Here is a 72,089-nt window from a genome sequence, read left to right as displayed (position 1 = left end):
ATAGTACAGTATAGTATGTTATATTATATTATGTTATATTATATTTTACTATACTATACTATATTATATTATTATACCCAGTCTTATAGTAAAATAAGACCGGGTCTTATATTAATTTTTGCTCCAAAAGATGCATTAGAGCTGATTGTCCAGCTAGGTCTTATTTTGGGGGAAACACGGTAGAATAAGGAGTTGATTGTGTTTGTAAATTTAATAATTTGAAGCACATTTAATATTTTCAACTTATTTTATTGTAATTTATCTTAAAACATTTAGTGGCAGAGAAATATTAAAATCTATTCTTAAGATTAATATACAGCTAATCAAAATTATTTTCTTGTTATTTAAAGTGGGCCGTCTCCTTTTTTTGGATAAATGATAAAAGTTTTGTGTCTTATATTCTGATCCATGTGTATTCTTAATATTTCAATCATTATCACCACAAAATTAAATTGACTCTTTGGATCTGATTTGTAAAACAAATTAGTAAATGTCACCTAAGGATTCTGTAAGTTACTTTTTAAGTCCTTGTGACCATCCCTAAATTGGGTTAGGAATTCACTGGGCTTCAGAATTGTACAAGAAATAATTTCAAGTAGACTCCTGAGAAGTAGTACATCTGGGAATATGTGTACAGTGTTCTGAATGTTTCACAGACTTACTACAGTGTGTTCCCAGCTTTTCTTCATTTTTTCCCCCTTCTTTATATCCCATAAGAAAACCTCAGATACTGCAATAAATTGTTATGAGTATTATGTTAGAAAAGAAAAGGTGCTCTGAGGCACAGAACAAGGGCATATTATCTACTCTGTGAGGTCAAGAATGTCTTCCCTGAGGAAGTTTCAAAGGGATAGAATGAATACTAATTATATGGGGCAGGTTTTCCAGGCCGAGACAATAGCATATTTAAGGGCCTAAGGGAAAAAAACAAAGGGAAAAAAATGAATTTACCTATCTACTAGCTATTTGTCTGTCTCTGTGTGTGTTCTTCTCAGCTTTAGCTTAGGTTAAAATGGCAATTATACCCACAGATCAATGCAACATCTAGATGACCTACACAGAATCTGCAAGGAAATGCTGTAAATCCAATTTTGTGGCCCTTAGCCCATGCTATTGTAAAAGGTTTTTGTCGAAAGAAACCGAAACATTTATCTGGAAGATATTTTTGGAATACTATAGGATATGCTCCCCTCACTCAATGGAAAGCAAGATGATTGCTACCCCCTCACCTCAAGTTACATAAACCCTATTTGAAAGGATCTGTCAGGAAACCAGGGCATGCATATCTGGAATTTATAAGACATGTAACACTGGTTTCTGAATAAAAAAGAGAATGGTTTGCGCCATTGACTTGAAGTAGCAGAATAGTAAGCAACTCCAAGTGAATTGCACTGATATTTATGGCAATGATAGAAAAGTACAGAAAGTGTAGGGAGAACTGATATGATTAAAATGTAGTTCATATTGTAGGGAGCTGGCTAACATCCAATTCTGAGTCATAACTAAGAGGCTCCTTTGTGGAAGGAAATGACCTCAACAGAGTGGATAAATTTTAGGAATACAGGAGCTGAGTGAGAAATTATAAAGGACTGGTACCATTATGTTTTTGTATATGTCTGTCGTGCAGGGTGTCAGGCGGGGTCTCAGCTCCCGCTCTCCACATAAGAACGCAGGACATGGTGAGGCCAAAAAGGAACACCCACGGAGCCATAGGTAGGGGAGTCATACTACTATACTCTCGCTGGCGGCTGGGTTGGAGACACAGGAACCAGGAGCAACACAATTCTCAACCCTCACTGTGCCGCTTGCAGACTCAGCCACCGTCTTCTTGCTAGCTCCCCCTTTTTCTTCTTCGCTACTAGCCTAGCCACGGCAGTTATATTCATGGCTAATGGCTCACTGGTTACAGCTGACGGCCAACTAGCCACAGCTGCTGGCCATTTGATCACAGTCGATGGCCATTTACTACCTGAGCCAGCACCTTTCTATGTGAGGCTGAGAGAGCCTGGAAACTGCTTTTTGGGGCTCTGTCCCCACAATGTCCAATGGGGGAATATTCAAGAAAAATAAAGATATCAAGAGAGAAAAAGATCAGTATTAAATATACATCAAAATTATAGAACCTCCAAATCAAAGTAGTGCCATCTTCTCAGCACACCTTCATCATTTCTTCTCCCCTGCTCCAAAGTCAAAAAGGTCAGAAGCTGTAGCTAGTCAGCAAGTAGGAAATGAAGCAGAATAAAGAGAAGAGATGCGTTAATTTTAAAACTAAATGTGAAATTGCTACTGTTAACAGTGAGGGAATAAAAAAAAACCAAACTACACGATCATGGAATGATTCAGCAACCCTAAAAGCTGAGAAATAAGTATTTAAATAAGGAGATGTCTAAGTCAAAAAAGTTGGTGTCTTGGCTAGATAGCATAAAAACACCTCCAGAAATATGTCAAGACTTAGACCCCAAGACATGTTGAAGGGAAAGACCTTGTTCCATTGGTGAACTCAGTCTAACGGAACCTGCAGCAAAGCCCAAGCACAACTCAAGCATAGATTAGACTCAGGTCTCCTTCAAGCTGGCAGATCAAAGGGTATTTCTGAAGCTGCATATTATTTGCTTCAGTCTCTAAAGTCTCACACAAAATGTCCAGCATACCATAATATATTACAAGCCTCAATTATAAAAAAGGAAAAGCTAACAAATTACCAAGAGTCAAGAGAAGAAGGCCCTGAAGTAGTTAATATCTTGGAATTATCGAGCAAAATTTTAAAATACCAATGATTTGTATATTAGAGCATCTAACGGAGTATGTGAGCTACATGCATCAATAGAGATGGGATTTCTGCAGAGAAATTAAAACTATAAAATGAATCAAATGAAAATGGTAGGAATCCAAAATGAATATGATATCAGAAATTAAGAATTTGTTTAATGTTATTACCAGTCGTCTACATAAAGCAGAACAAATGACCAGTAAATCAGAAGGCAGACATGTACAAAAAAAATAATGGAAAAAAACATATATCAAGTATATGGTGATGGAAGGAGAACTGACTCTGGGTGGTGAACACAGATGTGATATATAGATGATGTATTATAGAATTGTACACCTGAAACCTATGTAACTTTACTAACCATTGTCACCCCAATAAACTTTAATAAAAAGAGAGCAATGTAACATAAAACATTAGAATTGTGGATAAATACAATTATAAATTGTGGATAAATAGTCTAATAAGTATAAAATTTTAGTCCCAGAAGAAGAGAGAAAAAATAAATAATTAAAAATGACAGAATATCTCAAAACTGATAAAAGACAGACATTCAGTTCCTAGAAGCATAATGAATTCTCAAAAGAAAAAGTATAGAGAAAAGATGATAACCTACGCGCATTATCATCAAGCTGATGAATACCATGGTAAAGAATAATCTTAAAATCAGACAGAAACATAAAGGTCCATTCCATACAAAAAAATGATATAAATGTAGAATGACATTTTTATAATAAATAAGGGAGGTCAGGACACAATTAATAGCAAGTTTAATATGCTGAGAAAAACAAATAACTCAATTTACAATACTGAAAGAAAAAAAGATAGTGGCTCTCAATTTAGAATTGTATAAGCAGACAAAATTATTTTCAAAATTGTAGATGGCTTTTTTCTTCTATGCACGATAAAATAAGAGCCAGTCATATAAATCATCTATTGTATGCTGAAAAGAAATATTAAACTTGGATATAATTCATAAAGGAACTACCTGAAACAGATGCAAATAATTCAAGAGTAGACAGACTCTGGTGATGTGTTTAGTCTCACCTGGAGGAATGGATACAGGAAGATATATAAATAAGTTGCCAACTCTAGACTTTTATCCTGAAACTAAGCACAGTCTTTGACATACTCAAAGGCAACAGGGTACATGTGGAAAACCTGAAATATATCTGAGGATGTATGAAAGCTAAAGCAAGAAATCATAAATCCTAAAGAGAGTGCTGTAATTCCAGAAGGAAAAGAACCAGAGATTGGATTCCAGACTCTGCAGACATTTCTATCTCCTCAACCAAAATTTATTGAAAGATCCAGATTAGCTCAGTAAAAGACAAAGGATATCTTAATATCAGAAACAAAGTTTCCAGATTACACACAAATACATAACTTGTTTTTAAAAAATTAGACATTAGAAAAAAATAAAAGAAAAAGATTCTAGAAAAGGAATGTCTAACTTTGCATTGATAACTTAGATGACACTATCCAAAATTAACAAGTATATGAAAAAAACAAGACAAAACAAAAAAGTCTAAAATTAAGAGCTAACATTATACAATTCTAAAAAAAAAAAAAATAGTCATTTTTTTGTTTGTTTATTTCATTGAATAAGGTGAATGTTTTTTAAACAGGACAAAGAAACATATACAATAAAAGAAAATAAGATAACATGGACCTTATTAAAAACTTTTGCTCATTAAAAACATAGTCAAGGGGCAGCTGGTTAGCTCAGTTGGTTAGAGTGCGATGCTCCTAACACCAGGGTTGCTAGATCGATTCCCAAATGGGCCAATGTGAGCTGCACCCTCCACAACTAGATTGAAACAACTACTTGACTTGGAGCTGATGGGTCCTGGAAAAAAACACTTAGAAATAATAATAATAATAATAATAATAATAATAATAATAATAATAATAATAAAAACATAAGATAACAAAAATTGGAGCAACCAACTATAGAAGAATTTTACATAAAAAGTCTCAAAAAGTTTATAGAGAATCTATAAATAACTAACAAGTCAATATTTGTAAAAGACAAGTAAAATAGCCCAATAAACAATGGGCAAAATATTTAGACACCACAAAATAAAATTTGTGAATGGCCAATGAGAATATAAAATATATTTACCAATAGTCAACATATAAATTGAATTAAACTACAATGAGATACAATGATACACTCACTAGAATGGCTAAAGTTAAAATGACTGACAATACCAAGTGGTACCAAGGATGTGGAGCGAACATAATTCACATATATTACTGATGGGAATGATGGAATGCAAAATGGTACAACTTTGGAAAAGAGGATGGTATTTCCTCATAAAGTTAAACATATATTTACCATATGGCCCAGCAATATCTTCCTTTGAATTTAGAGATGAGAGAAAAACACGTGTCCACACAAAGATTTATGTGTGACGACTCCTAGCAACATTAATCATAATAGCAAAATTGGAAGCAACTTAGATGACCATCAATGGCAAATGATAAATAAACTGTGATATATCTACCGTATACAATACTACTTAGCAATAAAAAATAATAAAATATATATGTTATGAACATGGATCTCTCCAGGAAAGAAAGTATGCTAATTAAAAAAACCAAAACATAAAATCTATGTGCAGTGATTCCATTTATATAAAATTATAGACAAAAAATATTATAGTAAAATAAAGCATATTAGTAGTTGCCCCAAACTGGAGAAGGTTGAGTATAAATGGGCATGGGAAAATTTTTCTGAGTGCAGGAAATTTCTGTATTTCAATTGCGTTTACATAATTCCAGAAAATTACTCAAGTTCATTAATCTGTACTCTTAAAAGTACGGAATTCATTTTATGTAAATAATATCTTAATGAAATTAGAGGGAAAATGAAGACAAAATGGACATAATATGTAAATTAATTTCTTTCCAGAACACCTGCACTGAAAGAGATAAGTAAAAAAAGAAGTCTTCAGGCTAGTGACAATAATTACCAAATGAAAGACCAAATCTGGAAGAAAATGAGAATTAGAGTTCATAAATATCTACATATACTTAAAATTTCTTTAATATAATTTAATACAAAAGTATTAAAGTATTCTGCAGAATATGTGAAAATATGACCAAAACAAAGCACAAAGTGAGAGTTCATAAAAATATATATTGTTACTGACATTGACAGAGTATTTTTAAATATCCAAAGGTAATTGAACAGATTTAAGGCCAGTCTCAGATTTTTCATAGGAGCAGCAATAATATCAGACTTTTATATGAGAAAAAAATTGAGGTTAGTTTCTACTTGTACTCTAAAAGAGTCGCTGTCTTAACTCAGTTCCTCTATAAAGCAAAGCATTGAAGCCCTGATTTTTTTTTTCCTTGATTTGCAAACCTAGGTAGTTGAAGGTCAGAAGGGAAACAAATGTGCGATAAGAAGAGATAGAAACAGTGTGTGCTACTAGGTAATAATCGATGGCTACATGAGCTGTGAAAAACACCTTTACTGTGTTTAAGGTTTACAGGGAAAAATCATACTGTGGAGTGACGTATATAAGGATGAAAGAAGAGCACTTTATTGGTTCTTCTTTCCTGCCCTTCATTTCCCATTTTCAAAGTTAACCCTAAAAAGGAATGAACTTTTAGGCACTTCTCTCAATGCCTCATCCTGACCTCAGTGGCTGATCAGGAATATAAGATTCCCTAGAGAACAGATGCAGAGATGGAAATTTGAATGAAGAGAATTTGGTAGGTAATTCTCCTTGGAACAGTAACTATGAAGGAGGAAATAAGACAGTGATGCAGTTATAACAGAATGCCCAGCCCAGCAAGGGAGCTTTTTACAGTGTTCCTCAAGCCAGCCAAAGGGCCAGACTTCTGTATTTCCCTTTCAGCCAGTCATTAGAGCAGGCTGTATCCAAGGTCAATGTGTAACCTCACAGGAGCCATTGTCTTTCTGCTAAGGGCAATCATTAGCGAAGCTTCAGCTGGCAATAATTCTAGCCACTAAAGAAGACACAGTGTGTGTGTATCACACACACACACACATATATGTATACATACATATATATGTATGTATACATATATATGTGTATATATATATGAATATTAGCTATAAAAAGAATAAAATCTTGCCATTTGTGACAAATGAGTGGACTAAGATCCTAAGTGAAATCATATTATGCTAAGAGAAAGACAAATGCCATATGATTTCACTTCTATGTGGAATCTAAAAAACAAAATAAATGAACAACCAAAACAGAAACAAACTCATAAATACAGAGAAGAAATTGATGTTTGCCAGATACTAAGGGGTTTGAGTGATGGGTGAAAAAGGTAAGGAGATTAAGGAGTACAAATCACCAGTTATAAAAAGGAGTACAAATCGCCAGTTATAAAAACTGTCATGTGACATAAAATACATCATAGGAAGTATAGTCAATAGTATTGTAATGACTATCTATATATGGTGTAAAATGGGTAATACACTTACAGGGGCGATTACTTCATAAGTTATATAAATGTCTAATTACTGTTGTACACCTGAAACTAATATAACAAGGCATGTCAACTGTAACTGAAAAATTTTAAAAAATATTTAAAAAGTTATATAACACCATTTATTTATGCATTTGCATATTTAATTAATATGAATAATTATTTATTTTACTTAACCAATTTTATTGGGTACCTGTGATCTTCCAGATAAAAGACCAATCACCTGAGAGGCAAAACACTGTTTTGGACCTTAACAAATTAAGTGGCGAGTATAGACAAGTAAACTAATTGCTATAGTATATTACGCTATACTTTGCTATTGTATGACAGGAGGGAGGAGCAGAGTGTTTTATGAGGTAACACAAATATATCAAACTAAAAGGGTATATTAGTAATGCATTACCCTGAAAATAAGAGAAATCTAACAGATACTGATTTAAACTCCTAAATGCTGACTAATGGTGGTTCTGGCAATGATTTTGGAGCTCAACAATGTTACATCCTGTAAATGCATGATTTTGTTTTTTTCTTGCTTCTTGATTCATAGTCTCAAGTTTGTTTTGGTGAATGCTCTAGGCACCATGTACTATTCCATGTTTCAAAAAGAAGAAAACACTGTCTCCACCTGAGTCTTTACCTTGATATTTCTGAAGGAAAATCCTCCCTATAGATTTCTGATTATAGTTCATTAGCCAGGATTACCGCATGCTCATTCTAACAGTAAGGGATGCTTGAGTAGTTAGCACTTAGGTTTCCATTCTTTATAGCAGAGCAAGATAAAGCAAAAGAATTTGGTAACTGATGTTGTATGAACCATCCTCATTCTTTACTGCATAGGAAAAGAAAAAAAAAATCTATATAAGGAATTGTTTAAGTTCTATTTTCAGTAATAACTATCATGTAGCTGACAAGTGTTTGGGGGAAGTGGAAAGGGAACGGCATTTCAAGAAGAGAGAGTCAATTTTATGAAAAACGAGGAGTTCTTGGTAAAAACACAATTAATTTTTGCAGGTTAACAAAGAGAGGCGTTCAAAGTGGTGTAACTTGAAGTTAGATGTTATGCAAGAATTATGCCATGTGAGGCATTCTGAAATAGGTTAAGTAATTTGAAATTGAGACTAAAAATAGAGCAAAACATTAAAAGATCCCTAACAACACTGATACATGGTCTAATTTGCCTTGTAGAAAGATCATTCTCATAGAATATGGAAGATAAATTAAATGGATTCCAGACAGATGCTCGGTAAGAAATCAAGAAAGACAGAAATAAGAATAGTGAAAACATAATTGGAATGAGTGCAATATAGTTAAGATATACTAAAGATTTGTACCCATAGAATATAGTAAATAACTAGGAAATAAGTAATAGGTAAGGAGATAAGTAAATGAGAAATCTAGGATGTTTGTCATGATTCCAGATTGATAAATGAATGAGAGTCAATCCATTTACAGCATAAGAAAAACATAAAGAAGAGTAAAGCCTATGAGAAAGAAATTGAATTTAGTTTTATATTTGTTGAATTTTAAATGTCTGTGGATACCTAAATGTAGTTGTCGGGGTGTTAAATGGACAGGGGTAATAGTTTTAGAAAATGGGTAGTAGTTAGAATGCTAGTTGTATGAGGTTTACTACAAATTTTATAGATAGTAATAATAGTAATATCTTAGGAGAAGTACCAGTATTCAAATGCTGTATAAAGGATGATGGACCCATGAGTGAAAATGAGAATAGATGACCCTCTAAAGATGTTTTAAGAATGATTCAGTGTCACAAAAACTGACAGTAGTTGTGGTCAAGTGAGAGAAATAATAAAGAAAAGTCAATAAGTACAGAAAATTGCATATTAAGAATGAAGTTTTGAATGTATTAGTGAGTGCTGTTTTACTAGTTTGTTGAGGAAAACATTAGGCTGATGGGGAAGAAAGAGAAGTGGATGTGAGAATATGGAACAATGAGTGTAGAGTATGCTCTCCAAAACACTCTCTGAATCACATAAACAAATTGAAAGAGCCTATCCATCTCATTATACTGACATTCGAATGTATGCATTTTCAGTAGAAACAACTATATTTAAGCTAAACTCCTTGAAGGCAAATATAATAAGCCATACACACTCAGTAACTGTCATTTTATCTATTTAAAGCCATTGCCAGAGGTCTTATTCTAGAAGGGTATGTCAACCAAAATATATTAAGAACATGCTCTGTATCATTTTCTTTATTATCTAATGGATTCTTAACTTTCTGCTATATTTATATATTTTCACTTCACATCAGCTATCAGGTTAACATTTAAACAAATTACTAGCATCTGTGCAGGTGAATTATTTCTGACCAAAAAATAAAATATTAATAAAGGCTAAGTAGAAGGATGTGCCTAAGACTGGACTTTACAAATAAGAGTGCTTCTAACCTTTAAGTAATACTCGGATACTTTTTTTAAGAAAACTGTTTTTTAAAACCATTGTTGATTATTGTATCATATTAGTAAAAGTGGGTATAATGCCGCTTTTTTCAGCTTTCGTTCAATGATTATGTACGTATATAATATTATTATATATAATATCTTATATAATTATATTTTGTATATAAATTAAATTGAAACAACGATATTCAGATCATCAGTATTAGTATAATGCAAAAGATGTTTCTACACATCTCAAACTGAGTATGATATTGACGGCCACAAACATATTCTTCTTAGTTTGGCATGTTATAGTGCCATTTTTAATTCTGCCTCAGCAGTTTTTCAAATTCATTATTATACAGTGTGCAACTGTGTTCACATATTTAGATATACGCACTTGTGGATTAAATTAATTTATTTTTCTCACCTCTACAATAGTCCCTGACAATGAAATTAGTACTTGGCACTAATAGGATTGTAAATATAAGTGGAAATTCATATTGACTTGGAGTGGTAGATTTCTCTTTTTAAGTGGTTTCCCAGATAATCCAAAACTTACATATACATTTTATAATTATTGAAAAGACCCCCAGAATTAAAAAAAAAATCATAAGAAACTTACAAAATCCCTAATAATATGTCTGCTGATGCTCCTGTCACGTTCATGAAACCCGGCTGGAGAATCACTGGAGAAATGGGGTATGGAATTGGGCAGACCTTCAAATCTTGGATCTAGCACTCTCTGGTGATATGATCTTGAACAAGTTGCTTAACCTTTCCAAGATTTCTTTTCTTCATGTGTATGGTGGGCAAAAATAGTAACACTATCAAATAAGATCAAAGTGCTCATCACCCTCTTGTATTTATTAGGCTCTTAAAAATGTAAGCTATTCCATTATTAGCTTTTAAAATCTTCATCTTTGAAGGGAAGGGTAAGGGCAGCAAAACTATACAGTACTAAAGATGCTGGAATGAGCTGCCTAGATTATTGATTTATTAGAACTTTGGAAGTGTAAGGTTTGCAGCATTCTGTAATGATTTAATTTAAGAGTTGACAGACGTGTTATGGGTTTTAATAGTTTTCTAACTTTTACCAAGATTACAAATAACATGTTTTAAATGGCAAAGGCTTTTGATACCTTCAATCCTTTTTATTTCCCCTTTTTATCCTATATTTTTCCAGTTTTTTACTCCCCAACAAATTGCCCCTCCAGCTTCAAAGTGGGCATGTGTCTTACTTGAACTTACCAATTAGTTATTAATTGATTTCAGTCAATCATTAAATAAATATTTATTAATCCATCCTAGTGTACTCTATGAATGTAGTGTTATCTTAAAATGGAATAAAATAATTATATCTAAACAATTTATATTAATTTACAAATGTCAATACTGTTACCCAGGTATTGTTGATTGTTCAGTGTTTTAATCTAATAAGCTTATTGGTGAATATAAATGGGCCTACTTGGATTTTGACATCAACACATTTTCATTCCTATCCAATTATCCTCCAGGACCATGACATTTCATTATCTTTCTAAATGCCAAATTCATTATCTTTCCTATTCCTTCAAAGCACAGTAAAACACAGCTATCACCTAAAGAGAGACCATGAGTCAGTACAAGGACTAAACCTAGAGAGCAGAAATTCCATAACTTTATTTTATTTTTATTTCAATGTCCTTTATTCAATTTAGCATAGCACCTTGAATATATCAGGAAAATTAATATAAGAATATAAATTATTAAATTAATTGTCAAGTGACACAATCACAAATATTTATTTTAGGCTATAGTAAAGGAGTTTTACAAATGACCATGAATAGTGTACAAATGAAGAACTATTCTTGAGTATATTATTACCTCCAGTGAGTGCTATGAGAATTAATGGGTTAATGTTTAAAAATAAATTTGAAATATTTTGATGATAAATGCCATTAAATACTTTATACCCTAAACTTGTTCATTAAATTTCCTGAGGAATGTAATTTTATTACTGTCAAATGCAGCCACAGGATGTCCCTTTCAATGTGACCTACAGTATAAAATTACAGTTTTTACCATTGGAAATTGCAAAGATAGTATCATAGAGTGTTTGGTCTAGTTATACACACAGGGTTAAAATCTAAAAGGAAAAGACCTCTCTTTATTCAGAGGAAAAAAATAAATATTTAGTCCATTTTAGAACATGAACCTTACTTGCAATGAGACTGTTCAAATATCAAAATGCAAATAGATTCTTGAATAAGTATTTAATCATTTAAAACAAAACATCAATGAGGAAAATAATTTTTAGATGGAAGCTAAAAAATTACTGATAGGATATTCAGCAAAATTAGTTGATGTGCAAAAATATTAAATTTGTGCAATTAAGAATGGGAAAGATGGCACAGGAGTAGTTGTTAAAACCTCTGCAAAAAAGACATTTCCATATATTAAAATATATGCAAAACCAGTTTCTGTGTGTTTTTTGGCTCAAGACACATTTATATTAATGGCACATCCAAGGCTCATTCCAGCCTGTAATTCTATAAAATGTATAAAGATACCTTAAAAATGTATTGTTACTATTAGTTTTAATCACCATAATTTATGGAACTCAGAACTCTAGGTAATGATAAAAGCAGCATTAAACAGCTTAGTTGATGTCATTTAGTGAGTTTCTTCTTTTCATGACCATGGTTAATTCTTTCACTAAAAGATACTTCAAATTCTCTATTAAAAAAAAAAAAAATATATATATATATATATATATATATATATATATATATATATATATATTACTAAAATGACATCACCAAGTCAGGAATCTATCCAAAATTAACAATATTTTTATCATTTACAATACTACAAAATTTTCAACTGATAAGAAGAATAACTAGGATATACTTCTTTATAAATCTTGTTTCTACTAAGAAAACTTATTTTTTCAAATGAATACATTTCCTTTTTTATTTATTTATTTTTTTTAATATTCACACTTGGAAAAGTGAGATAATACAACAGTGGCATAATTAGGAGTAAAAATGCCTTCAAAATACTGAACTGTTTCAAACACTAAAACTTTGGCTTTATAGTGAGGTTTGTGTTAATGGATAATTTCATTGTCTAACTAAAAGAAGAAAAAAAACATCTACCAAATATCAGTTAAAACATTTAGCTGTGAAAAATTAGACTAATATACTTCAGTATTGATAGTATTTAGACAGCTATTGATAAATACTTCTGATAATTTGTGGACTACATGAAATTAATAGTTTATGTAATTTTATGTTAATTCTGGAAAAAGCTAAAGATTTCCATATCACTCTTTTCCTAGTAATTAGGCTCTGAAGTTTTCTATTACTAGATGCATTTGAATCAAAATTCTTTTGCAACTTTTTGTATTTTAAAAGGGTTTTAATGTATTTTTATCAGTAACTTTCACCAGTTAACTATTATGTGCAGTTACAGAGGCTAGGGTATATTCTACTAACTGCAGAGAATTAGAAAAGTTTAGAATCTCAGCAACATGCTAGGGACAAAATAAATCCGTAGTCATAATTTTTCCCCCCAACTGCACAATTTATTTTTCTCATGTGAGGTGGTCAGAAATCTATCCTTTGCTGCTCTGAAAGTGTTGGGTCATATCCTGAGTCTGGGCCAAAGACACCAGAGTGAGATCTTAAGTCAAATACTTTCTAGAAGATTCTGGATAAGTAAGCCTCAGGGTAGATTCTACTGACAATTATTCTTGTTATAACAGATCACAGAAAAATATGTTTGCCTTGAAGGAAAATGTTCTCAAAGGAGATGAACTTTGAACTGGATTCCTAAAGAACTGTAGAATTCAGTTAGATGGAAAAAGATGTGGAAGGTTAATACAATTGGAGACATAATATGAGATATTAAAATAACTATAAACAGTAGTACATAAAGCATTATGGCAGTGGTAACAAGATGGAATATATGAGAAACATTGAAATTAGATTAAGTAAGTAGCTTGCTATATTTGATATATCAACAAATAAGCGACATATTTTAGTATCTGTCTGTAGACTGTGGAGATCGTTCAGCTCTGTGTGAGAGTATGGCATCATACTGTGGGTTAAAGATCATAAAGCTTTTCACCATGTGACTCATTAATTTAAAAAAAAAATAAACACACACTTCTGTATGTTATATATTTTTGTGTAGCAAATTACTCCAAACTGTAATTTCTTAAAATAATAAGCCATTTATCTGTTCATGATTTTCTCTTTAGCAATTTGAGCGAAGCTAAGTGCTTGCATATATGTGTGTATATATTTACTATGAATGAGAACTCTACCAAAGGCTTTACAGTTATTATAATTCTTCCTGAAAACTATGTGTAATATATATATATATTTTTATTCTTATTTAGAACCATGGATGCTGAAGCATACATATAAGGGACCTGCCCAAAGTCACAAATGAAGTAATTGATTTCACTAGACTGTAATTATAGAAAAGTGGACTCCATTTTTCAACCATAATTGATGGCATAGGAATGTGTGACATAGAGAAAGTTAAACAGGAAGAATACCAACATAGACGTGATAGGCAAATGAAGAAATCTTTAAGCAATAGTCATAAACCTGGCAGTGCAACAGAATCCTGAGAAATTGTAATGAACAAATCCCTATACCCTGGGACCCAGCAAATACGTGGGGCTTCAGAACCAACATTTTTCTCATATCCAAACTAGGTAATCCTTGTATTTCCAATTCACAGACATACATTTAAGAACTTTGAGATTATCTAGAAACTACACATGAGTAGCGAGAAAGATGGTTAACACTCTGAGTGTTCAGGAACTCAAAGGAAATAATATTTCAGATAATAAGAAGTGATTAGTACTGTGCTGGGAGAGCATTTTAAATCTTAATGAGAAGAAAGCAGTAAAGAAAGAGAATTTGAAGATACAGGAGGGAGAGTTGATAATTATAGAGTAAAACCCTAAAAATGTGGGAAAAGGTAAAGTAGAAATTGAGAAATAAGCCTTTAACAAAAAAAAAAAAGGGGGGGGGCAAATGTCCCATGTGTAAGTAGATGTGGGATGTTTGAGTATAGAGTGTGTGAAAAAATTAACAACATATGAGAAATAATTGCCCAAGGATACAGAGTAAAATTTGTAGAAAGATTTGAAAGTCTAGTTTTAGTTAGAGAGGAATGTATTTTCTTTGTATGGGTCTGAAAAATGTGTTATGTTTTTTCCCCATCAGCAAAAAAATGTACAGGACAGATGGGTCAATCCAAGTTCAGTGTTTTGCCAGACATGTAAAATGAAAAGGCACTGAAACCAATTGACTCCACTTGGTCAGGGTAGGGACATCAAGTCCAGATTACATGAGGAAGGAAGTTTTCAGTAGGTAGCTGGATATACTAAACAATAAGTCTCAGAGACAGAGAGAAAAAACTGATGGTTGCTAGATGGGAGGTGGGTGGGGATGGGGGAGAAGGTGAAGGGATTAGAAAGTACAAATTGGTAGCCACAATATTGCCGCGGGGAGATGAAAGATGGTTGGGGAATATAATCAATAATGTTGTAAAGATTGTGTAGGGTATCTGATGGACTCTTTAAGGAGACCACAACATGGACAGTGTACATGCCAGACCACTGTGCTGTACACCTGAAACTGAAGTTGAAAAACGTTGAATCCCCAAACTCTTTCATATCCCTGTGGCAATACTGTGACTACTAATTTGTGCTTTCTGATCCCTTTATCTTCTCCCCCATCCCCACCGCCCTCCCATCTAGCAACCCTCAGGTTTTCTTCCCCTGTATCTCTGAGTCTATTTTTGTTTTGTTAGTTCGTTTTTTTCTGTTTTTTAGATTTCACATATAAGTGAGATCATATGGTATTTGTCTTTCTCAGTCTGATTTATTTCACTTAGCATAATATTCTCTAGGTCCATCCATGTTGTTGCAAATGGTAAGATTTCCTTCTTCTTTAAGGCCAAGTAATACTCCATTGTATAAATGTACCACAGTTTCTTAATCCAGTTGTCTACCGATGGGCATTTCGATTGTTTCCATATCTTGGCTATTGTGAATAGCGCTGCAGTAAACAAAGGGGTGCGTATATTTTTTCGAATTAGAGTTTTGGATTTCTCTGGATAGATAACCAGGAGTAGAATTGCTGGGTCATAAGGTAGTTCCATTTTCAATTTTTTGAGATACCTCCATACATTTTCTGTAGTGGCTGCACCAATCTGCAATCCCAACAGTGCACGAGGTTTCCCTTTTCTTCACATTCTCTCCAACACTTGTTTTTTGTTGATTTTTTTGATGATAGCCATTTTAACGGGAGTGAAGTGGTATCTCATTGTGGTTTTAATTTTCATTTCTTTAATGATTAGTGATGTTGAGCATTTTTGTCATATGTTTGTTGGCCATCTGTATGTCCTCTTTAGAGAAATGCGTCTTTATGTCCTCTGCCCATTTTTTTAATCAGGTTGTTTTGCTTTTGTTTTTGTTTTTTGGTTTTTTTTTTTTTTTGTATTGAGTTTTTTAATAAAGTTTGGATATTAACCCCTTATCAGAGGTATCGTTGACAAATATGTTTTCCCTTCAGCAGGATGCCTTTTTGTTTTATTGATGGTTTCCTTTGCTGTGAAAAAGTTTTTAGTTTGATGTAATCCCACATGTTTATATTTTAGTTTGCTTCCCTTGCCCAAGGGGATATATCAGTAAAAATATTACTAAGGGTAATGTCTGCTAATTCACTTCTTATATTTTTTCTAGGAGTTTTATGGTTTTGGGTCTTACATGTAAGTTCTTAATCCATTTTGAATTCATTCTGTATATGGCGTAAAAAGGTGGTCTAGCTTCATTTTTTTTGCATGTGGCTATCCAGTTTTCCCAGCACCATTTATTAAATAGACTGTCTTTATCCTGACGTAAGTTCTTGCTTCCATTATCATAGATTAAATGACCATATAGGCATGGATCTATTTCTGGGCTCTCTGTTCTATTCCATTGATCTGTGTTTCTGTTTTTATGCCAGTACTATGCTGTTTTGATTACTATAGCCTTATAGTATGATCTGATGTCAGGTAGTGTGATACCTCCCACTTTGTTCTTATTTCTCAAGATTGCTGTGGTTATTCAAGGGGTCTTTTTTTGATATAATCTCTTGATGTGAGGATCTGCAAAGTCACATTGCAAAGGATTTAATTCATGGAAACATGGAGAATTAGAGTCAGTTTGAAGTCAGTCTATCACAGCAGGCATGTAATTGTGACACCATAATATGATTTTTAAATATTTGGAAAATAATCTCTGTAGCTGTCAAATACTCTTAAAGAGTTTAGATAAATGGATTATAATGCTGTTATGTATGTGCATGATTAATAAGAAGGTTATAATTTAAACTCATCCAAGCTATTTTAAAGAGAAAAAGGCAGAAGTAAAATACAGACTTATTTTTAATAGAGAACAGATCTTCTGGTACTTAAATAAATACAACTCATTAATTGAGTTTATTATCCTTAATAGGAAAGCTACAAAAAGAAAACACAGGTAAAATATATTAGAGAGAATAAATATAAGTTGGTGGTGGAGAATTTACCTTTAAAAAAAAAAGATTCAAATATCTGACAAGCTGAAAGAATGATTTTAGCAGAAATAATCCAGCAAGAATAATAACCAAATCCTGTTAAAAGGGATTTAAAATAGAATTTAAAGACGTAGGAACACAATCCACTACTTTGCAATTTTGTATCAAATTGTGTCAGGCCTATGGAGATAATTGACAAGCAAATAAGTGAAAATTGTAAGCAAATAAGAGTACACATAGTTTAAATTTTTATTCTTATAAAACTAGATCAAAATCATGACCTGAAATCCCTCAGGTGCCTTCATACAGGTATATAGGTGACTTTGAAAGTGAAAGGTTCTGAGTGAGCCAGTTTTTACCTGATTAGCAGAAAACCATGTCAATCATGGGACAGTTCACCTGCTGTGGGCTTTAATTCCAGGGAATTTCCCTCAAAAAATAAAAATATGATATGTAATAAAGTTAAAACAAATTAATTCCATTATCTACTCAACTAGAGAAGTTCTAAGCAGATTGTGAAAGAAATATAACAGTATAGAATACAGTATTAAGAAGAGGAGCTTACTTGTTTCATGAATCAAATAATTTGTTACTGTCAGAATTGTTTCTATATAATCATTCTCTTAAGAGAAACTTTGCACATCTTAGCTGTGTTCATTCAAGGTGTTTATCTGTGGCTTATTTAAAAGTAAAATGTTATGGTGAGTTGTAAACATATTTTGGAATACAGGATATGCTAATAAGTATCAATTATGTATTACCAGAAGAGAGAAAAACATGTAGTGTACTCAGACAATGAACTATTTTTCTAAAATAAAAAGACAGAAAGTCTTCATATACTTCATAATTGTGGATAAATATTAAAAAAAAACAAACACTAGGATGAGTGAAAGAATCTGGAACCAGAGATTCCACATTGTATGCTTTCAAAGAATAAGTAGGATTGTGGTTAACAGGGAAGGGTACAAGGAAACTTTCTACGTTGTTATAATTATTCTAAATCTTATTTAAGGGTATGAGTTACAGAGGCAAATGAACATTCCAAACTTCATCTAAAAGCACACGTTAGTTTTCTACATTACGTTTAATGTATATAAATGACAAATAATAAAGTGTACTTTACTATATGTAAATAAGTACTATGTAATACACAAATACCTAAATATATGTAATATATTTAATAGTGAAATATTATACTGAGCTCAAAATATGTTTTAGATATGTTAGAGCTCAAAATATGTTAGAGCTCAATATAACTAATATGTTTTAGAACTTAGTATTACAAATACCTAAAAGAATATCAAAAATATTGTTCTCTAATTATTAAGTTTGGTATTCTCTGTGATATGGGTTACCAATCTTGAAACTTCTGTAAATTATATATTTGAGCAAATTAGTAAGTACATTAAAGATAATGAGAAATTATTATCTTTAATGTACTTTTAATGTCATTATCTTTTAATGTATTGTCTTTTAATGTCAAGATGGAAAATTAAGAAGACCCTGATTTCACCTCCTCCCACAGAACATTGAAACTACAACTATGTATAGAACAGCTCAAAATGACCAGAAGGCTAGCAGAACAGATTTTCTACAACTAAGGATATAAATAAAAAGCCACATGAAGACCTGTTTGACAGGCAGAGATAGAGTTCAGTCAGGACCCTTACCTCCAAATCAGAGATTCACAAGCAGGAGAGATAACACAATTGCAGACATTTCTTGCTGAGGAAAAAGGGGTTGGAGCCCCACTTTGCGCTCCTCAGCCTCGGGGACTTGCACCAGAAAGAGTAGACCCCCACCCCCCATAACACGTGGCTTTAAAAATGAAATGGGGCTTGCATTGGGAGTGCCGCAGGACTGTAGGGTATTGAGATGCCATTCTTAAACGGCTGGCGCAAGACTCAGTTGCTCAGATTCCCAGTGCAGGTGTAGCAGTTTGAAAAGTGCCTGGATCATATGTAAAGAAGATCCATTTACTAATTTGGCGCGAGTACTGAAGGGGCTGGAATCTGTTGGAACTTTCTCTGGGACAAAAATGCTAGTGAATGCTATTTTTCTTATTCTTTCCACCTCGCTGGCCTGCCACTGGCATGCACCATTCGTGACACTCTCCATTCCGACACTATTCACCTAGTCCAGGTGTGCCCCTGAGGACCCACACCACCCAACTTGCTTGCTATTCCCTGTAGGTGGCCTTGGCTCACACTGGAGGCCTGCACAAGTCACTCCCTCCCTGATACTCCCAGCTGGTAGCCTCATTCTTCACTGGGGAACCTGCCAAGCAACTGCCAAACCACACTCCCATTGACCTTGGCCTGTACCAGAAATCCTCTTGAGTATCCCCTGCCCCAACAAACCCAGTGGGACTTCTGTAAGTGGAAAAGACAAATTAGATATAAGAGAATACATGAAGAGTAATACTCCATTGTATAAATGTACCACAGTTTCTTTATCCAATCATCTATGGATAGGCATTTCAGTTGTTTCCATACCTTGGCTATTATGAATAGCAGTGCAATAAACATAGAGGTGCATATATTTTTTTCCAAATTCATGTTTTGGATATCTTTGGATAAATACCCAGGAGGGGAATTGCTGGGTCATAAGGTAGTTCTATTTTTAATTTTTTTCATAAAAAATTAAATGTTATCATTTGCAACAACATGGACAGACCTAGAAGAAAGATACTATGCTAACTGAAATAAGTCAGACTGAGAAAGACAAACACCATATGATCTGACTTATATGTGGAATCCAAAGAACGGAATAAACAAGCAAACAAAACAGAAATAGAATCAGAGATACAGAGAAAAAAATGATGGTTGCTAGGTGGGAGGGTTGTTGGGGGATGGGGGAGAAGGAGCCAGATGGGTGTGTAGATTCCTGACCACTGCACTGTACATCTGAAGCTGTAGAATATTCTATATCTGAAGCTGTAGAATAACATTGAATGTCAACTATAATTAAATATATACCATATTTTGCCATGTATAATGCACTCCCATGTATGATGCTCACCATTTTGGGCCCAAACTTTCAGGGGGGGAAATTGTTTTAATTTTTTATTTGTTTAAATTTAGGTACTTGTTTTTTGTAGCGTTTATTTGTTAACACATTATGATACAAGGAATTTTATGTAGCAACTAATTACAAAACACAAGAACAGATACAAGATACAGGAAATTGTATGTACCGGTAACAAATTTACAATATTTATGCATCATAGAAGGCCAAGAACTCTTCGTCGTTGCAAGTTCATCATAAGTTCAACAAAACTGATTATCATATTCCAGGGTATTATTTTGCATTTGGATATTAGCATTTGATTTCTAGAGTTACACTTTTAACTCAGAAGCATACATAAAAGAATTTAAAACACGTATATAGATACGGAATTAGTACTACCCATGTATCCTGCGCATCCTTATTTTTCCCTCACAAATTTGGGCAAAAAAGTGTGTATTATACACCGCAAAATATGGCGCGCGCACTCACACACACACACACACACACACACTCACACATGAGGTTGGACAATTAAGTTCTTGAACTCATCCTTGAAAAAGTGCTACATACCTCACTGCTGAATATCACTATGGTCATCTTCAAAGTACTCCCCTTTGGAAGCTATGCAGCGACGCCAATCCACCTAGTCCAAAAGGAACTCTTTCTGGAATGGCCATCAGAGCTGTCATCATATTACCCTTCATGTCCTAAATGTCATCAAAATGTCTTCCTTTTAATATTTCCTTTATCTTCGGATAAAAGAAAGAAGTTATTGGGGGCCAGATCAGGTGAGTAGAGAGGGTGTTCCAATATGGTTTTTGTTTACTGGCTAAAAACTCCCTCACAGACAGTGCCTTATTGTGATGCAAGAGCCATGAATTTTTGGCAAAAAGTTCAGGTCGTCTAACTGCCACGCAGCCTTTTCAGTACTTCCAAGTAGTAAACTTGTTTAACTGTTTGTCCAGTTGGTACAAATTCATAATGAATAATCCCTCTGATATCAACAATGTTAGCAACATTGTTGCAACAAGTTCATGAACTTAAGTCACATGATGTATGTGTGTGTTTGTGTGTGTGTGTGTGTGTGTGTGTGTGTGTGTGTGTGTGTATTTACCTGATGTAAAGTACAGCATAGGGAATATAATCAATTTTATTGTAATATCTACATATAATGTTAGAGAGGTAGTAGACTTGCGGGAGGGTGATCACTTTGTGATGGGTACAAATGTCTAATCATTATGTTGTTTTATACACCTGAAACTAATATAAAAAATTAAAATTAAAAAAATATATATGAAGGAAAAAAACTAACTGGTAAAGGCAAACATATAGTAAAGATAGTGGATTAACTACTCATAAAACTAGTATGAAAATTAAAAGACAAACGTAATAAAATTATATCTATAATGATTAGTTAAGAGATACACACACGCACACACACACACACACACAAAGAAGTAAAATATGGTAGCAAAAACAAAATGAGGGAGGGTGTGAAAATGTACGGCTTTTTGAATGCTTTCAAACTTAACCGACAATCAACTTAAAATAGACTGCCATGCATATACATTGTTATATATGAATCTCATGGTAACCACAAACCAAACTTTTAATAGATGCATAACAAATAATGAGAAAGGAATTCAAACATAACCTTAAAGAAGGTTATCAGATCACAAGGGAAGAGAACAAAGAAGAACAAAGGAACAGAGAACTACAGGAACAACCAGAAAGTAATTAACAAAATAGCAAAAAGTTCATACCTGTTAGTAATTAATTACTTGAAATGTAAATTGACTAAATGCTTCAATCAAGAGACATAGAGCCGCTGAATGGATTTTAAAAAAAAGAAAAGATCCTTATATATGCTGCCTATAAGAGACTCATTTCAGATCTAAAGACACACAGAGAATTAAAGGGAAGGGTAGGAAAAAGAGGTTTCATGCAAAAGGAAATGAAAGGAGAACTGGGATATTAATACTTATATCATCAAAACAGACTTTAAAACAAAGGCTAAAATGAGATGAAGAAGGGTTTTATATAATGATCAAGGGATCAGTCCATCAAGAAGATATAACCTGTAAACATGTGCACAACATGGGAGCACCTAAATACATAAAGCAAATATTAACAGACATAAAGTGAGAGATTGACAGTGATACAATAATAGTAGGGAACTTTAACACCCCATTTACATCCATAAATACATCCAGGGAGAAAATCAACAAGGAAACATTGGCCTTTAAAGAACACAATAGACCATATGGATTTAATAAATATATGTAGAACATTTCAACCAAAAACAGCAAAATACACATTTCAAGTGCACATGGAACATTCTCTAGGATAGATTACATGTGAGGCCACAAAATAAGTGAAAAAATTAAGATTGAAATCATATCCAGCATGTTTTCCAACCACAATGATATGAAACTAGAAATCAATTAGAAATAGAAAACAGGAAAAAAAAAATTAATTGACGCTAAACAGCATGCTATTAAAAAAAAACTAATGGGTCAACAAATAAATTAAAGAGGAAATAAAATGAAAATGGAAATTGATAGGACAAAGTAAATACAGTTCTAAGAAGGTTTCTATCCATATAAGCCTGACTAAAGAGGAAAACTCGCAAATAAACAATTTAACATCATACCTAAAGGAACTAAATAAAGAAGAGAAAGCAAAACCCAAAGTTAGTAGAAGAAAGTCAGCGCTAAAGATCTGAGTGGAAATAAATGAAATACAGACTAAAATAAAAATAGTAAAGATCAGTTAAATTAAAAGCTGCTTATTTGAAAAGGTAAACAAAATTGATAAACCTTTAACCAGACTCAGTTAGAAAAAAGTGGGCCCAAATAAGTAAAATGAGAAATGAAAGAGAATTTACAACCAATACCACAGAAATACAAAGAATCATAAGAGAATACTATGCACAATTACACACCAACAAACTTGACAACCTAGATAAAGCCCTAGAAACATACAATCTTCCAAGACTGAATCAGGAAAAAACAGAAAATCTTAACAGATCAATTACTAATAGTGAAATTGAAGCACTAATAAAAAAATTCCCAACAAACAAAAGTCCAGCACCAGACACTTTCACAGGTGAATTCTACCAAATATTTAAAGAAGAATCAACACTTATTCACCTCAAACTACTACAAAAAAATTGAAGAGCAAGGAAGGCTAGCATTATCCTAATACTAATAGCAGACTAAGACACTATAAAACATAGAAATTGCAGGTCAATATCCTTGATGAACATAGATGCCAAAATTAGTAAACTGCAACAAAACATCATTAGTAAGCGAAATTTAATAGTACATTAAGGGTCATACATCACAATCAAGTAGGATTTATTCCAGGAATGCAAGTGTGGTTTAATATCCACAAATCAATCAATGTAATACACAACATAAACAAAATGACGAATAAAAATTGCATGATCATCTCAATAAATGCAGAAAAATAGTTTGACAACATTCAACATTTATTTATGACAAAGAAAAGGAAAAAAAAAAAAACTTTCAACAAAGTGAGTATAGAAGGAACATACCTCAACATAATAAAGGCTATATATGACAAACCCACAGTATAAATAAGCTTTCCAAGTGTACCTCTGAATCTTGAAAGACCCTGAGCTCCAGTTTTTGCCTGTCAGTGTCATGCTGCTAAGTGTGTGGTTTGGCTTCTTAACTACTTTATCCAGAATTCAAAAACACCTCAAAGGAAAAATGGCCTACAGTAAGGCAAGTTAACTCTCTGGGTTGTTGTCTTGGCTTTTGGTTCTGTAATTCTTCACTAACTTTTGAATATCTAATACTTCATGCATTTAAAAAAAATACATATTTACCATTTGTGCTTCCAGGGGAGAGGGCATGTAGGATTATCTAGTCTTTCATTTTCATAAGCAAATATCTTTGCATACTATTGAATGATTACATAAGAGGAACTGCAAAGATTGATAAGATTAAATTCTAGAGTTCAGTTTACCAATTGCTTACACTACAAGAAACTTAATTTTTGTTTTTCTTTTAAATGTAGTGAGCCTTAGAAGCCCATTGGAAAATTATATTCTATAGCTCATATCAACTCTGGTGTAATTATCTTTCTTAGAGTATATTCTTTTGATTTATTTTGTTTATTTATTTTTGTATGTGAGGGTGTATTCGTAGAAACTTTTTCAATTTTACGTGAGAAAATCTTTTATTTTGCTTTCATTCCTAAAAGGCATTTTTTTCTAAATATAGAATTCTAGGTTGATGGTTGTTTTCTCTCAGTATTTGAATGTATTTTCATTGTTCTACCTTACATATTGATAGTGCAAATTTAACTGTCATTCTGATTATAACTTATCATTAGGAAAGCTCTTATTTTCTCTGGAAAAATCTATTATTTTTTTTTTCTTACTTTGCTTTTTGGTATTCTGAAGTTTCCATATGTGTCTAGGTATGAATTTCTTTATGTTATTACTTTTGGAGATTCACTGAGATTTCTGAATCTGAGGATTTCCAAAATATTCACATCCATCATAATTGCATTTGCTGCTTCTCTTCTTTCTATTATTTCCTTATGAATATGTGATTAGGTATGTATTAGACCGTTTCATTCTCTCCTCGCATTCCTTAACTTCTCTTTCATATATTTCATCTCTTTTCTTCTCTATATTGAAATATCTCTAAATTCCTTTAATTTATCTTTGGGTTCACTAATTCTCTTTTAGGCTGTTTCTAATTTATGTTTTATGTTGCTTATTTAATTTAGAATTTATTCTATTATATTTTAATCTCTGTAAAATTAGCTACATTGTTTCATATCTGCTTAATCCATTTTGATGGTATTTTGTTGTGTAATAATATTGTGATGTATCACATACACTTTACTCAGCATTCTGTAGCTGATAATTCTAGGGTATAGAATGTATAATTCTAAATTCATTGTTTTTCTAGCTGTTATTTATAGTCTCTTGTTTTCTCATGAGTGTCATATTTTTATCATGATCTCACAATACTTGCAAGTTTAACAATGCGCATTTTTAAAGCCCCTGTAATACTCCAGAGAGAATGTGGTTTCTCTTCTGTCAGGTACTGGAAGGGAACTAAAAATCTATAACCACTTTAAATTAATCATCAGCTTATTTATTTTAGAACCATAGATATTGTTTATTTGTGTTCAAAACCTTTGTGAGATGGACTTTTCTTAGACATTTTAAGGAGAGCTCAGTGTGAGACAAGTATTTCTTTCAGCAAAGTGGGGATTTGTGTGTGTTTGTGTTTTGTTGGATTTATGCCCTGAAGGTGATTTATGGTTTAGGGACCTCTGAACCAAGCTCACTCCTTGTGTTGGCCATAGGCTTTGTCTCCTGATCTCTGTGAAAACATGCTTTAGGATAGTCACCGGAAATTAGCATATACCCCCAGAGCAACTACCAGAATCTTTACAAAAATTTTCCCCTAGATTTATGCTTTTATGCTGCTTTTGCCTTCTGATTTTCCGTATCTTTTTTTTCCAACACAGTAATACATTAAAAAACTTAATTCTTGTTCTTTATTCAGTATGTATGCAGAATTCTTGCAGCACATCATTTAAGATTTATTTTTGCATAGTAATAATCCAGACTGCCTAAGTTTGAATTCTAGCTCTGTCGTTTACTAGCTATAAGACCCTGAACAAATTATGGAATTTCCTAGGTGCTCAGTTTCTTCATCTGTTATTGAGGGAAAATAATAGTATTTCTATCATGGCTTAACTGTGAAAAATACAGTAGTTAACTTAATTAAAATATTTGTTCTCAATATTGCTGGAATACTTGGTATTCAATATTGCTAAAAATTGGAAAGATCCAGTTATTTTTTCAGTATAATAAAAGGATCCAATTTCAGAATCAAAATTAAAAAGGAAGCTACTTGAAACCAACATGAGTTTTTTGAAAAGTAGAAACAATTCTGCTTAGATCCGGATAAGGATGATTTTAAATTGGTCCATTCTCTAGAGTCACTTGATTGTAGAGAAACACACTCATTTTAATCAGCAAGTATGGTGGAAAGTTGCTGTATTATAAAAGGAAGTAATTCTGCCCTCAAACACATTTAAAGACATCATATGAAGAAACACGATTCTTAACTTCAAAGACATGAGATGAAGCTTTCCAGTGTGAAAGAATTATTAAGATGCATATATAGATTTTGAAAGTTTAGAATCAGAGCTCTTGGTTTATTCCTCATAATAATTAAAGTAATTTACATATTTATGCAATATGAAAAAGCCTCACCTTCTATGGTATATTATATTTCCTAAAGACCACTTTTCAAAAAAAATCATTTTTGAGAATTTGGTGACCAGGCTTAAAAAACACGCTCTTATCTGTAAAGTTGTCAAATGAAGTATGTCATTAATATAGCAGTATGGTGATTTGGGACCAGTAGTTGTCTCTAATTATCTATTTTGAGATTTCAAGTCAAAGACACAGTCAAGGTAATTTTAAGAGAAGAATATTGTACACTGCAAATATCTAAAGCATCAGTTCATATAAACAAATGGGGGAAAAAAAGCATCACTTTCCATTTGGTTGTGACTTTGACTTATTTTGTCATTTCAGAATAGCCACCCATCTTTTTGCATTTACAAAAGTCTAAGTTTAAGAAAACTTGTCATCTAGAAGTAAAATAATAATAATAATAATAATAATAATAATAATAATAATAATTCAATTAAGGTTTGTTTCAGGTCAGTCATTATGGCAACTCAATCACTGAGTTTGACCCCTTCTAGGTGTTCACTAAATATGTCTAAAAGAATCTATCGATATATTATGAGAAAGTTGAAGAGGTGACTTTTCTGAGGATTGCCACATTCATAAAATCATTGACATTCCAAATGTTTACTCCATTCACTTAGTGTAATTCTAAATAGCTTGCTATTCTTGCATTTTACAAAAAAGTAGACATCTATCTCCTTTGTATATGTCTTGGGGATAATTTTCCAAATAACTCTTCTTTCTTTTCTCATTTATAAGTTTCCAAATAAAATAAATTTCACAAATTGTGATGCTTAAAATTATCCTATTGGTTTTATCCTTCTCTCTTTTCAGCATGGTGTTAATATAATCCTATAATGCTAAAATCTATTTCGTGTACTACCCATTTTTTTTTAACATAGTATTGATAATTGCATATTCCTCTGTACATTTTCTTTCTCTGTAACAGTGCCTTTCAATTGTTGATGAATTATTTTAAACTTTAAAGAGATATTGTATATTTATTTATTTCATCAGCTTTTGGAAGTGTCCATCTCAGTAACTTTATTAGATATGCAACAGTTTGGTCTGTCCTCCATAAAATATGCAATTACCTATGCTTCTGTTTTTTCCCAAGTAGCTTTCACAGTGAAAGTCGTTCCCTTTTATGGCATTAGGCCTACAAGTGGCAACAGATGCACTCACGTATAATGAAGCACAGATCCTAATTTGGCATTGCTAGTCAAGAGTTTCCTCTTATAGGAAATGTCTCTGTTTGCACTCAACAATCTCCTCTGCTAAATTAATCTTTGGTTGGCATTTATGTCTACTTATAACTAGCTTGACACTTCCTCAGTATGGCACCATGACAACCTAACAGATGGGCCTAAGGACATACGTGGCAGATGATCTGAATGACACCCCGGTTTAATAGTATAGGATGGATTCCATCCTTAAATATTGAACTAATGATCCACAACAAATGTGTATATTAAAAAATTGAGAAAGTGTCTACCATTTTAACCTTATATAAAGTTTTAAATATTGTTTCAAGTATATGTCAAAATTAAAGACAAATCATACTCATATTTAAACCTATGCCTGTATCTGTCCAGATAGCAATTAAATGAAATTGAGGCCAAACTGAGACTCCCAAGGATCCTTAGAATTACAGAGGATATTAAAAGCACCTTCCCTTAGACAAGCCTTGAAATGTTTGAAGTCAGCTACTTGGTTTCCTACTAAACTTCTTCCCAAATATTTCATTTCAGTTACAGACCAGTTTTCTGTCCTACTTCATGGATACCGTGCAGCTTCTGGCTCCTGATCTACTGTATTTCAGATTCTTCACTTTTCCTTAATCTTTACTACCTATCTCGCTCATACTTCTATCTTCCAGAGTAGCTTTTATTACTCCTTTTGATCACTCCAACCTCTAAAAACCTTCACTCTTCATTATCAGTCTAGTTGCACCTGTTTTTATATTGTAATTTTATTATTATTATTATTGCTATTATTGTATAGCACTATCTTCCCCTTTGAACAGTGATACACTTAGCCATAGGTTCTGGCGTTTGTCCAAATTGCATTGCTAATAGTTGTTATGTCTTTACCTGACTTTTATTTTTGCTTTTGTGATTTTATACCTATTTTCACTTTTGTGAAGAAAGGTCAGGTTTATATATTTCTTATATTCAATATTAGTGTCAATATTAACAAAAATGTTTCCAAAATGTGAGTGGATTAATGTTTGAAAGTGATCGGGCTAAATATGAGTGTTTTTTCCCAAAATAATCATATTTTATCCTGAGGGATAGAAGAATTTAAGGATTTTATAATTAGGCTAGGTTTACCCAATAGAGGTTAAAATAGAAAACTAAGTCAACTAGAAAATTTGGAACCAAAATATTTCAATTAAAACATTGCTTTGGGATAGCCTTATATATGTGAGAAATGTTTTATTGTCCTAAACCGTCCCAGCTTTGAACTTGGATATCCACTATACTTCCATAGAGTTTTGTCATGTAGTTAGAAAGAAACTTACATGATAATTTATTCTAACATTTTACTTTTAAAAAGTTAAGGTCATGTGTTATTTTATAGGTACATAAGTAAATTTCAGAGAGCTTAAATGTTCCCTGTAAAGTCATCCAAGGAGCTTCTTAAGACGGCTTTTAGTCCTTCCTTCTTCACACCTTCTGCAAATTCTTTCCAGCACACATGTACATACAGCTTATATTTCAATAAAGATTTCCATAGGTATGAATTAACTTCTATTACCTATATTAAATTTCCAAATCACCTGAAAGTCTGACATGTAATCACTGCCTAATAAAAACCAATATTTTCCTCCAAAAATCATATAAAATAATTCTATAAGTGACAAATAATTCCATTAAAGGCAATTTGAAGCACAGTGGACTTTATGAAGAAAATGACTAGTAGAATTAGCCAAATGTAGACTAGCTATGTTGAGCCCTTCCTTTCTGTGAAACTCTGGGATCATTAGTGGTTCAACTTTTCCTTCTTGAATTTAGATATTTCTACAGTAGCTTATTGCATGACTTTTGCCTAGTCCAACTTTGTTATACTGAGTTTCAGAAAGGCAGTTTTATATGAAAATTATGCTTAACTAAGACAAGGGAGTATTGCCTATATAAAGCTGCCCACTGGTCTAGCTCAGCCCTGTGTCATTACCTTAGTGCTGAGTTGGGCTATTACATTCTAGGAGCTGGACCTTACCTCTGCAGTGTTGGGGCTTCTGCTGTAATTATATCGAATTGATCAGCATATTACGTGGAATGCTCATTTACATTAACAAAACTCAAGAAGACTTACACAAATTCTAATAGTCACTATGGATTTATATACAGTTGAACATGATGATCAAGTAGACTGATATCCATGATTACCAATTTGTTTATATTCTTCTTTTGGGCATATCCACATAGGAAGTTTAATTCTAATCAGAAGATTTGTTAGTGAAGCTGGAAAAAGAAGAATGGTTTTCTGTGTTCTTTTAGGTGAGGTTCAGTGAGGGGCAGGACACCGGAGAGGTACAAGGAAACAAAGTTTATTATGTTCACAGATCCTAGACAGTGTAGATCACCTAAAAGGGCAGATACTTATATTTACAGCATCCTTTACGCCTAGAGGGACACTGATTTTTTTTTTTTTTTTTTTTTTTTTTTACTTTTCCAGCCCTCCCTTATCTGTGTTGGCATTGATTCATATGGACTAATTCTTTGTTTTGGACATGTAAGTAATTTTATTTAGATTACTATAAACCCTTGGGTTAGGGACGCAGCTGTGTGTTCTAAGAATACATATTTTATATCTCTTACAGGGAAAATCAATCCCCCTCTCCAAGTGTTTGGATTAGGAGAGCTTTACTGACAAAAACTTAGCAGCAATGTGGAAATATAGATGGTGACAAAAAATATATATACACATTTTAAGAAAGGAAAAAATGTATTAAAATTGTACTAATATATACCCGTAACAAAAGATGAATACAAGTCACCTTTGACTTCTGCGATTACAAGAGGTGCTCAAAGTGGTTACTATTAGCGTAATCTTAATATAGTTTTTTTCTCCTTTCTTATGATGTGTATACATTTTTTTGGCACCCTCTGTAAAAATGTATATTTGCATAAGTTCCAGGGAGGAGTTTAACTTACAGGTACTGCAACAATGACTTTTTTTTTTTAATCTTTGCTTTTGATATACTCAATGCTACAGTTTTGCGAGAAACAAAGAACAAAACTACATACAGGCACACACATACAAATAAGTTCTTATAGTGAATATTAAGGTTGCTCCATTCATATGCTCTTATTTAGAAGTAATTGGATCTATCTATCTATCTATCATCTATGTTTTTTGTGGGTTTTTTTTAACACGTGTAACTTGCATTACTGTGTCACCTATCTGAGGACAAACTTTCAAGTCTAAACTTCCCGTTCAAAACTACCTCTTAGTTTCTTAAATTTTAATACAGTGAATCACTTAAGCTTTTTTAACTTTGCTAAGTCCCATGCTCTCTGGCTAGCTGGATAATGCAGGAGGCTAATAGCCTAGCCCCAAACCCTGCAGGTCTAAAAAAAGCAAATTTTGAAAATTGGGTTAAATATACTTTTTGTTTTGTCTGTAAGTCTGAGTTTCAAATTAATCCCAAGACACAAAGGTATCTCAGCCTTATTACCACATATTTATCATAAATTCATCCTGTACAGCCTACTCTTCCTATATCATTTCCCCATTTACCTTCTTGTATCTTGTAAGTAGGGCAAGCACATCAGACACCTGCGGTTTTGGTTTCTAAACAATTTCTAAAATCCAGTTGCTGGCTTTCACTTCTTATATCTATGGGCTAACCATCAACATGTTTTTAATCAATCTCACCAACTCTGATCACTCTCTCCATTGGTCAAGCAAAATCTTCTTTATCTTTTTTTTTTTTAAGTTTGAAATTATGGCTCTTTATTTTCATATGGACAGTTCAAAGGAAGTCATCAGTAGCTTTTGTTTAATGTAAAAAAACAAAACAACAACAACAAAAAAAAACACCCACACACAAAAACCAAAACCTTGGGCTTAAAGGAAACCCATATGTCACTAGGAGTCTGGTTGAAGGATTCACATTTTTAGAAGGGAAATACAGTACAGAGTTTTCTAGAGTGCAGTTTTCAAGTTGGGGAGGAGGGTGTTAAAGCTAGAATAGGGAGCTTAAAATCTTCTTTATCTTATTGATACTGTTGACTTGGGTTCTCACAGACAAAGGAAGCATTTGTATACACTATTTGATCTGGAGCTCCTCTTTTTTTTTTTTTTATTAATGCTTTAGAGACCTGAGGACATATTCAACACCAAGAACAACTTCTTTGTATTCCAGCCATCATCTTTTTTGTACAGGCTGAGCATGCCATGCTTAGAAATTATCTCCTGCCATGGAGAAATTTCTATCAATGCATTCATTTCTCTCATCTTGACTATCGCCTAGTTTTTCTGTATGAACTGAAAATGTGACAGCCCTTTTGAATTCCATGTATTTGGTTGGCATTTGTCCTCTTCCTCACCTGTGCAAAGGAGCGTTAGGAAATATAGATGAAATATAAAAGTGCTTCATACAGATATATGTAATCTGAGTAATCTATTGCACACTGGGAAGAGAAAAAAAATCAGAGTTTTAGAAAAATACTCCACACTGTCTTTTGTACAGTAAGACTAATAGCATCGAGCTACAATCATCCCACTTAGTAGCTGCCAAGGAAACAATAATTTAAGGCCTCATAAAGGCCTTTGAGATTCTTAAAAGGAGAAAAACTTGAGATAAGTTTCAGAGAGAAGTTTAACTTACTGCAATAATGGCTGTATCTTCTTCTTCTTTTTCTTTCTTTCTTTGTCTTTGATATATTCAGTTCTATAGTTTTGCCAGTGGACTCTTTTGATTCCTTTACCTTCTCTTTGAAAAACAATAAACAAAACTACATACAGGCACACACAGACAAATACATTCTTATATTAAACACTAAGATTGCTCTATTCATATGTCTTTATTTAGAAGCAGTTGAATATTATTACTGGAAAGGATAGTTGAAGTGTTCAACATAAAGTCATACTGTCCAATGAACTCAAAAAGAGACTGGAAGCTCTGCTAGAAATAAATGATAGAGATGAATTCAAGGGTCTTGGAGTTTGCAAATTGGTAACACAGCTAGGCAAAAACCACGAAGTGTTCCAAAGAAGAAAGAAAAGTTAGAAGTTATTATACCCAATAAAAAAAAATAAGAAAAAAAGTTATTATAGTAAAAAGTACATTTTTGAGTTTTCAGTCCTGCATTCTTAGTCCTAGGGTTGGTCCAGGACGGTTATCAGTCAGATGTCAGACAGGCAGGATGATGGATGCCAGGTGGTCTGGAAGATGGGGGCCAGGAGGTCTCATCACGTCCCAGTAGTCTGGAATATATGTCAGTTGAATGTCAGGTGGTCTGGATATGTGAGTTCTTCAGGGGAGTAATCAGAGGGTGATCTGGAGTCCCGATATATATCCAGGCCTTGATGCTATACTACTGGAAAGTTCAAAAAAAATTAAGTTCACAGGCTAGTTAGAACAAGAATGGAGTCTTCTCTCATGCCTCAACTTTCATAATAATAATTTCAGCAGTTTGATTAAAATGACTCCATTTTACATATTCTCTATCTTTACCTTTTCCTCAAAATCTAACTGATAATATTAATATCAAAACTTGCTATCCTCTTTTTTTCAAAATTCTGTAAAGAAAAGCACACTGGGTATTGTAATTTAGCCAGCTTGTGGACAGATTAGTGATTTCTATGTAAGGAACTAAGAAATTAGAATCTATTGTTATTATTGACACTAGAAGGTATTCCTTCCTCACTTGAAATCAATAGCACTATACTTGTAACTTTTTATTATTTTACCTTTTATTATAAGAGTGCAACAATCGAATTTCCTCTATTAGATTGAATGCTCCTTGAATACAGAATCCATAACGAATACAAATTGATGTCACCCACAGCGCCTTACACCTAGAATGAGTTCAATAAATATTTGTTGTATAAATATCTAATATGCAAGAAACAAGGACCATCTCTGGCTGGGATAAAACAAAACATAATAGAATAAGCATAGATCATAAATTTTCTATGCTAATCTTTACCCATTTGAAATTGAACATGTTCAAGTTTTGCCAGGTATACAGGTTTCCAGTAAATAATATACAGAACCATCGTACATACCATTAGAGAAATCTGGCCAAGGAGGTAACTCAACTTGAGTAACTGTGTCATGGTCTAAACCTCATCCAGTTATGTAACTGTCCTATGTCTTGTCATTGTCACCCCTAATAATAAAGAACAAGAAGTGAGGATTTCAGTTTATGATAACTATTTGGCGGGGGGAGTCCATTATAGTGAAAGAGCAGGCAATGAAATGCAACAGAAGTCTTACAGTAAGTGTCTAGTGCTTAGGCTAAAGTTTCTGACAGGTTAACTCCTAAGTGGGATGGAATTGCGTTTCATATAGGTAAGTTCAACAAGTGTATTTAAGCAGACTTTCTGAATTGGATATTTGATAGCTACAGTCCTTTAGGTTTTTAGAGTGAGTTAGCAAAGTATGGGTGGGGATAAAGAAAGCTTGGGACTTGGCAAAGTCTGAAGGTTTGTTAGCTTGATTTTTCAGAGATGCTTGCTGTGTTCCAATCTTGGTTGACTGCATTGGGTTAGGATGTTGTGTAGTTAGCACTGACTGAAATTAACCCAGGGATATTTTAAAAAGCCTCTATTAGGTTGTTTCTCTGAGCAGAATCATGGGAGACTCTACTGAATCTTGAAAAGGTATGCTATTTGTTTGATTGTGTGTTTGTTTGCTGTTTTCTACAGCTGTGAGCAACTATCGTTTCCTGGTATAACTTCAGAGAACGTTATTCCAGGAGCAAATTATTAGTGCATGATGGACTTTTTGAAATTACATTCCATGTCTATTACTTGGTCAGTAATAACTAAGATAAAATCTTACACATGATTGATAGAATCCCCCACACTCCCCGGAGACAGTGTCAAAAGATTGGGACCCAGTGAAACAAGGTGAAGTGTTCTGAGACTTTTAAGAGTATTAGCCTTGGTTATCTCCTGGTTATTTGAGGAATAAAATATGCCAGGAAAAATGAGAATATACTAAGGAGTAAAAGGGAGAATACCAGAAAAAATAAAGAATTGACTTTCCCAATTGGTGATATATAGATATATATCTCCATATATATCTATCTATAGATATCTATAGATAGATCTACATATCTATCTATATATAGATATATCTATCTATATCTATATATATAGATTTATCTATAGATATCTCTCTATATATATCTATATCTATATAGATATATAGATAGATCTATATATCTACAGGTATATATAGATATATCTATAGAGATAGAGATCTGTATAGATATATCTATATCTATATAAACGTGTGGGTGTGTATACACATACACAAATAAAGTAGGCAATTAAGGAGACTGGGAAGGAAATTGCGAGGGAGTTGTCTGAATGACTGAGCAGCTTTGTGTATTTTTAGGCAAAGAATATCTCTTGTTGTGGGGTGGGGAGATGGGGGCATCAGACTCATGTCAATCGCAACTATATGAGAAATTATTGAAAATGAAGTAAGAACATCCTATAACAGGTAGGTAACATGCCAGACACAGAAAAAACACTGAAAACTATAAGATATTTTTTTTAAATAAATTGAAGAAGACACAAACAAATGAAAAGACATTCCATGTTCATGGATTGGAAAAATCAACATTGTTAAAATGGCCATATTACCCAAAGCAATATACAGATTTAATGCAATCCCCAACAAAATCTCAATGGCATTTTATAAAGAAATAGAACAGAAAAATCATCAGATTTGTATGGAAAAAGAAAAGACCCCAAATAGCCAAAGCAATCCTAAGAAAAAAGAATAATGCTGGAGGTCTCACACTCCCTGACTTCAGCTTGTACTATAGAGCAACAATAATCAAAACAGTCTGGAATTGGCAGAAAAACAGAGACACACACCAAATGGAGTAGATTGGAAACCCAGAAATAAACCCATATAAATATGGACAGATAATTTTCAACAAAGGAGCCAAAAACATACAATGTAAAAAGACAGCCTCTTCATTAAATGGTGGTAGGAGAATAGAAAGCCATGTGCAAAAGAATGTAACTAGACTGTTCTCTGTCACCGTGTACTAAAATTAACTCAAAATGGGTAAAAGACCTAAACAAACATAAGACCTGAAACAATAAACTGCATAGAAGAAAACATAGGTACTAAACTTATGGATCTTGGGTTCAGAGGATTTTATGAATTTGACGTCAAAGGGAAGTAAAAGCTAAAATAAATGAGTGGGACTATATCAAACTTAAAAGCTTCTGCACAGCTAAAGAAACCATTAACAAAATAAAGAGGCAACCAACCGAATGGGAGATTTTTGCAAATAACGCCTCTGATAAGGGATTACTATCCAAAATATATAAGGAATTTGTACAACTCAGCAACAAAAACAACCAAAAACAAAAAAACAAAAACAAAAACAAACAAACAGTCCAATTAGAAAATGGGCAGAGGACCTGAACAAACATTTCTCCAAAGAGGACATGCAGATGGCCAATAGACATATGAAAAGATGGTCAACATCACTAATCATCAGAGAAATGCAAATAAAAAACACAGTATCACCTCACACCAGTTAGAATGGCAGTCATCAACAAGACAAATAATTGCAAGTGTTGGAGAGGCTGTGGAGAAAAAGGAACCCTCATACACTGTTGGTGGGAATGCAGATTGGTGCAGCCACTATAGAAAGCAGTGTGGAGGTTCCTCAAAAAATTACGAATAGAATTACCATATGATCCAGCAATCCCTCTCCTGGGTATCTACCCAAAATATCTGAAAACAATTATCTGTAAAGATATACATGCTCCAATGTTCATTGCAGCTTTATTTACAGTGGCCAAGACATGGAAATAACCAAGTATCCTTTGAAAGAAGATCTGGTATATATACACAATGGAATACTATTCTGCCATAAGAAAAGATGAAATAGTGCCCTTTGCGACAGGGATGGATCTTGAGATTATTATGGTGGGTGAAATAAATCAGACAGAAAAAGTCGAGAACCATATGATTTCACTGATATGTGGTATAGAAAACTGAAAACAACAAAAGAACAAGAAAAACAAATGAAGAAACAAAACTTACAGATACAGGCAATAGTTTAGTGGTTACCAGAGGGGAAGGAGGTAGGGAGTGGTAGATGAGGGTAGAAGGGATCAAATATATGCTGATGGAAGGAGAACAGACTCTGGGTGGTGAACACACAATGTGATTTATAGAATATGTATTGCAAAATTGTACACCTGAAACCTATGTAACTTTAGTTACCCCAGTAAACTTTAATTGAAAAAAAAAAGTGTTGGTAACTGCTAGAAAGAGGCAGCAGCAGGTAACCAATGCTAAGAGTAAACAAGAAGGCAAACTAGGAGACAGGATAAAATAGATGAGGAATCTGGATTCCCTGAAAATTGACAGAAAATCTCCCTCACATCATGCCAGGGTGAACTCACAGATCACAGACAGCAAAGTAAATGTCCTAGTTGGGAAGTTTAACATTCCAAAAATAGAAAGCATGAGTGTTTAGCTCTGTTGGATTCTCCAAGTCAATGGCACTGCCTCAGGGTCTCACATCTGCCAATCCTGGATCAAAAGATCAAGAGCAAAAAAGTGGAAATTGTATTACAGAAGTGAAGGTTTTGCCGACCTTTTTGATGTAGCTGACTGAAAAAAGAGAACACATATGAGTTTTTAAAACGATATGTTCTAACGTGGTATCTGCACTAGTTTCAAGTAATATCATTTTTTTTTTCATTCTAAAGGAATCTGCTTAACACTGTGTGGATTTAATTTTCTTTTGCCTTAAAGGCAAAATATGTTTCTCTTAGATAAACCCTAACTTTTAAAAAAATCTAAGTCTATTCATAAAAGCTGGTATTAAGAGACTACAGAGTCCAAAAAATATAATTGTTTACTTGGGGAAGTTACCTCCAAATGAATGATTGACACTGCTGATATGGAAAAAGAAAATTTGATTGTTAAAATCATAAGTTTTCTCTCCGAAGAATCCATGAATTGTGCTTTTGTTCATGTGTCTTCTGTTCAGAATCTGCTTGCTCTCCTCAGCTGTCTGTATGAACTTATAATTTCTCACTTTCCTCTATGGGCTAAGGTGGAGTTATGACTTGATCAACAACAATTTACACACACAAATATGATTATATAATTAGTGGATTTTATATTGGAGAAAAAGAACTTTAATTACACCTAATCTTTCTTACGGACTCAATATGTTTATTCATTAACTTATTCTATATGATTTTTTCCCCTTTTGTGGCAATTATTTTTTACATTTCATACATAATTTCTTAGTCTTTGAGTTGATTTGCTGCTGCTGCTGCTGCTGTTAGTATTATTATTATTATGGTTGGTTTTGTTTTTCAAGAGTAATCTCCCCTGCCTGCATTTCAGGAAATATATATATATATATATATATATATATATATATATATATAATTTTTTAAAGAGAACTTATTGATCTGTTCAGTTGGAAAACAACCATAGATAAAGAGCAAGGAATATTAAACACAGAACTGCTGTCTCTTAGTAGTTAGATAAACACTTTTACACTTCTTTGAATCTTGCACATGGCTCAGGTAGTAAAGGATGGGAGAGTCAACAGTTTCCTCCCATTTTAGAAATAATCATCTCAATAAGTAATTTTATTACTGTTATTTTTAAATTGAAAATAAAAAATGAAAATAGTGCAACACATTTTTAACAAATAAAAGTATTTTTTATCTCTGGGATTTTCTTACCTGAATATCTCAGTTAAAATAATGTGATCTTATATTTTGTAACTTTGGATTTGTGTGCATTTGTGGATCAGGGAGGTTTTATCTCAGGTTGACAGTTCTATTACTAGAGACTGCTAAACTATTCCATGCAAAAATTTTGCAGAACTAATGAAAACAAATCTGACTCAGCTTTCTCTGTCTTTATGTAAAGGATGGCAAGCAATTCCGTTTTCAAATATTTAACTCTTTATAGCAGAGTCCAAGTTTCCTCATTAAATTAATAGCAATAAAGATTCTGAATTTATCATGGCAGTATTTCATAGATTTGAAAGGAATGGAGTTGTGTTTTTTTGAAAGAAATATTAGCAACAGAAATAAGGCCTGGAGAGGTGATAGAATATCACATGATGTCTTCAAAGTCTTCTACATATACCTTATCATAATTGCCATAATCTGTCAAATTATTTTTCACTGTAATCTCTAAACTTCCTGCTAAAAACTCAATATTTTTTAGGCTTTGCTTTTATGTTTTTCTGCATTAAAGTAGCAGTAAATTAGTGATTTTTATATCATTATTTATACTGTTATATCCATGCCTGTATCTAGTTGTCCTAAAAACTACATATTTTATACTCTGATGAAACTGAAATAAAATATAGCATACATACAAGAAATATGAAAACTGTTTGCAATTTAAATAATAATCATAACTGAGACACTTACTGACTTATGACTCAGACCTATTAAAGACTACTTTACCTTATCTTAGAAGACCTGGAAGAGTCCTGTCCATCCTGATAGCTTCCTTCCTCCATCAAATAACAACTACTATCTTGAATTTTGTGTCAGTTACTCCCTAGGTTTCCTTTATAGTGTTTATCACCACTGTTTGTGTTCCTACCCAAATATATATATTTTTTTTACCTCTTTCTGAAGTTTATGTAAATGAAATCTACTGGACATATTTTTCTGACTCATTTGTTTTGAGATTGATAGCTATAGATATTATTGCTGTAGACATCTCTCATAGATATAACTTATTTTATCATTCTAATATTGATATATTTGGTATATCTGATATTGATATATTAATATATTTTAATAGTCATATATTTTTGGATTATTTTCAGTTGTTGCTATTTTCAACAATAGTGACAAATTATATTTTATATGTTTTCTGATGCTCATATGTAAATAGAGGTATTAGGGGAAGCTCAAGTTTAACTTTACTAGAGAGTGATGAACCATTTGTAAAATATATTAGTCACACTTAGACCAGAAGTGAAAGAGAGTACTCTTGTTTTCATCCTAGTTCATTTAGAATTATGTGGAGATATATATGTATATATATAATTTTTATTTTTTTTATTTTCTGCCTGTCTCTTGTTTATAAAATGGTGTTATATTGTGGCTTTACTTTGCATTTACCTTTTCAAATATTTATTGATAATTTGCTCATATATATATTTTTTTTGGGGGGGGAATTTTTGTGTGTTTCATTAGTCCACTTTCTATTAGGTCATGTCTTCCTTGATTTATGTCTTTTTTTGTTCTTATGTATTATAGACATTAATCATTTGTTGGTTATTTGTATTACAAACGGATTTTCGCTGTTTGAACTTGTATTTTCACTTTCTGTGATTTTTATTATTTTTTTTGATGAACAGAATTTCTTAATTGATAAAAATTATCAGTATTTTCCATTATGGTTTGTACTTTTTGTATCTTATTTACAAAATCATTTCACACACCAAAATCATAAGGAAATTATCCAGTCTTCCAAACATTTTTACCTTTCTATATTTAGTCATATAATATTAATGGAATATATTTGTTTTGAATGATGAGAAAGGGCCCTATTTTTACTTTATTTTTTCATATGGCTAGTCATTGTTCCATTACTTGTTTAAAAATTAATGTTTCCTGATTGATCTGTAACATATCTGTCACATATCCAGGGTATGTATGTATGTGTGTGTGTGTGTCACACACACACACACACACACACATATATATATGTATATGGTTTTCTTCTCAGCTTGATACTTTATTTAATCATTCTTTCCGTATTATAAAGGCATTTTCTTTTTTTACTATAGATTTGTAACACAATATGATATATGATAGAGCTAGTCCTCTAATTTTATTTTTATACTTAAAATGATACTAGATTGTTTTTAAACATTGGTTCTTTGTTCTTCGATAGAAATTTTAGAATCATTAAGTCCCACCTAGAGAATGTGACCTGAAAACCGTTGGGATTTTATTGGAATTTCATTGAATTTATTAAATGATATAAATATAAATTTATTTTAAACTGTGGAAATTTTTCTTATAAGCTTATCTTTTATGATATTAAAATTTTTAATTTATGAATTTATTATGCCTTTTTTAGGTTTTCAATACTTTTTTCAATAATTTGTTATAATTTTCCCTAATATGCTCATATCGTTTGTTAGATTTATTTATATTTTTCATGCATAAAAGTGACATGGTTTTTAATTTATATTTAATCTCTTTTTATAGCTAAAGTATAGTACCGTGTTTCCCCGAAAATAAGACTTATCCAGACAATCAGCTCTAATGTGTCTTTTGGAGCAAAAATCAATATAAGACCTGGGTTTATTTTACTATAATATAATAGCAGGTCTTATATAATATAATAATAATAATAATATGTAATGTAATACCTGGTCAATATAATACAGTATAATATAATATGAGGTCTTATATTAATTTTTGCTCCAAAACATGCATTAGAGCTGATTGTCTGGCTAGGTCTTATTTTCAGGGAAACAGTGTGCTGTGTATCATTAAATCCTCATTAATTCCAATCAGTAGATTATTTGGAATTTGCTATGTTGATAAGCATCTCATCTGCAAGTTGGTTTTCTTTTTTTCATCAACATGCATCAGGTAAAGATCATTAAGAACACAGTAAACACCTGCAGTAAACCAAAGTTTTGTTAATTGGTACCTGTTGCATACAGGGGAACCACACACCGTGAAGAACCATTGGGTGTTAGCAGGCGATTGTTATAGGATCTGTGTTTTTGTTAGGTAGATTTAAGGAAGGTTTCCTGGAAGTATAGTTTTAGTCTACGGTAATAACTGTCAGAACTTGAGTGAAATTCTAGGATTGATTACCCTCACACACAGTTTTTAATCTCAATTGCTGGAAAAATGCATTATGGCTAAAGCCTACACACACACACACACACACACACACACACACACAGAAGGGTGCCAAAAAATGTATACACATTTTAAAAAGGAAAAAACTATATTAAAATTCTACTACTCGATATATACTGATAACAAATGATGAATACAAGTCACGTTTGACTTCTGCAATTACAGGAGGTGCTAAAAGTGGTTACCATCAGTGTAATTTTAATAGTTTTTTTCTTTCTTAAAATAGATATATATTATATGCTTATACATATGTATGCATTATTTACATATGTACATATACCGTGGTTGCCAATAAAATGTATACAAATGGAAACTTTGGTCAACGTTGCTCGAGCAGTAATTCACAGTAGTCATAAGTGCCTGGATGGTTACCACTTTGAGCACCTCTTGTAATTGTAGAACTCAAACATAACTTTTATTGAGTACAAGAGGGATATGTTTGGTTATATTTATGTTTTGTTGAGTATTTTTATCTGTGCATAGACATGATTATAGAGTAATTATGTTTTTGTCTCATTCCATCATGGACAAAGAGTGACTATATACGATGTTGGTATTCTCTGCAATTTTTTTGAGGTTTAGCGTTGATTTTTTTTTTTTTTTGTATTTCAAATCTTTCTACATTTCATATATTTTTCATAGCTTCTTCACAGTACAGTGCTGAGTAGAAATGATAATTTTTCAAACACTTATTCTTGACTTTAAAGGTAAGACTTTCAGTGTATCATGCACTTTGCTGTGGGGTTTTTATAGACATATTTTTATCAATATTCAAGATTTTTTCTCAATCAGTTAAGAGCCATAGTTTTGTTTGGTTTTTTTTTTATTTCCTATATAAGAAATGTTTGTTTATGTTTTCTTCTAGAATTATGAGTTTTGCATTTTATGTTTGAATCTAGTATCCATTTTGAGTTAAATTTCATATAATTTGAAATATTTTTATATGTATTGATGCCCAGTTGTTTCAGGACCACTTTTATTTATTGAGACTACCTTTTTTAATTAAATTACTTCAGCATTCTGTATAAAATCAATTGTATGTAGAGGTCTACTTTTGTATTCTCTACTTTTATCCATTGATGTATGTCCACTCTTTTGCCAACACCATGATATCTTGATTATAAAAGCTAAAATATGTCTTGTAATGCAGTATTTTGAGGCATTCATGTTGTAATTTAAGTACATTTTTATAATAGTATGTAGTGCAAAAATGCCAAATTTTATGGAGCATACATAGTGTATATGTGAAGACATTATGAGTCAAATGAGAGCATCAAAGTGATCTAATGACTATAAGGAATTTGTAAGAATACTCCAGCAATAACATAAAGAAACAGTTTTTGGAGTGTCTTAAGTCATTTTATCAGTATAACCATAGAATCCAGATTCTGACCAACTCAATTTAGCATCCTACTAGAATTCAGAGATTTTCCCATGGACTGTTGGCATAATATCAAAAAAAGAACAAAAACAAGATGAATTTTATAATTTTGTTATGTCAGATAACAAAATTTTTTTTTTTCAAATATGTTTGAAGTGTATTGGAAATTTGAGAAAGAGTCTAACTTGGAGCGTACACTCTCTGGAGAAGTAGTCGCTAATTGAGAATTAAGTACATAAATCTATATACATGTTACACATGCATACACATTCACACAAACACTTTTCTTGACATAAATGTTGATATCACTGTTTTTTAATTGAACTACCACAGAATGTAAAATTGAAGTGGATACAAGCATATCATATTATAAAACATAAAAGTATTATGAATTACTAATGGAATAAATCTGTCATAATAAAATGATTAAAATAATATAAAACTGTAGTAAAAATGTTGTCTTCCAAAGTCTATGTAAATAGACTGTATATGAATGAATCTTTGCTCAGTAAAAATTCTTCTCTAGGTCTAACATCCTCTCTACCTATTATAAAAAGTAAATAGAATGAAGAGGCATAAATAGAGTGGACTAGGAAACTCATAAAATATAAGGTAATGTTGGAAGGATATTCACATTGACCATTCAGAAATTAAAACACTGCCGTTGTAAAAATAGATCCTCATAATTGTGTATCCAAATTTTGTTCACAGATATATTATTTTCCTCCACACTGTCTTTTCATATGTCTTCTTCATCTCACCATTTTCTTAAAAATGCTTATTGACCCTTATGCTTATTGTGCATTTGTCCTCTGTAAATCAGTGCAGTGACCATCAGGAATGTTTCCTGTGGGAGTGTTCTGGAGCATACAAAGTACACCAAGAGACAAGAATACCAGGTGCAATGGCAGTGCAAAATTCTCACGTTGCTGATGGTCATAACTTGCTGAAACATCTGGAGCTTATATCTTTTTCATGGTCAAAAAGGTTACTACTTTTACATTTTAGCATTAGTATAGAAAAAAGTAAAGTCACAGGTGGCATAATTCTTTTAAATGTCACCAGAGAACTTTACTATATCGTGTTACAGTGAAATGCTTTAGACATATAAGCTTCTTAAAATATGAAATTTATTAGGTATTTCCTCCAACACATTCTAAGATGCCATAACATGGAGGTCAAGTGCTATTAACCTTGAAAAACAAGGACAATATAAAATGGAAAATAAAATAAAGATAATTCTCTTTGAGAAATATGGCAACTCCTTCTTCCATTTTTCTAACAAATAGAAATGTCTGTTCTCCAATTATTTTAATTCATGTAAGTATACTTTATTTATGACTAAGTAGATTTGTGATTAAATGTATAGATAAGTAGATATATTTGCTTTATCATATGTTTAAGAATTAAAGGTACAGGCTTAAATATATATGTGTATATGTTTGTATATATACTTATATATGTCTGTATGTATATGTATATATATATAAAAGCTAGAAATATGTGGTCTTGGTTGATTAATAAAACACTAAAGAAAATTAGGAAACAATATCAAATGACCAAAATACAGGAAATACAAAATATAAACAGCAATTAGTTGAAAAGAAAATATATATTTCTATATATAAAATCAACAGTGCCATAAGTTACTTCTCTGAAAAGATTAATAAGATCCCATAGATAGACTACTCTAGAATGAAATAAAATAATTTTAATAAACAAGAACATAACAGAACACCACCATACAATCAATAGATATTAAAAAGTTAATAAGACAATGTTATGAACAGGTTTACGGCAATATATTTGTCAAAAAAAAGTGAAAAAATTATCCAAAAAACAATTTTCCCAAACTGATGGAAAATAGAAAATTAAAATCTGCATTTTCTACTCTGTATTAAGGGAATTGAATGTGGTGTGATCAAACAATACAATGAATGTTTAAAATTTTAAAAATGCATTACAGAAGACACATTGCCATTAATCCCCCTCAAAATATTGCCTCTTTCCTTGAACACACGTATCCCATCGTTCTTGCCACTTTCTGAAGCAGTTCTGGAAGTCCTCTTTCTTGACTGTCTTTAGTTGTGATGTAGTGGTTGCTTTGATGTCCTGAATCATTTTGACTTTTCGGTAGAGCCAGAAGTCGCACGGTGCCAGATCCAGTGAGTAAAGTGGATGAAGACACACCTTAATGTTTTTATTTGACAGAAATTGCTGTATACCAAAAGTATTATGTGTCACAGAGCGTTGTCATGATGGAGGATGATTTATGGCACTCTTTAAAACACAGCTTCTCTCAACCATAGTCCACACCCAACTGACAGCACTGAACAAGTTGAACCTCTTCATACACACTGTTACTAAGGTTCCACATGCCACTTCCCATATTGAAGATCCCAGCCTTTCTATTGGATGGCACTCAGCAGCAGCATTCACCATATTGTTTAATCACAATAAAAACAAATTAATGATCATCTTATAATTAGGAGCTAGGGAAGGTTGCATCTTTTTTGGGGGGGTGGTAATAGAAATGTTTGATATTTTGATTTTGGCAATGGTTCCTTGGGGCATATGTACAATTTATTGTATGTCAACTATACTTCAATAGTATATTAAAATTTATATTACAATGGGAAAAACACTTTGTATTGTTATTTTAGTTTGTGGAATCCATTAATTATTAATTATTTAAAGAGCTATTTTAGCATACAGAAGAGATTTTTTAAAAAGAACCTAACAGTTTTTGAACAAATATTTATCAAGCAGTACATTAGTGCTTATTCTGCTTAATCGTTACTACTACCTTTTGAGGCATTACCTTTATTTTAGAAACAGAATCAGAAGTTCAGAGTAATTAGGTAGCACTTCAAATTATAAAACAATGTCAGGGGAAATTTTATGAGAATTACTGAACTAAAACTTTCTAATAAAATCTGTATTTTCCTGAGAATGTAGTTGGTATGTCTGAATATGACATCATCAGACTTATTATTTAAAAATACCACTCTAACGTGAATGTGGAAAACAGGTTGATGGAGATGGTGAGAACAAATGGTTGCAAGAAGACCAGATAGGAGATTAATCCAGTACTCAGTACAGCAGACAATTACAGACTGGACTAGAATAGTGGAAATAAAGAGAAAAGTAACATATCCAAAATACATTTATTTATAAGAAAACTCACTCATACATATCTTAGTGACTCTAAGAGCAGGGATGTTTTTTTTATTATTATTATTTAAAACAAACAAAATGATTAATAACAAAATTAATTACCTTTAATTCATTTGGGTCTATTTGAATACTATTTTAAAGTTATTACTTAATCTCAACTCTTTCTTTACAATTAATTTAATTTACATTATTAAGATCCTACATTGTTCGCACTACTTGGCTAAGAAAATGTAATGAAAGTCATGTTATTGAATATATAATCCTAACAAATACCAAATCCAAACACATTAACACATTAATATCTGTGTGGATTTCAGTTATCAATTTAGTATCAACACCATCTGCTTTCAGGAACTAGAATTCCCCAAACCTTTTTGTGGTGTGATTCCTGGATATAGTTTGCTGAGAAGGGGCACAATTTTAGGATATTTTGAGGTAGAAGAAAAGGGAGATTATTGTTCTGCAGAGATAGTGCAGGCCTAGGAGGTTTTCGAAGCAGCTCCTAGAAATACCCTGTGAGGCACTTGCTTTGATGGTGTAGCTGCTGGGTGGCAGGCAGAGGCTCCCTTGAAATCATTGCTTCTTGTGCGAAGGCTGGGAGCTCCCAGTAGGTTCTTGATCTAAACAGCTGCTATGAAAAACACCTCTTTTGAAACCACTGTATTTGTTGCTGCAGGATGAGGCCTTCAACCATGATTGTGGCTCCCTTGATCTTTACTCTGCCAACCTATACTACAGGTAAGTTAAGTTTCTAATTTCCTGTATATAATGTTATATGCTTGGAATACAAGTAATACCTTTTGCTTCTCCTGACTGAGCCCTAACACAGTATCTACTTTTAGACTTTATCTGACCATGTAAAGCCTACTTCAGAATCATTCTTAGTCTTTTATTGTGTTTTCTTATAACTTTATATACTTATATAACACTGCCTATAAGTCCTTACTGGAATTTTGTGAAATATATACAGTCCCTTCAATTAGGATCACAATTTTTTAAACAAAGAGACCTTTAACTTTGGATCTGTATAGTCCCTGGCCCTGCAGGGCCTCTGCCTGACACCAACAAATGCTCAGTTAATGTTTTTTAAAGATTTGTGAAATGTTTATAGCATTAAGTGAATTTATTTTTACTCAGGGATCAGCTCTATGCTATATATTTTGAAAATAATAAAAATGAGTGTTATGACAGTATTCACATAGAGTAGGGAAGTGTAAAGGATTTTTTAATGTAAAATTTTATATTATCTTGCCCTCTATATACTAAAAAAAATCTCTAAAACTAATATTGGAGAATTAATGGTGTGGAGCCACAGTTTTATTATTTTTAACAGGTCTAAAGTTTGAGTAACCCATAATAGTTTTTGATAATTTAAAAAGCGGGAAACTCACCTCATTCACTTAAAAGAGAAATGTAAAATGAATTCCATGAAGAAAAAATTACCCAGGGGATATTCTGAATTTTGCAGTAAAAAGACTTGCCCATTCTCCTTTTATTAGCTTTGTAGACATAACTGCAAAATTAACAAACCATGAAATTCAACACTATACCAAACAGTAACAGATGCCTGAATTTCCAGTTCCCAGAGCAAAAAACCAAGGAATTTATTTCAAGAATTGGAACAGAGGTCATTTTGCTTTCTTTGACAATTCAGGCATTTGGATGCTTTATACGTACCCATTTAAAAAAGATTCATTTTAAATGTACACTCCAGATCACTGGTGCAATATAGGAAACATTTCAAAACTCACTGGAGCATTGCCATCGTGTGTCATACTTGCAAATATAAGTTGTAGACAACAGTGATAATCGCAGATACTTTACAGAATAAAAATTAAATACCACATCTTATGTGTATTAATGTAGATCTACTTATAGCAGCTATATCTCTTTCAGATGAAATATTAAAATTACAAACAAAACATCTCTAATTAAACAAAATATCTAATTAATTAATACAGTAATGATTAATAGATTTTTTTTCCTTTGTACATTTACAGGATTAGTTTTGTGGATAATTTTATTGTATGTGTTTAAAATTACTTTAGAATATTTAAATGTTTTGTAAAGTAACTTTGAAAGTATTGAAATAAAATTTAGTCCATTTATAAATCAATTACTGCCTTAAAAATAAAGGCATACTCTTTGATCCAGGTATTCAATTCTTAGTATCTTATGCTAAGGACAGAATTAGAAATCTACAAAAAGGTTTGTATACCAGTATGGTCAAGCACACATTGGTGATATTCCTATAGTGGAAAAATGGAAAAAAGCAACCTATCCAATGAGAGCAGAATGGTTAAATATAGTTTATGCATAAGTGTCTGTATTTTTAAAGGGACTATTAAATCACATGAAGAAAATGTTTAGTTTACATTACAATAAGGAATTAAATGACAAGTTTTTTTTAAGTTCATAAAATGTAGCAAAAATACAATAATTGTTAGTTTTAAAATCTTAACTGCAGAACATAGTTTGACCTCTCAACAGCTTGTACAAAAAGTAACATATTTAATATTATGTGAATTTAGTATTGTGTGAACTGTGTAAATTATATTATAAGACCAATAGATCTGTCAAGTCTTGACTTATAAAGTAAGAGATCATTTTGTATAATGATCAGGAATGAAGTTTCAAAAACCTGAACTGTTCTCAATCAAATTCAATACAATCATGCAAATATATATATATATATATTTTATAATATGCCAAACGTAAAAATTCAGTACTGATTTTTTAAAAAAGAAAAATATGTAAATTCTATGCTGTCACAGGTTTATGCATTATAGTGAAAAATAAATACATATTTTTAATTTGTTACTTAAAATATTTGTAAGTATTCAAAATATTATTAAATAGTTTTGAGTATGAGAAGTCGTAACAAGTGTACCCAGCCATATATGGAAAGAAGGGTTTATTTTGTGAAGCATTCTCAGAGAAAAGTGTTGAGCTGAGACATAAAGAATTTATAAAATAGGTAAAAGGTAGAATAAAAGAGCATTCTGAACAGACAGTAGCTTTGGATAAGGTGTAATACTGGAATATGAGCATTTAAACATCTATAAAATCCCAACATTAGAATGGAGAAGGTATTGGGAAGGTAGGTGGCCCTGTTCAGGCAGACTCTTCTACCATCTGAAGTAGGTTGTATTTTATTCTGGGGACAATGAAAAGCCACTGCCTAGTTTTTAGCAGAGAAGTGGCATTATCATATGTTTTGAAAAGATTATTCTCTCTGCACTATAGAGAATGGACTGAAGGAAGAGGGGCAACAAATTAATGTTAGAAGATTACTAATAAATTGAGAATGATGGTAACCTGGACCATGGCTGGGGAAATTAAAAATGGATTCACGTAGTTAGATTTGTGAGATTTGAGGCTTCTGGAGTAGATGAAATCATGCATAATTCACAAGTTTCAAGCTTGAGCAACTGGGTAAATGATGATGCCACTTATTTAAACTGAACTTTGGATGTGGGGAAGATATAGAAGGAGATGATAACTTGTGTTTCACACGTTCAATTTGAGCTATCTTTGTGATACGTAAGTGGAGAATTTTAGTAGGTGGTTTGATAGTTTTGGATGGAGCTCAGAAAAAAATCTAGACTGGAATTTGTGAACAGACCTGAAAATGGTCAGACAACTTTCACTCTGTGGCCCTGGACATCTATAACTTGCCATTCAAATAATGATTTTCATTTTCTTGTTCTTGGTGAAAATGTAGGATTAATAAACTATGAGCATTAAGTAAAATACATAAATATTTGTGTTTCTTCCAAATATTTCTATAAAGGAAAGAATAAGAATAATGTCAAAATTCTGTTGTAAAAGTGTGTGTGTGTGTGTGTGTGTGTACTTTTTAATGAGAAGAAGAGTAGGATACTCCACTTAATCTTATAAATGAGATAGGCAGGTTGCGAACAGATGTCATCAGTAAATCTATTCCAAATATTAATGGAAGTATGTGTTGCCTGGGGATTGTCATTTCTGTCTCAATAATTATTGGGGGAGGGGGCAAGGATCAAAACACTGTCCAAATAGAAGCAGGTTCCCAGCCTTACCTTGAGAGCTGGTCTATCTCTTATAGATAAATCCCTCTTTATCTACCTGTTAATTAAAATTAGCTCTGATAGTTCCGTGGTCATGAATATTTGAAACTTTCTCCTTTTGGAGAGGGTTGAAAGCAGTGCTGATAATATGTAAATATTGCTTAGTGTTTTATTGAAGATGAAAAAAAATGGTCTGTTTATAGCACAACAAACAAACTCCATCTCTTGGAATCTGGAAACATTCTTTACATTATATATAAAACAAACAGTGGGAACATGGTTCTACATCTTTATTAAGACTTTTACTATTTTCCAAGAAATCCTTAAGAGTTCTATCTGAGGTTCTAAATGTATCAGGATATTTTTTCTGTGAATTACAGTTTCCTTAAATGTTAATTTCTTGTGTCAATGCTTTACCCCTCAAAAATATATAGACATGGCTCCACTATTTCCTATCTTTAAACGTAATTGTAGAGAAATCTGAGGTCAATCTATTTTATCACCCATTATTGGTGTGCTTTTACTTGTCGTGATAGCTTTTTTTGTCTCTGTATTTCAAAGTCTGTAACTTCACCTGAAGGTATATTCACATTGCTGATTTTCTGTATCCTTTTCTTCCAGAATATTATTATTTCCTTTCTATTAACAGATCTTTCTTTTATAATCACATGTAAATAAATAAAATATAAGTATAAGATAAAGCTACAGATAAAGCTAAACACCTTCTATTTTGTGCTTGATTTTATCTATTCTATCTATATCTTTATCTATTTATCATCTATCCTTTTCTTTTTTACTTGGATTAAACGAATTACTGTGAGATTGAGTCTTTGTCATCACCATTCCCTACTACCCTTTAATTCCTCTTATCTGCATGGTTTCCTCTCTATAGTCTACATTTTTATTTCAGGCCTTTTCTTCACAGCATTAAGTCACTATCAGGCTGACTTCAATTCTTCCTTTTTTTTTTTTTTTTGCTTTTCATTTTTTGTTTTTTTATTTCTAAGTTTTTGTGATAGTTTTGCTTCAGTTTAGCTATTCCTCAACTTGAATCTTGTATACCATATTTCATAACCCTTAAATAATCTTATATCCGTTATCTTTCTAACCTTTAATGTTATTGAGAGAGTATGACACATTATTGTTAAATTGTTTGTTGCTCTCTGCGAAATATAGTGTCCATCTGTCTCTTGTATATATTATTTTTACTTTTTAATTTTTGCATAATTTATGTATGGGTGCTATTTTTTTCTTTCTTTTGTATTTTAAGCAGAGAGTGTTTGTATGTTTTTTAATTTAATTCAATTTTATTTCTACCCAAAAATATAATTGGTGCAATCTCATTCTTGCTTTTACCAACATATCAAGTCATTATCTGTACATTTATTTTAAAATACCAATTTGAAGATAAGGGCTTTATCCTGTGTTTTATTTCTATATAGCTGAGGGATACCAAGTCAGGGGATGGAAGACCATATAGACTTATTCTAGCCTTCTGTCAACTGGGAGAGCCCCGTGGGATGGCCTTTGTGTTTGGAGTATTCATCAATACTAGCTGCAACAATAAGCCTTTGTTTACGCCAAGGACAACCAGTCCACTCAAATTCACCTCCTCTCTTTCAGCCACTCTTTTTATTCTCTTTGCCATTAGAATTAGGAGAAATAGACAAAACTTAGGTACACTTTTATTTTGGCCTACTGTTATTTATTTACTTTATGGTAAATTATGTAATGCAAAACATCAGCTTACCCAAAGCCACTCAATTGGTGGGAAGCATGGCTTTTTTGAAGAAAGAAAAGCCCAATGTGGATGGAGAATAAAGGAAAGGAGAGCATGGGTGGGATGGAAATGTTAACATTGGAGGACTCGATGGTAGCCAGTCTATGCAGAGTCTTTCAGGCTCAAACGTTACATATTTGGAATGGTTTCACCAGGTGGGTGTCATGATGTCATGATTAGATCTGTAATTTTAAAAGGCATATCTTCTCCCAGCATGCATAATAGATTAAAGCTGTTGCTGATGGATGAGGCAGTTAGGTCCAGTATGGTAACCACTTTTATTTGATTGGTATAATGAAAACTGACAGAGGCACATGATTTATAATTGATTTAGTTGGCAAGATGATGGAACTTAGAGAAGCCTAAATAGGAGGTATAAATTTGGGAAGTATTGACATTTGTAGTAATTAAGACTATACGTATGAGCTCCTCCCGAGATCTAATATTGATTAGGGAAATTGGGGAACTGAGATCTGAGCCCTTATGATTTGCTATATGAAAAGAGATTACAAAGAAAAATTGGGAGGAAAAGACCGCAAAAATGTGGTTAAAAAATGACATGATGTACACTTGTCCCATTTGGGAGAGCACCTCAGGGATGATGTAGATGCCTGATCACTGCACTGTACACCTGAAGCTGAAGCTGAACAATAATGAACGCTAACTATAATTTTATATATGTATGTAAAATATATATATGTATATTTTATGTAATATATGTATACATATATGTATATATGTATGTATATACTTACAAGAAGCGGAGTACAGCATTAGGAATAGAGACAATGGAAATGTAATGGTTCTGTGTGATGTCAGAGGCATAGTGGATGTGGGAGGGGGCTTCACACAGTGTGAGGGATATAAATGATAAACGTCTAAGTATTACTTTGTCTTGTGCACCTGAGACTAATTAAAAAAAAAAGGATAAAAGAAATGACGTGATGTTAAATACATACTTTACAATAGATCATTTCCCCCAGCTAAGAGCTTTGCTGTGCAGAGAGCATTAGCCAAAAGTGCTTAAGGCCATGAGTCCTGGCATCAAATAATTGGTCTGTTGTAAGATCCTGGACCTACTGACTGCCATTATGTGACTTTCTACAAGTTATAAAACTCTGTATTAATTCCTATTGATTATCATTGTTTTTATGACAGAGTTTTGAGAGTTAAAATTCACATGTGACATATAATAATGCTGACAAATGGCAGCAGCCAGAGCCACAACGTCTGCCATAACTGTGAACTCCAGCACTGTGTTACAATTCTCACATTCCCTGTTAATAAAGAGGTAAACTTCATAGTTATGAAGGCAAGGACTATATTTGTGAAATAATTCTAAAATTGTAATCATAGAAAAAACAGTATCTTCAAAGATTACACCAATTCATTTAATGGAGAGCAGTCATAAATAATATAGGGTAATTAGGAAAGTCTGCATGGAAATCATTAGTTCAAGTTGCTTTAAAAGGAGTGCTAGGTTTGGAGTATTAAGGGAAATAAAATGGTGCCAGTTATCTATTACTAAATATCAAATGAACCCCAGGCTAAAAAGAAACATCATTGAAATTGTACATGATTATGTGAGTTAACACTTTGAATTGAGTTCAGCTGGTTGGTTTTTTGCTGATATCACCTAGAGTCATTCTTATGGCTTCAGACATCTGAAGACTTCATTAAGTCTGGGTTGTCCAAAATGATCCTAGTCCCATGTCTGATGCTTGGGGCTGTTTGTGATATAAGGAGACTCATCTGGGTTGCTTTGCCTCTGCTCTACTCAGTTTCTCATCTTCTAGTAGACTAGACTGGGCATCTTCACAGCTGGTCTTGGGGCAGCATTCCGATAAGCGAAAATAGAAGCTGTAAGACTTCTGGAGACTAGGCTTAGTATACCCACGACTTAGCTTCTGCTGAATTCTCTTCATCAAAGAAAGTCACAAGTCCTAGTTCAAGAGAATGGAGAAATGAGTTTCATTTCTTGAAAGGGAAAAACAGCAAAGTCTCATTGAAGAAATGCACGCATGCAGGAATGGAAGAAAAGAGTGTCCAAAGGGATATTCCAGATGATAGGAAAGAAGAACAAAACATGACAATAACATGAACTATTGTCAATAGAATTATATTGTGAGCCACACATGTGAGCCAAATGTAAAATTTTACATTTTAAATCATTAAAAAAGTAAAACGAGACAGGTGAAGTAAATATTTTATCTGACCCTGTATTAAGATTCAATATTATTTAAATGTGTAATGGATGCTTTTAAAATATTAGATACATTTTATGTTCTTTTGTTTGTACTAAGTATTTTGCTTTAATGTGCCTTGGACCTCTAATATATAATCTCATTATGCTTAGGAAATATCTAGAAAAATAATTTAGCCTCACAGTGCAAAATGAGTATAGAATTGAAGTACAGACAACACTGTGAAAAATTGAAGTATATGTTAGCTAAAAAAAGACTATCAGTTAGGAAATGGAAATGTGAGGAGAAAGTAATGAAAGCAGAGAGGAAGAGGAAAGCCAGTGGCTAATCCTTAGAGAGAGGGACCAAGCCAGACACCTGCTAAGAGGCTTAGTGATTGAGAAAGAAACAAGAAACTGAAAACAGTTATCAGCAAAAGTGAATCTCAAGTTCAGAGAAACTGAGCTCCTTTACATAGTGATCATAATTGAAACTTAGAGAAAAACTAGGCAAACTTTTGTCTTCAGAAGATGATAAGAGATAAAATTCGGACAATTACTACATTTGGTGACCAAAAAAAAAAATCAGTCATGAAAAGTAAAGGAAGCAGCCTAGTGTAAGGTGAAGAAAAACGTAAAAAAATTTTAAGAAAAAAAGAGTGATATTTAACATATTCAAAAGCTATAAGAAATCAAGGAAGCTGAGGATTGAAATGAAAAAAAAAAAAAAAGTTGTGTGTTGTAATTAAGAAGTAATTGGTGATATTTAAAAGGATTTTAGTAGCATGAGGACCTGAAACCAAACTGTTAATTTTATTGGGAAGAAATGAAAGCAATGACTGAAAGTTATTTTTTAAGAAGTTTTGTAATAAAGATGAATGAAAAATACTTAATTGACTTGGTTATAAAGAATTGATAAAATCATTATTTAACTGGATTGTTTTGTTGTTGTTGAGTTATATGAGTTTTTTATATATTTGGGGTATTAGCTCCTTATTGGAGGCCAAGAATGTCTATAAAGGAAATGTTAATGCATATGCTAAACTATAAACTGAATGGGGAAAAAGAATCAAAGAGCTGTAAGAGATATTAGATAATGTTAAAGATAAAAAGAAATCAACCGTATAAATTTAAAGATATTATTGGCTTTATTCAAAGATTCATGAATCAGGCAGCATCCCATCTAATAAATAGAACATTTCTCCTAGGAGTTTTACAAAATGGAAGATTTTAATAGTCAGAAAGAGGGTGGGATAAAGAAGTTAAAAGAGTGTATTATTTCAGGCAAGGTCACCTTCCCTTAGAGAAAGGCAGGGGGTCTTTCAAGCAGATTGCCTCACTAGTATTGAACAGGAAATTCCAGACTGATTGATTTAAAATTTCATTCCTAGGAGAGGCTGAAAATATAGTTAGGTATTAAGTCTCAGTGGGGCTTAGCAAAAGTGACTCCATTATGGGCCTGTTGCTTCCTTAAACAATAGGCAACAGGATCAATTAAGAAAGTCTTAAAAATACACAATACTTTCCATTACACACAAAATTCTCAGCTATTATATAAGACTTTCAGACTGTATTTTCCAAAAGTTTATTCTTATTGTTTTCTTATTGTTTTTACTAACAGAGACCTATCCGCATTTTATCCAGTCCCTTTTCTTCCCCATCACTCACATATGGATGAACAAATTGAAAGTAATTACTTGATTAGAAATCAAGCATTGCTTTAATTGGTAAGAAACTAACCAATCACAAAACATTTGTACAAAACTTTTAGCAGACATTTGAGAATTGATATTTCTTCATGGTATGGGAGAATCACAGGAAGCAAAGACTGTGTTTGTTATTCGAGTCAGGTGTAACTGTGTATGCCCTCATAATCAATTTAAACTCTGTACTCTAAATATCACCACTGAGGCCACCAGGGTGAGTAGTTAAAAAAATATTTTTAACATCATTTCTACTTTCCCCAGCATAATAGCAAACACAGTACAGAAGGCTAAAGGACTCTTAGAAGCATTACTTTTCTCACCACCCTCATTAACTTTATAGGTGTATAAATGTTAGCAAAAGAGGTGTAAACCAAAATTAAGTTTAGACTGTGAAAAAGAACAAAAAGCATTTATTTGAGCAAAATGAGCTGCAGCCCAGGAGACGCAGCTTCAGGTAGCAACCTAAATTGTGCTTTACCAAGACAAAGGGTAGGCCCTCTTTCATTGAGAAAGTTTCCACCTAACTTCCCAATTTTATGCAAATAAGTTTTCCAAATGGTGCAGTTCTGATTGGATGGGGCAGGTTTCAGTACACTGGTAGAAATACGAAACCAGGGTTTCAGTGCAATGGTTGACTCAGATAACAGTGTCAACAAAGGGGACATAATTAGGGAAGCTGAGCATTTAGTCAGAGGTTCTTCCCAGTATACAGAGTGCATAAGAATCCCCTGTTAGCAAATGGCTGCTATGTTCTTAATATCTATAAAATATGGCCCCTAAGTTTGCCATGGTGAATCTACCTCTGCAGATAAATTCCTTCTCACATGAAATGATTTTTCTTCTTGGAGTCCACAAAGGTAATGAAAAGAGAGTCTGATCTTAGAGTTAGGTACCTTATTGAAGCCTGAATATTGTGTAAAAGTAAAGAATATGGCTGAAACAATGGCTGTGAAAAGACAGCAGAAAACATCACACTGATTTGGGAAGTGTATTATTTCTAGAGCTCACGTGTATACTGCTCCTTATGCCATCTGGTTTCATCATATTTAACTCAGGTTGTACAGGCTTTCCATTGAGCATATGGACACTTCTCATAATAAATCAACCTGTTTATGTAGATGTGGGGGAGGAACATAATTTTCCCTCTAACTTTCTTGTGTAGACCAAAAGTAATTTTCGACTGTAATAAAGAATAAAAAGCATTTAGTTGAGCAAACAGAGCTGCAGCCCAGGAAATGCAGATTCAGGTAGCGACCTAAATTGTGTTTCACTAAGACAAAGGGCAAACCACCTTTTATAGCGAGAGTTTTCACCCATGTTCTCAATTAGATCCATTTGATGTAAATGAGGCCTCCAAATTGTGAAGTTCTGATTGGAACTGAGTTCATTGAGTTCTCAGTTCTCAGTTCATTGGTAAAAATAGGAAACCAGGGTTTCCCTGCAGCGGTTCACTCAGATGACATAAACAAATGCAGCATAGTTCTGGAAGACGAGAATTCATTCTGAGGTTCTTCCCAAATACAGAATAAGCCCCTGTCAGCAGATGGCTGCTAGAATCTTATTATTCATAAAATTTGATCCCTTGGTTGACCATGGGGTGTCCATCTCAGCACATAAATTCCTCAGGATGATGTAGGATGTTCCTTAGTGTATGTCAGGTTTGTAGTCTCGTGGAGCCAAAGAATGGATACACAGACCAAGGAGAGACAAAGAGTTGCACAGGAAGATAGTTTATTATAGCAAGCAAAGAGTTACAGCTCCCGAGCAGGAGGGGGTACCCGAAACTGGGATGCCCACTAGCTGAGGCAAAAAACTTGTGTTTATATACCTTTATTTCTACCTGGGAGGGGATGTTGGGATGTTGGTGCCTATGGGTACAGTGTTTCCCAGACTTGCTCTGCTGCTCAGCTTGGGGGAGACCATTGAAACAAACCCATTTGCCCCAGAGCATGATTGATGATATTTTTATTCTGGTACAGTTGCCCTGGTACGATTGCCCTGGTATGGGTAAGTTCTGTTTTTGCTCAGCCTACCAAGGAGTTTCTTACTGCCTGATTTCATACTAACTAACCTGCCACAAAGGCAGGTCAAATAAATCTTTCTTCTCAGGGTCCACCCTGGGTTCTTGACTGAGACCCAGCTGTAATAAAATCAGATTAACAGGAGAAAAACAAACAGAAATTTAATAATATGTATACCTCCTGTATATATGGGAGAAATGCAGGAAAACTGAATGACTCCCTGAAATATCCCAAGATTATACCTTAAATACCATTTCTAGCTAAAGACAGAAGATATTGAGAGGTGGAGCAGCCATTACTGAGAGGCTGTCAGGAAAATAACAATATACAAGGATAAGGTCACTATGCAGACTTAAGTCATTACCTTCTCCATCTATAAAAAATTTCTTGAGATTCTATTCCTGGTATAGAGAGGGAGACAAACTTTACAAATAGAGATATCCCTTATAAATGTAAATGTCTCTTACAAAAAGGTAACTTAAAATCAGTTTTCAGAGCTTTTTCTATGTCTGTTATTTCTTAAAAATAATCAGACTAAAAGAAACCTGATGCCCAAGAGACATATTTTGAGTTGGCATATTCTGCTCCCCTTCGTAGTTAAACTTTTCTAGAAACTCAGTCGCTGAAGTGCGTGATTAAAACTTTAAATTTTAATTAACATCTAATAACAGGTATATAGATTTATATGTTACTAAATAATATTATTCATTAAATCAGGCATATTCCTGGCAAGCTGTTCTACAAGTTTCCTTACTGTAAAACATGAAAATTTATCATGTTTTACTAATGATTAAAACTACTATTAGCATTATACTGTTGAATAGAAACTGCAAAAAAATTTAAGTGACAAATGGTTATATATGACATATTAATATAACTTACTAAAAATCTAAGGTTCCCAATTTAGCAGTCTGGAAAATTCAAGTTAAAAAAAAACAAAAACTACGTAAATAAATAAGGTGAAATTAGTGTCTAAGACACAATTAAAAGTAACAAAATATAAGTAGGTAGATTAAAGAAATTTAAAATAGTTATATTGTGCATTAAAGGGTACATTGTTATAGGATAATTTATTAAGAAAAAATGGATTTAAAAACATTTGTGAGTAAATTAAAATGTTGAGTTCCCTTATATAGCTATGTTTAAATGTTACTGTAGGTTAAATTAATAGTCATTTAGAACTTTGAAATTAGAATGTCGTTCCTAGAATTTTGAAAGCATATATATGGTTTATAATCCCACAAAAACTAAACAGTTGGTTACAGGGAACCTGATCAACCATATGAGTGATATTGCAATATTACTTGGGATCAAATCCCAACTTCCTACTAACACTCTAATGTGGTTCCTGACACTCTAATACTCCTGCTAGTCCTCCAGCTAATCTCTCTTTATAAGTGGATTTGAGCTAACATCTGTTCCTTGGCTACCACTAACTTTTTAACCACTGTGGACCAAGAGAAGAAAGATTCATTTGATGTGAACCCTGAGAAGTAATTTATCTGCTGAGATAGACTCCCCATGGTCAAGTGAGGGTCCAAATTTTATAAATAATAAGAGCCCAATGGCCATTTGCTAACAGGGGCTTCTCATGCACTCTGTTTCCTAGAAAGAACCTCATACTGAACCTCAGGCTTCCCTCACTATGCCCAGCTTGTGTGCTGTCTGAGTCCACTATCATAAGGGAGTTCCTGGTTCGTTTTTGACCAATAGACTAAGATCTGCCCCATCCAATTAAAACTGTTCCATAATGACCAATCTGGATGCATAATGCCAACTAATCAGGACTGCATGATTCACACCAATCAGAAGTATACAAATTCAGATACCTCATTTACATAAAACGGACCTAATTGGGAACCTGGGTGGAAACTTTCCCTATAAAAGGTGGTCTCCCCTTTGTCTTGGTGGAATGCAGTTTAGGTTGCTACTGTTACTGTGGACCCAAAGGGTCTTCTTGCCTGTGTACACTCAAACCAAATATGATAGAGCAAGAATTTGCCTCAAAGAAAGTAAAGGTTTATTTAAGGAGATGGTGCCAAGCCCAGAGACACAGGTGAGCTGGTGCTCTTAAACCTGGCTCCCGATGGCATCTAGTATCTAGGTTATAGAAGGGAAAACTACGGATTGGTTGGGGCTAAGGCAGGCAGCCATTGATCATGGCTTCAAGGCCTGCTGTCAGTCATGGCGTTGTTAGGTTCGGTTTCCAGGGGATGTGGTCTGTGGGGCCATTCTGCTTTTGTGAGTCCAGAACTGAAGCATAACTGAGGACAAAGTGTTATCTCTGTTTTATTAAAACCTTATTCTAGTTTGTGGTTTAGCTATTGTATCCTGGTCATGGTTGATACACCTGAAGCTTTATTCTTAAGTTAATTTGACACTGACCAGAACCTAATGTCCTAAGGGCTTAAGAAGTAAAAGGAGTGGGCATACAGGATATGCACAGGTAGGAGGATCTGGGGAAAGAATGCAGGTGAGTTACAGTTCTATTAGGATAAAGAAAGCGAGCTTGGATTGACACAGAATGCATGCTAGAGAGATGAGGTTCATGTGTGGTTATGCTACCTGAATCTTGTCTCCAAAGTTGCAGCTCCTTTTGCTCAAATAAATGCTTTTAATTCTTTATTACAGTCTAAAATTTACATTGGATTATACCACTACTGACCCATCTGCTGCTGAGAATAGAATTTGTGCCATCATAGGTACATAACTTTGCTTCCTCTGCTAAGATGCAGGTAACAGATATGCCTCTAGCCACCCCTTACTGTCCTAATCTGTAGTGCCTTAGAATTTGGGGAAGAGCATCTTCTCTGATGATTACAGGTCTTTTACCCAAATCTGAATTGAGTTTCCCTCATGATTACAGATCAATGAGCCTTGATTTCAGTAAGCAATTTCTCTTTTCTATTCATTTTAAAGTTCCATTCATCAGGATTCCTGGAAGATTTCCCCTCGTGTATTTGAGGAGCACCTGTTAGCATACAGCCTCACTAGTTATTAAATGATGTCCCAGGATGAGTCACATGAGTTTGGGCTGGCTCCTATTCCAAGCAGTTCTTTCTTTGCTATCCTTCTGAGAGACTAAACAATTATGTCCTCCTTTGCATATGTTATTCCCCATGTTCCTGAAAAAAATGTACTTGTCACCATTAGTCACAAAGGCTTGTCAACATAAGCATATCCAAAACTGTAGATAATTTTTATAAAAATTTATTTGAGTCAAACAGAGGATTCGTCTGGAAGGAAGATCTCAACACACTGTGATAAATGCTTCAAATAAATTACGTTTGCAGTTTCTTTATGCATTTGGAATTATGGAGAGAAGGAAGAAAGGTTACCTAAAGATGGGAGAAAGCAAGACAGGGATCTGATTACAGGGGATAGTTAAGATTATGTGCTTCCTTGGTTTAGAAGCAAGGGTCTGGGAAAAGAGGCATTTCAAAGACGTGTTACCCTAGATGCACAGAAACAAAGGGCAGGGCTTGCTTAAGGCAAAGAAAGCCTTGTACTAAAGAAATTACATGCCTGGGGCGTGACTACCTACCATGACCTGCCCAGGAGGAATTTATGATCAGATCACCCTGTGAGGTTACTTTCAGTAGAACCCCTTTTTCATCCACAGGTCTTGGATGCTGGTGCACATAAGCCTCCTAGTGGTGAAGAGCAGCAGAATTTGCCACCTCAAAATATGCTTCTCTGGCATAAGGATTATCTTGATCTGCTTATTTTTAAGAAATAGCAGACAAAGGAGAAGCTCTGAAAACCAAGACATTACCCTTTGGAGGAGACATTTATATTTAAAAAGGAAATCTATTTGTGAGGGGATCTCTCCCTCTCTGCACCTGGAAGAGGAGGAGGATCAAATCTTTAGGAAGTCTTATCAGTGAACGAGGCATGGACTTAAAACTGCCTAACAACCTCATCCTTGTTTACTGTGCTGCTTCCTAGAACCTCCCCTAGCTTACCTCTCCTCGCCCCCAACATCTTTCTTTTGTCTTTAGCTGGAAATGGTATTTAAGGTGGGGGTTTGGGCTGTTCCTATGAGTTACTCAGTTTTCCTGGGTTCTCTCCCATAGACACAGGAGATGTCCCAGAGTGAAATACTGGGCCTCTCTCACTCCATCTTGCTCAAGCCTGCTTCATTCTCATGACCTTCAGGGTAGTAGCCTCTGCCTAGTCTTGCATATTGACATGTTAATCATTAGGGGAATTCTGAGGCTTGAGTTTTAACAAAAGATCTCCTCCCATTTCCCCTTCCTTTGACCTGAGAGAAGCCTTAATTCTGTACTTTGTTAAGATTGATTTGAGGAACCACTTGGTCTCCCACCTTCACGGTTGGGGCCTTCTCAATCAATAAACCTTTCCTCACTCCAAACTCTGACGTTGAGTTCTGACCTTTTGAAGTGTCGAGCACTCATACTTTGAACTAGTAACAGAGGTACCCATGTTATTACGCTTCTTTTTGTCTTTCTTACACTTCTTTTTGTCTTTCTCCTGTTAATCTGTCTTCTATTATGGGTGGGTCACTTTCATTATATAGATGATAAATGTATGTTTCTCAAATATGGAAACTGCATTAGGAAATCATTACTTCTCCTGTCAAAGAAGCTTAAGATGGTCACGAAGAACATCATAAGTTTGAAAATATTGTTACCGGAGAGTGGGCCCTTCTTGGTGAGAAGTCCAGGCTTGGCTCTCACCCCCGGGGGTCAAACCCGGGCCTCGGGTAGGAACACTGGGAAGCTTAGCCTCTCCGTTACCGGAGTATGGGCCCATCTTGATGCAGTGTCCAGGTTCCTGGCATCTTGAGCAAAGAATTGAATGAGCTACCGAGGTAAAGTAGTGAAAGAGCAGATTATTAGAAGAAAAAGTACACTTCAAAGAAATAGAACCAGTCCCGGGCAGAAAGCAGTGGCTCAAGGGCCATTATTAAAAGGGACAGTACACTTCAAAGAGTTTGGAATGGGCCCCAAAGTAGGAAAAGCCAAAAGGGGACAAAGGCCGAAAGGTGGCATTATTAAGAGAAAAAGTACACTCCACAGGGTTTGGAGCAGGCCCTGAGCAAAAGCACGGCTCAAAAAGGTGTGGTTCACAGGAACCTGAGGATTTTCTCTGGGATGCGCTGTTCTTGTCCTGGTGTGGGACCACTTGATTGATACCTGTGATTGACAACGGGCTATTGGCTTATCTCTTTAGACTATACATGTTCTCTGCATTTCAAAATTGTTAACTACAAGCTGATTGGCCCTTCCCCTTTATGGGCTATCACGGGCTTTTTAGCTTGGCTTTGTTATAAGCTGGATGGTCCTCTCCCTCTATACCTAGGCTTTCACAGGCTTTTCAGCTTGAATGTGTTTGGTGCAAGCTAAATGGGCCTCCCCCTCTACATTTCAGCCAAGGACTCTGGCAGATCAGCTTGAATAAAGTTATTTTCTCGAGTTTCGTTATGGTTTCCACCTTAACCCTCTACTGCAGCCATTTTCCTGATTGCCTATAATGTTTCTATCTCAATATCATGTAAAATTGGTATTTAAAATACAATTCTATAAGGAACATTTCAAAATATAGTCTTCTGTTGAAAAACCTGTGACAAATTGATCATTTTGGTAAGATATACTAAGCTCTCACGATGTAGGAGCATTTTATTTGGCTATGTCCCAAATCTAGATAATAATTTACCAAACAGCATGTCTAATCACTCTTTTCCTTATAAATGCATGTGATCTAAAACAACAAACATGTAAATGTATATGCACAAAAAGAGAAAAAAGTGCCCTGTTTAGTTTTTCTCAAGAAAGACATTTAAAAAAATCCCAAAACTCTGCTAAATAAATAGATTATTGTATAGACCAAAATCTTTATGAGGTAAGAAATGTCACAGTCTCATTAGAGCTACTGGCAAGTAGAGAGAGGTGGGAGAATGGAAAGCATAGCATAATCAACATGCTCATTTCAGGACTCAGAATTTGGGATCAAGGCGTGCCACTGTGGAGTAGCAAAAATAATTTTCCCTACTATCTTCTAGGTTCTTGGCTGAGACCCACCCGAGGCCTACCCGAGGCCCGGGGTTGACCCCCGGGGGTGAGAGCCAAGCCCGGACTTCTCACCAAGAAGGGCCCACTCTCCAGTAACAATATTTTCAAACTTGTTATGATGTTCTTCGTGACCATCTTAAGCTTCTTTGACAGGAGAAGTAATGATTTCCTAATGCAGTTTCCGTATTTGAGTAACATACATTTATCATCTATATAACGAAAGTGACCCAATTCAAAGTATAACTTTATGATATAACTTGACAAAGATAATATTGAATCAAAACTGTAGATTAATTTCACCTTTATGTAGGGTAAACATGTAACTTGTCATCCACATTGTGATATATTCAAGAGTAAAATTATGTACTATGATTATGATGCAACAATAGATATACAATTCAGACTCCCTGAGCAAAATAGAACATATGGTCATTATACTTACGTAATTTTTGAAGTGCTAGAATATTAATTGAATGGATAAATCCATTACTTCCAAGCAAGAAATGTAAGAATGCTTTTATAACACATTCCTTGATTCAACTAAACCATTGTGAGGTACAGGACTCATTTTATAATATTGTTGGTTATGAGAACAAGGAGAAAGAAAATAAAGTATCCTATTAAAGTCTGTATCAATTTTAAGCAGTATCCTAGTAGTTGAAGCTTAAGAATGCTAAAAATGCATATCTGAGAATTACGGAACTTCTGTATCATGAATGTATTAATATAATATACTATGTTAAGTTAGCAAACAATTTAAGACAATATGAAAATTGTAATAAACATTGAAAAGACATTTTTAAAAAATAACATTTATTTTTGTTAAAAGGAAACAAATTGAAGACATGTTAAAATATATCTATTTCAAATTTTCATCACATTTCAAATGTGATATTTAACAGTACACTACTAAAAGTACCATAAGAGGCACTTTTATTTCTCATTTTAGTAGAAATGCTATAGGCTCATGTGGTACACATTTAAAAAGAAGTTATAAACTTTCAAAGCAATTGGAAAATGGTGGCCAAAGAGTTTGTCATTGAAAAGGTGAATTTTTACTGCACAGAGAACAAATCAGCCAAGACACTTCTGATATTTGAAAAGCAACTTTACTGAATACAAAAAATGCTGAGAGACAAATTCCTCCTACTGGGAAAAATAATAATGCTTCCTGAAGAAACACGTTTGAATAAACAGAAGATCTTTTTGAAAACAGACCTACATACTCATTTTCTAAATACCGTTTTTCTGACATCCTCATCAAATGTAAAGAAATAAACAATTACATACAATGTTTGAAATATCAGCTACATCAAGACCACAGTAATGCTTGTTGGATTCCAACAATTGCAGATCTTGAGATCCTCATGGTTGGTGCTGAGGATATTGATTATTTCCCATTCACCTCTAACTGTTCTGATACAGTAAAATATCGTGCAATAGTCACAGGAGGTAAATAGGGACGAAAACACCAGCTTTATTAGTTGTAACACTTGATAACAGAATATTACCTGAAACAAAATCTAACTAGATTCCTACTATGGGTTGAATTGTGTCCCCTCAAAATTTATATGTTGAAGTCCTAACTGCCAGTACCTTGGAAATATTGCAGATGTAATTCATTAAGATGAGAGCATATTGGAGTAGAGTGGGCCCCTAATTCAGTATCACTGGTGACTTCATAAAAAGAATGCCATATGAAGAGAAGATAAGCATAGAGGAAAGATGATATAATTATCCAAGGAGAATGTCATCTATAAACCACGGAGAACCTGCGGCTACCAGGAGTTAGGGAAAGGATTGGAACATCATAGTCCTTAGAAGGAACCAGCCCTGCCAAAACCTTAATTTTGGACTTGTAGCCTCCAGAACTATACAGCAATAAATTTTTGTTGTTTTAACCACCCAAAATGTGGTATTTTGTTATGGCAGCCCTAGGAAACTAACATAATTTCTTACCTTGTATACTCATTACTCCCAGCTAAACTTAGAAGGTAGAATCTCCACTTAGATGTATCACTTGGAAAACTGAAATTTGCTTCTTTTTCTATCAAGTAGAAGGTAGTAAAAACTCAGAGAGGCAATAATTCAGTCACTGACTGCAGTAGTTCCCATTACCAGAACAATTAGTTTAAGCTCTCTGTTCTTTTTTTTTTTTAACCACTGTATGTTAAATACAGTTCTTCAAATAGTAAATCCTTGTTGAGAAAAACTGGACATCTGATCTTATGTTGGGTAGCATTATGCTGGTCTCACCTATCCATCAATTCAAAAGACAAAAAGACAAGCTGCATTCTTCTTAAAAAGCAAATCCTTTCAATATCTTGTTAATGAAAAATCACTATGGATCAGCCTCATATTTTTTAAACACACCTGATCACATTATAACGGTATTAATGAGACACAAATTGGCATTCGTGAACTATCCTGTGTCCTTTATTTAGTTTAAGTGCTGTCGAGTCAGATGCTTACATCAGAGGCAAAAGCAAGTCAATTTATATATATATATATATATATATATATATATATATACTACCGTTATCCAAACATTACATAAAGTACTGTTTCAATTGGTATATTTTAGCAAAAGAGCAAAGAATATGAACTGTAAGTTCTACTTTGCTAGGATATACTTAACTAAAGCAGTGTCAAGTGTCAATAATTATGCAATCTCTGATAACTGACTTCTTGATAGTCTTTGTGTCTGAATTTTTTCATATTTACTTTGAAATGCTCTAAAAAAGTGCATGTTGATAAGGCATATAAAGATATATCATCTTGTTTAAAAATCCTTCTTTCAGACATAGGACCATGGTTACTTAATTTCTATAATGCATATGTTTCTTGTATACAATAACATACATACACTACAATGAAAATATATTACAATTACGATGATACTTAACATTTTAATACTATCTGCACAATAGTATGAAATGATCTTTGTTTTTGCTTATTTAATTATTGCAACATAACAAATATACAGGTATTATCAGTGTTCACATTTAGAGCTAAGATAACTGAAATTTAGAGACACTAAATAACTTGCCCAAGCTAATAGTAATAAAGTTAGGATTAGAAGATAGACAATCTGACCTGAGATACAATATTTTTTATCACTGTATAATAATTTGCTATACTGCTCTTTTCCTTCTTTTCTTTCTTCTTTTCTTCCTTCCTTCCTTCCCTCCCTCCCTCCCTCCCTCCCTCCCTTCCTTCCTTCCTTGTTTCCTTAATTCCTTCCATCTCACTTTCTCCTTCTCTCTCTCTCTCTCTCTCTCTCTCTCTCTCTCTCTCTCTCTCTCTCTCTCCTCTCTGTTTTGTTAATGACCAAATCAAACTTAGAATTTTTTCACTGATTCTTACTCATTTCTATCACACTGTGATAAATATTTCTTTCTGGCATTTACGTTTTAGTTATTCTCAAGTACATATGTATATGGATGTTTTATGTGTATATGTATGCATTATCCATATATCAATTATATCTTAGTGTTTGCATGGCCATTTGTATTGTTTAAAGAACTACATTATGCCAGAATAAATAGGAAGAAAAGAATGAGTATATAACAAACCCATTAAAAAGAAATAACTTAGCTACTAGAATGAATTACCTGGTATGTACAGTTGCTCACTTACTAGATGATACGCATCAATGTCATGGTTATTTGTTAATGCTGTCACACTTCTGTGATCAAAATATCAGGCATGCATTCACTCAATGTGATAGCAAATAAAACTTTCCAGCATTCTTGACAGTGGCATGTTGTCATTTAATACAAAAGTCTCATAATCAAAGTCTTATGATTAGTTCTACATTTGTAGTAGTATTTTTATAGGTGTGTGCAATATGCTTAGTAATTCAAAAATAAACACTAAAATATTTTTGTAGGACACCTACTAACATTTTCAAGAATATATTTTCAGAAATATTTGATTAGTTGAAACTTAGTAATAAATAATTGCTTTATGGAGAAAAGTACAAAGGAAAATCTGTTCTCACAGGTACAAAATTAATGATTTTTATAAAGTTTTAAAATTACTGCTTTCATTCTGGTCCAGGATATCTTTTATATGAGTGGTATTGACCATGTCAAAAATATCAAAATTCCTGAGGAAATAATTTCTTCCCTAGTTGTAAAGAGGTTAGCATTTAATGTATTGAGAAATATGTGATGAAATTGTAAAATCTTGAAATGGTATCAATTATCACATTATCAAGTCTTCCTCTGATTAAAAAGAACAATGAACTTGAAAAGAAAATCTATTTCTTATAAATCATACAAATGTCTAAACACTTTGCTGTACATCTGAAATTAATACAAAATAATATTGAATGTTAACTGTAATTGAAATATTTTAAAAGGAGGTCAAAAGGTGAAGGATAATAAAAGGTTCAAATTCTCAGGTATAAAACAAATAAGCTATGGGGATTAACATACAACATGGGGAATATAGTAAAAACTATTGTGATAGCATAGTATGGTGTCAGATGGTTGCTGGACTTATGGTGATCACTTCTTTAAGTATATTGAACAATTATGGTGTATACCAGAAACTGATATAATGTGTGTTAGCTATATTTTTTAAAAAATAAAAAAGAAAAGAAAATCCCTGACCTTTCCTTTTCAAAGAAGGAAAACTATCCAATATGACAGTGCTCCCAAATAAAATATTTGTAGAAGGTCAAGTGCAGAGCATTAATTCTATAAATCAAAAGCAGTTTTGAACTATGCTTTGGAACCTATCATTTGATTTTAATGCTTACCAAATAAATACTTATGTGACCTTATCACATAGGAAAGTAGTGAACACTATAAGGTTGTTGAGAAGTATATTGCCAAAAGGAAAAAAGAAGCTAAACAATTTAGATTTTCATGTAGGTCTTTAAGCAGAATGCCTGATCAGTTAAAAAAAATATGATTTGGCAAAATATTAACAAACATAATATAACAGTTGAGTTGTAACTTGAAAACAAACAGCTTTCCAATAATCGGCTATAGTTTTGAAGCAGTAACTTAAGTGCCAAAATAACACTCTAGCTATCGCGAATAACTAGAATTATGTACAATCATTTAGTATGGGCAACAAAAGTGAACCATACTATTAATTACAGTTCCTTAGAGGAACTGTTCCTTAGAGGGGTATCTGTATATTACTATTAATGTGTATTTATTTTAAGGAAGTTATTTAAATGTACATATATATATATTTTTTTAGTTTCACATGATAGTAGTTAAAATTGATAATGATAAGACTGACAATTTTAGACAACTTTTAATATTTTCTCATCGCAAAATATTCAAATCAAGTATATCTTGAAAAAGTGGTGAGAGTTGTCATGGAAACATCGTTCCTATGCAACTACTCCATGAGGCTGTGGCAAAATTTCCCAGACTCTGTGCACAATAATCTCAATATTATCCAATAATACCAGTGATGGGATGCATGACACTTTATACCCCAGATATTGAAACTGGTATACAATCCCTTATTTTGCATCTAAAAGTGAAAAAATACAGTCTATATAAATTGACAGTAAAACAGTTTCAACTCCTGTATTAGTAATAGCTTACTGACAAATAAACTAGAAAATAACACAACATTTTAAATTAGTACTTTTCTATTGCAGGAGTACCAAAGAAATATTTCGGGATTGGTTCCAAATCACAACAATGAAACAAATATTACAATAAATTGAGTCACACATTTTTTTTTTTTTTGGTCTCCCAGTGTACAGAAAAGTTATGTTTACATTGCAATGTAGTCTACTAAGTGTGCAATAGTATTATGTCTAAAAAACAATGTACATACCTTAATTGAAAAATACTGTATTGCTAAAAAGTTCTAGTCATCATCTGAGCCTTAGTGAGCCGTAATCTTTTTGCTGATGGAGGCTCTTTCCTCAATGTTGATGGCTGCTACCTGATCAGGGTGGTGTTTGCTGAAGATGGGGGTAGCTGTGGCAATTTCTTAAATAAGACAGTGATGAACTTTGCCCCATCAATTACCCCATCCTTTCACAAACAATTTTTCTGTAGTATTTGATGCTTTTTGATAGCATTTTATCCATAGCAAAACTTTCAGTATTGGAGTCAGTCCTCTCAAATTTTGCTGCTGCATTATCAACTCAGTTTATGAAATACTCTAAATCCTTTGTTGCCATTTCAACAATTTTCATAGCATCTTCACCAGGAGTAGATTCCATCATAAGAAACTACTCTTTTGCTCATCCATCAGAAGCAATACCTCATCCATTCAAGTTTTATCATGAAATTGTAGGAATTCAGTCATATCTTCAAGTTTCACTTCTAATTCTAGTTCTTTGCCATTTCTACCACTTCCTCCACTGAGGTTGTAAACCCCTCGAAGTCATTCATGAGGGTTGGAATCAACTTCTTCCCAACTCCTGTTGATGTTGCTATTTTGACCTCTCCCTGTGAATCACAAAAGATCTAATGGTATTTAGAATGGTGAATCCTTTCCATATGTTTTTTCTCTTACTTGCCCAAACCCATCAGAGGAATCACTAGCTATGGCAGCTATAGCCTTATGAAATGTATACATCTTAAATAATAAGACTTGAAATTCAAAATTTCTCCTTGATCCATGGGCTGCAAAATAAATGTTAGCAGTCATGAAAACAACATTAATCCCATACATCTCCACCAGAGCTGTTGGGTGATGAGAAGTATTGTCAATGGGCAGCAATATTTTGAAAAGGATCTTTTTTTCTGAGCAGTAGGTCTCAACAGTGGGGCTTAAAATATTCAGTAAACCATGTTGTAAACAAATGTGCTGTCATCCAGTCTGTGTTGTACTATTTATAGAGCACAGGCAGGGTAGAGCTAGCATAATTCTGAAGGGTCCTAAGATTTTCAGAATGTTAGATAAGCATTGGCTTCAACTTAAAGTCACCCGCAGCATTAGTCCCTAATAAGGGTCAGCCTGTGCTTTGAAGTCAGGCTTTGACTTCTCCTCTTCAGCTATGTAAGTCCTAGATGGCATCTTCTTCTAATACAAGGCTGTTTCGTCTTCATTGAAAATCCGTTGTTTAGTATGGCCAGCTTCATTACTTATTTTAGTTCAATCTTCTGAATAACTTGAGGTTTCTGAATAACATCGCTGATATGTGTAATTTGTAGTGGGTGGTCAGGGAATAATAACAAAAATAATAATAATAACACCTAATATGTATTGAATATTTGCTGTTACATATACTTTGATTAGCACTTAGAAGTACTTACTGCTTCACCTTGCAGTTTTATGTTATAGAGACCTTCTTTTCTCAAACCTCATGAACCAATCTCTGCTGGCTTCAGACTTTTCTTTTGCAATTTTCTCAAGAGCTTTCATAGAATTGAAGAAAGTTAGGCCTTGTTCCAGATTAAGCTTTGTCTAAAGGGGATGTTTTAGCTGATTTGATCTTCTATTTAGACCATTAAAACTTTCTTCATATCAACAGTAATGCTATTTAACTTTCTTATTATTCATGTGTTCACTGGAGTAGCACTTTTAATTTCCACCAAGAACTTTTCACTCACAATTTGGCTAACTGGTATGAGAGGCCTAGCTTTTGGCCTGTCTCAGCTTTTGACATGCCTTCATAACTAAGCATAATCATTTCCAGTTTTTGATTTGAAGTGAGAGATGTGTGACTCTTCCTTTCACTTGAACATTCAGAGGCCATTGTAGAATTATTGATGAGCCTAATTTCAATATTGATGTGTCTCAGGGAATATAGAGGCCTGAGGGGAGGCACAGAGAAGAGGGAATGGCTAATTGAAAGAGCAGTCAGAACACATACAATATGTATTGATATGTTCACCACCTTCTATGCTCGCAGTTCCTGATATCCCCAAACAATTAGAATGGTAACATCAAAGATCACTGATCACCATAACAGATATAATAATAATGAAAAATCTTGAAATATTATTAGTTACCAAAATGTGACTCAGAGACACTAAGTAACTAAATGCTATTGGAAAAATGGTGCCAATAGACTTGCTCAATGTAAGGTTGCCAGCACCATCAATTTGTAAACACACACACACACACACACACACACACACACACACACGCACACACACAAAACCAGTATCTGCAAAGTGCAATAAAGTAATGTATACCAGTATATACTTTAAAATGTCTTTATATATAATGTGTCTGTATA

This window comes from Rhinolophus ferrumequinum, chromosome 3 (assembly GCF_004115265.2).
Source record: "Rhinolophus ferrumequinum isolate MPI-CBG mRhiFer1 chromosome 3, mRhiFer1_v1.p, whole genome shotgun sequence".
Taxonomy (NCBI): Eukaryota; Metazoa; Chordata; class Mammalia; order Chiroptera; family Rhinolophidae; genus Rhinolophus; species Rhinolophus ferrumequinum.
This window is presented reverse-complemented; position numbering follows the sequence as displayed.